Consider the following 72,089-nt stretch of genomic DNA (forward strand, 5'->3'; position numbering starts at 1 on the left):
CCTACATCATATTACTGGCATTATTCTGAATTACTCCCTTACCCTCGCGCTTCCTGCAATCCCTTTCCAGGACACTCAGACTCATTTAAATGACATAATTCAATGAAATGCACAAATACTGTACTTTTGTTTTGTGAAGTTTTGACTTCAGGAAAGTTCTCACTTTGACAGATCTGCTGTTTTTAGCCACATAGGCCCATATTGTCATCCTTGACACGTTCTACACAGGCATAAGGATTTTTCAGTCAAAACCTAAAATAAGGATGGATCCATGGATCTTGAAAAGAGGTCTGCTGATCCCCCCCCTTTTTATCTGTAAAAGTAGGGCTGCCGAAAAGCTCAACAACTCCTCCCCAAAAAAACTCCCCCAAACAACTTCTGTGTCTGGTATTTTCACTTTTTGAAATATGGAAAATTGTCCTATTCTGCTGCAGGGAGGGGAAAGTTCACATCTCTAGGGAATGCAACATGACTTTATGAGCACAAAATTTGCAGGTTCGTGCAAGATGGCAAACAGTCCTTTGAAGCAGTGGCGTAGCGTGGGTTGTCAGCACCCGGGGCAAGGCAAGTAATTTGCGCCCCCTAACCCGTGGATTTGCACCCCCTAACCCGTGGATTTGCGCCCCCTAACCCGTGGATTTGCGCCCCCTAACCCTAACCCCCAGATGTTGCGCCCGGTGCGGCCGGCCCCCCCTGCACCCCCCACGCTACGCCACTGCTTTGAAGCACCTTTGACTACTGAATGGAGACAAGTGACAACCCACAAGACACGGAGAAGCCTTTTTCAGGTCATATCTGAGAAATGGGCTTCATTTTATATTTCACAGTATGGATAGGCCTCTGTAGTGATTATCCCGTCTTCCAGCTACGTCATTCGGGGAACGACTCCAGACAAATCCATTTCCTACCTCTGCCAGGGCCTGCCAATGGCATGAGGAGGGAATCCCACTGCATTATGGTCTAGCTTCATGTCTTGAGCACTCCTAAAGACTATGGCTGGAAGAAACTGCCACTGGAAAGACAATCCCCTTGGGGAATGTAACAGGAAGCCCCACGCTGAATTTGGGGCTACAAAAGCAGTAATTGTATATTATCAACATCATAGTTCCATTGTTTGATTTGATATTTTACTGCAATGTAGACAAGAGTCCCCCCCCCACACTTTTAGCCTCAATTCTTTAAACACGCCAGAAAAAAAGCAAATTTCTCTTTTAAAAAGTAAAAAAATAAAAAAAATGATTCACCGAGGAAAATATTACAATAACCCTTCTGTTTGATAGAATAGCACTTCCACTTGGCAGGTTGCATATACAATTTACTTGTAATAATAAACTCTTTCCCCAATAAGTGCAGTTGTGGCACCCCCTGCTATTAGCGGTGCTATTTCATGCACCTAATGATAGCTAAGCAATGGAAATAATAAGGCAATTTACAAATACTAAAACAAAATAACAGAAGTAGCTGCGTTTCTCCACATCTGTAGGGTCTGTTCTGATCCATTTAGGTTTCTACTGAGTTCTGCTGAAGCATGAAAAGGGTTGTAAATCATATTTGACATACATCCCATGGGTCAGCCACCACTCTTCTAAGATAACTGAATGGAATGGGAATTGCCATGCGGGAGACAGACTGTGCAAAAAGAAAGAGAAAGTGATGTACTGTATGGGCAGGAGAAACCCCTTCCTGTTGCTGAAGGGGCGGGGGTGAGGAGAAGCAATTAGCAGCTTTACAATTAAGCAGTGGAATTCTTTCTTTTCCATCTTACGGCATCTGACACTGTGGGGCTCCTGAATGAACTTTATGCATGATCATGGAAGAAGGTCAAAGGATTACCTTTGCTGTAGAAGAGTCTTTCCTATTAGGTGCCCTCCAGATGTTTTGGAATATAGTTCCCATCACCCCCAGCTATCACGGCCAATGGTCAGGGATAATTGGAGTTGTAGTTTAGCAACCCCTGGAGGGCACCAGGTTCAGGAAACTTGATATATGCTCATTCACATAATACAGTGGTACCTTGGGTTACAGACGCTTCAGGTTACAGATGCTTCAGGTTACAGACGCTTCAGGTTACAGACTCCGCTAACCTAGAAATAGTACCTTGGGTTAAGAACTTTGCTTCAGGATGAGAACAGAAATTGCGTGGTGGCAGCAGGAGGCCCCATTAGCTAAAGTGGTGTCTCAGGTTAAGAACAGTTTCACGTTAAGAACGGACCTCCAGAACGAATTAAGTTCTTAACCCGAGGTACAGTGGGTATTGCGCTTAGGAATGTTAGCACAATTCCAACACTGGTGGAGGTTTCAAGCATAGAATCATAGAATCATAGAGTTGGAAGAGACCACAAGGGCCATCGAGTCCAACCCCCTGCCAAGCAGGAAACACCATCAGAGCACTCCTGACATATGGTTGTCAAGCCTCTGCTTAAAGACCTCCAAAGAAGGAGACTCCACCACACTCCTTGGCAGCAAATTCCACTGTCGAACAGCTCTTACAATACCAGGCATTATCATTTCTCATTTATAATCATGCCCAAGGGGTGAGGGACTGCAAGTTATGTATATATAAAATCGTATTTTTCCAGCTAGAAATTTGCCCACCATATACATGGCATTACATGCTTATCTCTTCTTTGGTCCTGTTTAGCTCCTGTGTTTCTTTGGTACAATACCCATCTCCTCTCCAGCTTTTGCTTCCTTCCACTTATGTTAGTGGTATTCCATGGGCATGATCATTAGCCATATAGCATGAGCAGCTACAGTATGAAGCATTGGTGTTAATAATATGTAAACAAAGAAATTTTTAAAGCAGGATGAAAACTGCTCGTGGTTCTTCATAAACATTTTCAGCTGCACATCACTTTGAAGGAACAGGCTTCCACCTGCGGGTGCTTTTGACTTTGTCCCTAATGAGGAACTTGGAATCATGCAGTGAAGTACATAACAGACCCTCTAAGTGTCCCTATTTTCCAGGGTCATCCCTGATTTAGAGAAGCTGTCGCAGTTTCTCATTTAATCCCGGCATGTCCGAAATGATATATAATGAATTGAAAAAAATGTTTAAATTAACGTTTGTTAAAAAAAACCCAGAAGCATTCTTATTAGGAATTACAGTGGTACCTCGGGTTACAGACGCTTCAGGTTTCAGACTCCGCTAACCCAGAAATAGTACCTTGGGTTAAGAACTTTGCTTCAGGATGAGAACAGAAATCGCGTGGCGGCGAAGCGGGGGCAGCAGGAGGCCCCATTAGCTAAAGTAGTGCTTCAGGTTAAGAACAGTTTCAGGTTAAGAACGGACCTCCAGAATGAATTAAGTTCTTAACCCGAGGTACCACCGTATAGGTACCAAGATTCCAAAAGATCAGAAGAAACTCTTCATGTATGCTACTACGGCTGCCCGGATGCTGCTAGCCCAAAGATTCAAGGAAGAGTCAACCCGGACCAAGGAAGAATGGCAGATCAAGTTGATGGACTATGCCGAAATGGCAAAACTAACAGGAAAGCTCAGGAACCAAGAAGACAAGCAATTTAAAGAAGAATGGGAAAGGTATATAATGTATATACAAAATTATTGTAAACAGGTTAAAATGTTAGCAGGGTTTTAAATGAATTTGTAATGTAATAGAAACTACAGATAATTTAGGAAGAAGAAAATGTTAGCGAAGTACTGATATGCTAATGAAAACAGAATTAAGAGGACCCATGGATGACATTGGGGGGGGGGGAGTCAGGAGATTCAGAGGAATGTGTAAGATATTTTGATGTAACTTTATCATTATTGTTTCTTGTTTCTTTCCTTCCTTTCCTTTTTAATCTTTGAAAATCTTTGGGCTGCATCAATAGGAGTATAGCATCTAGATCAAGGGAAGTAATAGTGCCACTGTATTCTGCTCTGTCAGACCTCACCTGGAGTACTGTGTCCAGTTCTGGGCACCACAGTTCAAGAAGGACACTGACAAACTGGAACGCGTCCAGAGGAGGGCAACCAAAATGGTCAAAGGCCTGGAAACGATGCCTTATGAGGAACGGCTAAGGGAGCTGGGCATGTTTAGCCTGGAGAAGAGGAGGTTAAGGGGTGATATGATAGCCATGTTCAAATATATAAAAGGATGTCACATAGAGGAGGGAGAAAGGTTGTTTTCTGCTGCTCCAGAGAAGCGGACACGGAGCAATGGCTCCAAACTACAAGAAAGAAGATTCCACCTAAACATTAGGAAGAACTTCCTGACAGTAAGAGCTGTTCGACAGTGGAATTTGCTGCCAAGGAGTGTGGTGGAGTCTCCTTCTTTGGAGGTCTTTAAGCAGAGGCTTGACAACCATATGTCAGGAGTGCTCTGATGGTGTTTCCTGCTTGGCAGGGGGTTGGACTCGATGGCCCTTGGGGTCTCTTCCAACTCTATGATTCTATGATTCTATGATTCTCTGCTTACGTAAACTTCGGGATACGTAAGCGGCAAACGTGGAAATATATTTCTGGGTTTTTGCCCCACGCACATGCACAGAAGTGCTCTACCACCATGCGTGCAAGCTCAGAAGTGGTCCCCCCAGTTGCGGAAACCTCGGGATCTGACCAGAGCTCTGGAACGGATCCTGTTCGCAACTGGAGGTACCACTGTATGTCGGAAGCTTCCCAGAGTGGCTAGGGCAACCCAGTAAGGTGAGTGGGGTATAAATAGTAAAATTATCATTATGGAATGGGGCATCCCTATTTTGATCAGATAAATGTTGGAGGGTATGGCTTAGAGTTTGAGGAGTTAAAAGTTTTGGGACTAGTAAAGATAATTTGCTAGTATTTATAACTTGAGTAAAAACTGTACAGAAGACAGTAGTGTCCAGCCAATGTATTCCACCAGTACAATGATTTCTGCTTATGCAATGGAACTCTCTCCTCTCCCCCCCCCCACAAACACGCCCTATGTTTTCCCCATATCTGCTCCAGAGGGTTGGGGAAAACTCCAGAATACATTTAGGGGGTGCATAGGGGCAGGGAGAGTTCCACTGCACAGGTGACAGTATTTGCACTGATGGAAGACACTAGTTAGTGCCATACTGGACTAAACCAAGGGAGCTCAATGGAGCGGTAAACACATATTCCAGCTTTATTCCACTGTTGTTCTCATGTCCTTGGTTAATTTAAATACACTGCCCAGATTTGCGAATCTGAGCTGCTGACTGTGGTATTGTTTAGGTAGTCAATTACACTAAGATCAAAATAAAGACACGAGGGAGGCCATGCTTATTCAGGGGCTGTTTTTCTCACTTTTAACAGACCTATCTCAACTATATTCCTCAAATTTACAACCAATTAAATAGGTTAACTGGGGACAATGCTTGTAAAAACTAATCACCCTTCATTTCTGATAGTGCTTATACAGTTTCAGGTTGTACTACAAATCTTAAAAATTCCTGCTCAGCCCGCATTTGGATGCAACTGATCTGTCAATGAAGCTGATTAGAACCGTCATTTTGACTTCATGAAATAAAAATTGGGCTCTTGGGCTTTATTTTTATTGCTGCTTTGTATTTGCACATGGGAAGGGGGGGGGGGAGAGGGGGAAAAAATCTTGATGCTTCAGACTGGATTTGTATTGCTGGAAATGAATGCGGTGGAAAGGATGAGGTAGCATGAAATCCTGACAGAAGTCCCAGATATCTGAATGTGATGATCTTCCACATTACGGTGCCAACTCCAGAAGCATATGATGAATGTGCTCTCATGTAGCAAGTCAGACATTTTATGACACATGGTGCCAATTTTAAATGGATCGGAAGTGGTGTTCACCTGCTAGTTTGCTTTGGCTGCCTTTTCCTATTTAGATCAAGCTCTATCCATGACTCTAACTTGGGAAAGAAGAACAAAATAGCCCCATCTTTGACCAACAGCTACAAGAAAACTCCTCCGATGTCTGGTCTGGCTTGGCATACGGCGCATTGAAGAAAACCTTTGAGATCCTTACGTGTCGTCCCTTGTTATGTGGCAGCTCTCCAGTCTAATGCTACAGGCCCATTAGTGTCAGGGTATCGGCAAAGCGGAAGATTTTTTTAAAAATATTTTTTTTGATGAAGCGTTAATGCCGTTGTGGATGAAGGGTAATCGCCAATGTCATGACGTCACAGGGGGGCTATAATTGCCCATCAATCTGTAGGCTCTTTCCCTTGATCTGCAGGTTCTCATTACTGGCAATAATGTTGCTGGTGTAATCATGCATATACTTGGTATTCCTCTGGCCAGGATGAAGCTGTAGGAGCTAATGTATTCTGAGTCAGACCAACTGCCGCTCATGAAGGGGGGGAAAGAGAGAGAGGGAGAGACTTGCTTGAGTAACCGTAATAATTGGAAAATTATTTTGATAGCCTGAAACAATCTAATATATTACAGAATTTTATTAAAATAATATCAAATCAAATTAACTGCTATTCCATAATGAATTAGGTAACAAGGTAGGCAGATATTAATCGGCCCTGGCTCCCAGGCAGGGGAGCCAGGAATTTATTAGCTCTTGCAGGTTGCATGAAGGCGAAGTCAGAAATCAGTATCACAGGCTGTGAAGGAAACCCCTGAGACAGGCACACTCTTCTCTCTCCCTCTCTCTTTTACTTCCCTCCTAACTTCCACTTTATAATCCATCATTAAACACTTGTATTCCTTTTATGTAAGGCCTTTTGCATTTATTTTAATAAATTAATTGCTTTTCAATTTAATCGCCGTACAATTTAACAGTTGTATATATTTTGCGAGCAGATTATCTGAATAACCTGGGTGCTGATATTGGGCAATATTACTCTGCTGCCCACTTAGAACTAATCTCTAGGAAGATTACACCCCCACCCCCACCCGCTGCCACCTCCCCCAGCTTGTTTGAATAGCAGGAAGAATATGATTGCCAAGCTAACTAGTGCACCATTTAATGTGGAGATAAGCCATGCTTACTATAGCTATAGCAGCCTGGAATGCAAGGAAATGTTTTTCGACTTGGTGCTCATTGAGCTAGGGCAGACCCGTCCAACCAGTCGATTGCGGGTGTCCCTGGTTGATCCTGGTTGATTGTGTGAAAAAAGAAAAATAGAAAAAGGTGAACAACTCTGGTCTCTCCCCCTAAAAAATGCTTAACAACCATGGTCTCTTCCTCTAAAAAAAGCTCAACAGCTATGTTCTTTCCCCCTCAAAAAAGCTTTGGTCATTCTCCCCCCCCAAAAAAAACTCTAGCCAGTCCAATGGGTAGATCACTGCCAGTTTATTTATAGTGGGAGTAGATCACAATCTCTTGGAAGCTAAGAACTCCTGAGCTAGGGAATGCACAATAGTTGCCTTATACCAGATCTGGCTATGTCTCTGTCCAGCCCAGCATTGTGTACTCTGACTGGCAATGGCTTGCCAGAGTATCAGAAGAAGAGTTTGGATTTGATATCCCGCTTTATCACTACGTGAAGGAGTCTCAAAGCGGCTAACATTCTCCTTTCCCTTCCTCCCCCACAACAAACACTCTGTGAGGTGAGTGGGGCTGAGAGACTTCAAAGAAGTGTGACTGGCCCAAGGTCACCTAGCAGCTGCATGTGGAGGAGTGGAGATGTGAACCCGGTTCCCCAGATTACGAGTCCACTGCTCTTAACCACTACACCACACTGGATCTTTCCTGTCAGGAAAACCCAGCAGCTGCATGTGGAGGAGTGGGGACGCGAACCTGGTTCACCAGATTACGAGACTACCGCTCTTAACCACTACATCACACTGGCTCTTTCCTGTCAGGAAAAGCTCTTTCCTGTCACCTGCTCAGGTTTTGATTGGAGATATCAGGGACTGAGCCTTATACACGCAATGCATGTGTTCTTGCATTGCCCTGATCTATGATCCGCAACATCCATTCTTGCTTTGTAGCAGTGGGACTTATATTCCAGGTAAAGAGTGGAGAGATTGGAGTCGTGTTGCTGTGGGGTTTTGGCTGCTGAAGTTGGCACATTCTTTGTGTATCTGAGTGAACTGACAAGGAAAGTTTGCAGCAATATCTGTGTAGCCACAAGCTCTCCAAATACAGCAATTGCACAGGTAGCTTCCTCATGTGTAGGGATGGGCAAACCTGTCCATTTTGGTTTCTCACAGTTTCTCATTTTTCCAACCTAAAGTTCAGCCTTCCACACTTCAGTTTGTGTGTGTTTTAATGTTCTGATAAAAACTCACCAGCATTTTAGTGTGAGTGTTTGGCCTAAGATACACATTTTTGCAAAGCAATTTCACAAATATAAGGCATTTTTGTAACTTATTTCCCCTAACATACAGTATGTGTCTTCAAGTCCCTTTCCCCCTAGTATATGTACACATTGTTGCACACATGGCTGGAGAGATGCTTTGCAAAATTCAGAGAAGTGTGAATTTTTAAGGAGGGCTATGTTTCGGGGAGTGTGAATTTCATAGGTTTGCCTTTAAGTGTCAGCTGAATTGAACTCTCCCATCACTAATACTGAGAAATGTTTAAAGCTTCTTCGTCAAATCTGTTTGAGGCAAATTTCACCTAAACAGACTCGATAAAGAGTTTCCCCAAAATGCCTTGAGAACCATAGCAGTCTTTATTCCTTTTCCTTATTTTTTTACTGCTTTCCACTCTAAGCATTTTTTTTAAGTGTCTTCCTAGAGAGAAAATTAACGCTGTGTATTTTCCACAGTTGAGTCTGATTAATTTCACAGATGCCACCTGTTCAAATTCCTATTTCTTAAATTTATTTTTATTTTTTATTTGGTCAAAAGAAACATGCTCAGGTTTAATTTGCCAGCTTGGGAATCCAAGTTTTCTGTAGAAAACCTGCAATATTTTGTATTGCACACTGTGAATCTGAATACAAAATTTATTAAAGCAAAAAAAGATGGATTTGCAAATGTTAAAAACACTATTAATTTTAGGGTTATAGTCTTTAATTCATAAATTATATGGTACTTTAAATAAACTGTGGTTAGTTATACAAATTTCCCATAGAGATACTGAAATGTTTATAGTTTGTAACCATAATATTTGTGGTATTTTTCTTAATGTTTGAGGTGCTAATTTATCCAAAACGGGGCTAAACTGCTCAGGGATATATATCTGCTTTAGACAGAATGATATTTTGTTAAGGACTGTTGCTAGAGATCACCACAAAATTCTTCAGCCAGAAACAAGCAAAACAATGTTTAATACGATAATGAGGTACTAAATTAGCTTATGGCATGCTTTTTCAGGAAATATCAAAACTAAAATCTCACAGGAGTGCTGCTGTGCTTTTCTTTTCTAAAGCATAAACGAAACAACCAGTTTCTACACTACAGTATGCCAAACTGAAATTCTAGCTTATTTCCTAGAGAATGATTTTTGAGTAGTGGTCCATAAGAAAGCCTTCACTGCAGAAACCAAATATTTATCTAAACCTGTTGTGTTCATCTGAGACAGACCGTACAAAAAAAGCCATGATATTAGTATACAATTTGGCATCTGAAAGAATAGGGGGGAAACAGAATGTGGAATAATTGAACTGAGGATTTATATTCAGTGAAACCTAAGGCCAATTTAGGATAAAGTTACTTGGGGTGGGGTGGGGGTTGTTCTGGGGGCTATGTAAATATTTTTATCATGGTGTCAACTGTGCCGTGACAAAACCCTTAGCCTACTTTGGAAAACATTTAAACCAAATATATGGACATTCACGCTAAGCAGACAGAATTTTCTCAAAATGTGTATGCAAAATTCCGACTTCTTTTCTTTGCCAATAATATTTTGTTTCTATTGCTTTAGAATGATTCTGAGTAACAAAACTTTTAAGCAGGTTGGATATAAAATAATCATTGTCATCATCCTCTAGTTATTGGATTCACATGTAAGGAGTGAACACATACAGTGTAACTGATGTCATTCATGCATGGTGTATGTTTAACAGTTGTGCACCAAACTATTTGGGGTGATCAAAGTTAGAAGTTTTTCTTTTCCCAAAGGCCTGAAATTAAAAATAATGGAAGATATGGAAAATATAAATATTTTTCTTTTGGAATAACCATCACCACCACAGAATTCTTTTGATTTCAGTTATGTTTTGGTAGACAAGCCAATGCTACTTGAGTTGTTCAGTTTCTGAACCAAACAGAAACATTTAAGTGTAATCCTTACAAATCAGCTGTTCCGTTTTCTGCCGTTACAAAAGCACCATCATCATCTTCTAAACATTTGGGAAATTAATGACATGCCTTTCCCCCAATACATTATGGTTTGTTTTCAGCTAGGCCCTACTCAGAGTATACCCATTGAAATTAATGAACTTAAATTTGTCATGTCCATTGACTTTGCTGGATTTCCTCTGAGTAGGATTAGCACTCAACACCACTCATTATAGTTCATTGCCATAAACTGTAGAAATTCTGTTGAGAACATTTGGTTGTGTAGATTTCTCTCTAATCACTTGTGAACACTTTAGAAAGTTTTGAAATCAACAGCACTAGTTGCTTGTGCACTATTAGACTCAAAAACATTGAGGAATACCAGGACACATTCAACACCTTATTTAGAGTCACTTCAGACATGTCTATTAATTCATGCCACAAAGAGAATCTTATAGTTCTGACTATGGGTGCTGGTGAGCTAGGTTCCCTGTTCAATAAAACATAATAAAAGCTATGGGGGAAACCTGTGCTTCTACAAGGCAACATCAAAATATTGATCTTCATTCTAAGTATTCATGGAAACATAGATTACAATTTGTGGCAAAATCTATTCCAAGTCAACTGATGGTCCTGATCACTAAGAGTGAGTTTCCATTTCGTTGATCACTTGTTGATGGAAACGTTGGGAGGGTTGGCATCACAGAACAAGAACTACAGATATATCTTATGTATTCCAGTCAACACCATGTTTATTCATGGAGCTGGCTCACCTGTGTGAGTCACTCCTTTCTTACATATGAGACTATGTGCCTTGCTTGGTAGCACAGAAGACTGCAGAAGATGAGAAGTGGTTTTCCATTTGCTGCAATGGGTCAATCCATCTGAGGCCCATCAAAAGGCATGTCCTACAACCCACACAGAAGACATTTGCTCTATCAACTCCCATTTCTTACAGTACTCTTCCCCACACCCCCTTAAGTACTCATTATCTTTAAAGCAATGGAATGGAAAGAAGCTTGTGATAGAATAACTACAAGAGTTAATATTAGCGTTAGGTTGCTTTGCTTGTTAAAAGCTAACCTAAGCAGGGAGGGAGGAGAAAGAGGAGAAACTTTTGCGAAGTGAAGCCAAGTTATTTTAACTTTTTTCTTTCTTTTTTTGGCTTAAATTAATCAAGTGAGAATGATTGTTTTAAAGGACCGAAGAGTTCACCACGGCTCCAGAAAAAACATCAAGTACAAGAGCTTAGATTATGGCAGGAGACATGCAACAGCCCACGCATTAAGCTTGAAATCTGTGCTCACACCTGCCCTAACTCATTTTCTCCCCATTGCGTTTATTGAGATGACACGATGTCAGTAGAATTTTACAAACTTTATGACAAAATTGTGACAGATCTGCAATGGCAGAATGACTTATGGAAATGTTGGAGTGGTTTCTCAATCAAGTCTCTGGATAGTTTGTGATGCCATTGTCCTGTAGGTCACAAGTCAGTCGCTACCAAGGAGACATCACTTGGGGCTCATCCAAAGCTTTGCCATCTGCTGGAAGCGGGGGAAGGGGGGAGGGAGGGTGGGAGGGTGAGTTTTGAAATGTGAGTCCCGATGTCTTCAGATCCAAGCTACCGGCAGTTCCTATCACATTCTCAATTCTCCCTAGCTTTTTCTTTCCTTCGTTTCAAACTGTAAACTTGAAAGGATTTGTTATCGTTGCAATGGGTTGCATCCAATTAAATCATACTCCAAGTTAGACCTATTGAAACCAATGGACCAAAGTTACTTGTGGCTAACTTAAACCCATTGATTTCAATGGGTCTGCTCTCTTGAGCATGGCAACCCAAGTGTATAGGCTTGGCTGAGCTGCCTAGAACAGAACAGACAAGGCTGTGTGTACCATGTGACATGCCCTGTGCCCCCTAAGCTAGCCTGCCCCCCTCAAATGCATTGGAGGATGCTGCCCTGTGACATAATTGCTTATGTCACATTCAACTGCCTACTATGTTTAACAGTGCCATCTTGTCATTTGCCTGCAAAATATTTTAGGCCAGCCTTGAATGTATGGAATCAGTTATGCCACGGCCTCAATGCCCTTTCTGTAATATGGGAAATAGAATGACCTAACCAGCCTTGTGACAATGTGCAGGGAAAATAGCATTAGGGAGGAACGGAAAGGTAACTGGCTTGTTTGAGGAACTCCCCAAATGTCTCATCCCTCTAGGAATAACACTTTCATTGCATAGTGAAGGGCCATTCTGATGCCAGAACCCAGTACACCAATCATCTCCTTCCACTGTCTTCTCTATTTGCATAGTTGAGCATTCTGAGTTTATAACGCCAACCTAGACTGTATTTCACATCTCAAATACTCTTGTGATTTTGTGAGCATCTCATTGTGGAGAAACATTGTTTAAGCTGGTGTTATGATAAGAAACCTCTAATAAGCACAATTGGTGGGAGGGCAAGTATTCAGTAAACATTCAAGAGTAATGGATGTGCAAATTATAGAAATAGCCCTAATAGTGATTTTCTGCCACGAGAGCTGTACAACTGAAAAATCTACAATATATTAGAATAGAGCAAGATGCAAGAAGCAATAATTCCCCCCACAACCTACCACCTTGCCAGGATTTTCCCTTGAACTAGCAATAATTAATGGGGCTTGAGGAAGGGAAAAAGAAAAAGAAAGTATTCCACCCATTAACTAAGGCTCCAACATTGGCTGAGAATAATTGTAATATTGAATAATAATATATCACAGCAGATTAAGCCGTTTAATTTTTCTTCTAATGAAATATAGAGTCAAATTTGGAAAACCGGTTGGGGGAGCAGGGTCCATGCGACAGTGTCCACATTTCTGTTCAGCTAAAACAGAGAGAGGATTCTCAACTTATCATGACCCTCATTTTGTGATACTGCCAAGTCTCCTACAATTGCTCACTTAGTTTAGCTGTGAGGAGACTTACACCAAGAGTCTCTGATATATCAGGTAGTATGCACCCTTGTTTAATTTCCACCATCCTCCCATCTATAAAAGGTTGGGTAGGATTGCAGAAAAGTGGGCATGATGCACATGCTGCCTAGCGCATCCTTGGTGTGGAAAGCACACCATGCAATCCATTTGGTATCGCAGCATCAGCCGTTCTGTCTTTGCAACCCAACACTAGGCACAGAACCACACATTCGGCTCTGAGATGGATTGTTTTATAGCAGACTGACCTGCCGGTCGATAAATCACTACCAGGTCAGGGGGCAAGCTGACAAACCTACCCAAGATTTGCTGGTGGGATATGAGTGGGCTGAGAGAGAATGAGACCTTTTAGCTCTCTGTCACCCCCTCTCCTCTTCTGACCTTCCTGTATCATACTTTTCCCTGCTCGTGACCCTGTCAATGGTGGTCTCTTGTACCTTCTCCTGTCTTCTCCTTCCTTGGAACATAATTCAGTATTTGCCCACATGATCCATTTGTCTTTTCCAAGCAGATGCTAATTACTATGCTCCCCACAACGAAGAAGTGCTTTGAGCCCAACTAGACTTGGTAACCCACTGGGAAAATATGGGGTATATGGATTTAGGGGATTCAACCATTTTCATGACAACTTGGGGGGAATGAACAATTAGGGTGCAATGGAATGGCTGAGGGTACTCTGGATGATTTCATAGATCTATGATCAGAGCTTTTCGATTGATAGACTGCGGCGTCGCACTGCATGTTGGGTAAATTAAGATGGTGGGCAGCCACCATAGATGGGAGCCAGGTTTTGCTCCCAGACCAAAGTGGCACTGCCCACCCAGAGCTAAAACAGCCACCCAGAGGCTCAAATGGACTTGGTGGGGAGTGACAGTATGGCCAGGTCAGTCTGGCCCTCAGCCAGTGTCCAATCTAGTTGACCACCAGCCACAGGGCCAAGCCTGAATTCCTGTTATCGGGGCTGCCAAATCATTGCGCTGTCTGCATTATGCAGAGAAGAGCACAGAAAATAGAGGCAGACCTGAAAGGTCTTTCAAACTTTGGCAAAAAATGCAGGAGAGCCAGTCAGAGGTCCTGTAGGTCTAAACAGGGCAGCCAACAGAATGGCATCATGCAGGAAGCATCATGCTGCCTGCTTCAGCCACCCAGCTAATTGGAGAAGTCGCTCCGTCAAGAAAATGTTGAAAAACTGGAGAGCTGACTACTGTTCAAAGTGCTTGTTCAAAACTATTTTATGCTTGCAATTTGTTGTCCAGGTGCTCTTCTCCTGCAGGCTGGCGTAAGGATCCCTTTCCATTTGAAGAACAGAAAGTGATTAATGGGATGATTTCTCTCCTGGCATGCCACGAACCCTTTCACAATTTGGATGCGGTGGTCAGGGAAATGAATAGGAAATTCAGATGAGCCTTCACAAGCTGAGCATACCAGCCCAGGATAACATGACCGTGGCTGGTTTATATTTAATGACTATAACATTACGGTACTATTTGTTTATTTAAAGCTGAACTTCTGTGCTCAGTCAAACTTTAGACACATTATTTAAACATAAGTCAATTTGCCAATTGCGTAGCTATGGCTATTTCCTTCCATAAGCGGTTAATTATTAAAGAGAAATGTTTGTAAACAAGAGCTTTTCCTCTCAGCATTCATATTCTTCTCCTGCTCGCTCATACTGAGATGTCAAGGCACACCTCAGTTCACTGTGACTTAAACAATTCTTTTCTGGTTTTGCTGGTTGTTGTAGCTTTGGCAAGGTCAGCATACAAATGTCAGAAGGGATAGGTAACTTTTGTTTAGTGTGTAGCAGGAAAAAAACCTCTCTATCACAGGGCTGGGCAGAGTTTACACCGAACTGATTAAGTAACAATATCCTGAGGCCTGGTAAAGTGTAATAAATAAATAAATAAATGTTGAGGAGCATTTTGTCTATGTATTATCTTTTTCAGCACTATTCACTTCTCTCACAGTCAGCACCAACCCATTGGCAATATTACCCCCTCCCTGTTTTTTTTTTTTTTTTTACTTTTAAGATACATGCCTTTTTGTAAATACTCATGCTTAGGAATCCTACTTAAAAAAATTCTTTGACTTCTACATTGTTTCCCATATACTGGCAATTTGCTTAAGTATCTTGGAAAGGAATAGTGAGACTGCGCTAATGCTTTTAATATTAACCTTTAAGCATGGTCTGAAATGAAATGAAAACATAACATTCGTATGTAAATCCGGCTACATTTCAACTCGTCCCTTTCATTCCATCTGGTTCCCCTATTTTTGTGAGACAAAGAATAGCAGGTTATTAAGAATAATGTCTATATGTTAGGTGTGCATGTATATGTTGGACCAGGGAAGAAGGTGAAGATCTATTACCCTTGTTAAAGTCCTATGGAATTTAATAGGACTTAGCTCATCTACGGTACATTATGTCATTCTCCAGAGGATTATTCTGCTGCTCTGAATTTCTAGACCATGCTTCCAACATGCAAAGGAAGTGATTTGAATGAAACTTTCTTGAATTTTCTAAGTTTTTTTTGGGGGGGGGGACACAGGAGAACCTATAGAAAAAATGTATCATTTTCACAACCCAAGAATGATCTCAGGGAATCAAGGGCAAAGATGGCTACTCTGACATACTAGCTTACAATATGTATGGACGGACTCTGTAGCCTTCCAGATGTTGTTGGACTCCATCTCCCATCCACCCAAGCCATCATGGACAATGGTTGGGGTGATGAGAGCAGAAAATCCATCAACATACAGATAGCCACAGTTTCTGCACCTCCTGCTATAACAAATTTTGAACGGGTTTGGTTGAGTTCACTTAAAATAATAATAATAGGCCTCAAACTGCTGAACGAGAAAGAGTTAACCATTTGTCCCTAATTTTCTTTCACGAATGTGTGATTATTAGTCTGAATTACTGCGAAGACACAATGTCTTTATTCTTCCTGTCAACTCTGTGTGAGGAAGAAGTCTGGATTAGCGATTCCTAGGGATCAGCAGCAGATTTGATGCAGGCAAGCAGGGGGACAGCTAACTTTTTGAACCTAAGAGGGCTTTCCTGGGCAAGGGTGACAGTTGTCGTGTCTTTAGCCTGGATTTGAATTTGAATCCTATCTGCCAGAGCAGCCGATGCTGTGACTTGGCAATATAATATAATAATCTTCGCGACACAAATGTCGGGCGTTTTTGTTGTACATCCTAAAAGAGATTTAGGTAATTAATGTTAAATTGATGATATTTTTTTAAAAAACCCACCCCATTCTCTCTCTGTCTCTCTCATACACACATAGGCCTACTGTATTAACTAATTTGTATCTGCAATAAATATGAGCAAATATTCAGAGGACAATCTGCTTGCGGCTGTCTGGAGAAGATTTGGATCTGTATTAACAGCCGCTGCCCGATCACGTCAACTTGTATTCCTACACACTTACTTAAGGATGTTTCATTGGACTCATTGGACGCACTTCTGAGCAATGTGCTTCAGAAAGTATTGCAAAAGACCACTTCCTTTCATTATGGGTGTCAGATAATTGTGGGAACTGGAAGGGGAATTGATCATGTTCGCTTATTCGTCCCATGTCCAGAGCAGAAATTAATTCAGCAAATCTGAAAATGATACCTCATTTATTACATCCCTCCTCCTCCTGAATTTGCATTGTACTTCTTCTGCATTGAGTTGAATGGGGTGGAATAATGTAATAACAGCACAATTTATATAGTTAATTGTGCAGGTTGTGCAAGATATGTAATTATGGTGGACATAGCTTTTGGCAGAAGGCAAACTGCAGCAGATTGGAAACAGTGCTGCATGCGAAGAATACAGGGTGAAACGGAAAGCCTTGTTACATCTCTTATTGTGGGAATGTCTGAACCTAAAGGGTTCTATGTCTGTCTTCTAGTCCTTGTCAATTCTGCATTTGCTCATGTGTAAGTCTACTCCACCCAATTTCTGAGTTGTTTATTTAAAGACCCATATTAAGATTCATATTTAAATAAGTATCTATGTGCATATTTTATCTCAAAATACTTATTTAAATATGTGTTTTATCTCAAAGTACACAGTTCTAAATGTATTTTGTTCAGATATACACTTTTTTATATATATAAAAATGCATCTTGGTTCCCCACCACTGCATTAAAGGAACTGAAATGGGAAGGAGTGGACCACAATCCTAAGGATTTAGGATTTTCAACCAGTTGAAGAATTTGCAGTAAATGAATTTGAGGAAGGGTCATAGCTTGAAGGGGAGGGTCTGGAGTTTTGCATGCAGGGTTTTAATTCCCCAAATGCCCAGGTAAGGCTGGGAAAGAATTCTGTCTGGAAATCTAGAAACTCTGGAGAGCCAGGCAGTGTAAGGTAAAGGTAAAGGGACCCCTGACAATTAAGTCCAGTCGTGGACAACTCTGGGGTGGCGGCGCTCATCTCGCTTTATAGGCCAAGGGAGCTGGCGTTTGTCTGCTTCCGCAGACAGTTTTTCCAGGTCATGTGGCCAGAATGACTAAGCCACTTCTGGTGAAACAGAAACACCGTTTACCTTCCCGCCGGAGTGGTGCCTATTTATCTACTTGCACTGGTGTGCTTTCAAACTGCTAGGTTGGCAGGGGCTGGGAAAGAGCAATGGGAGCTCACCCCGTCACAGGAATTTGAACTGCTGGCAAGCCCAAGCTGCACAGTGGTTTAACCAACAGCGCCACATACCTTCCTATGTTCCCATGATTTCACAAAGGACAAAAACTCTACATGTGTGCTCTTTTGCTATATTGAAGGGTGTGTGAGATCCCTTTGCAGTGCTTTTTATTTTATTTTATTTTTAAAATCTTTATTATTATTATTATTATTATTATTATTATTATTATTATTATTATATACCTCATGTTACGTTTGCTTCATGATATCTTTTTTCAGGTTGCATCCCGCGGTGACCTGGAAGTACCGGAAAGGGTTACCCTCGTGCACGCGCAGATGCGCAAAATGACATCATGCGCATGCGCAGAAGTGGCAAATCGCAACCTGCGTGTGTGCAGACATGCCGCTGCGGGTTGCGTTCTATTCATGTTGCGAATGGGCCTCCGGAACGGATCCTGTTTGCAACCAGAGGTACCACTGTATTATTATTATTATTATAATTTATATACCACCCTATACCCTGGGGTATCAGGGCAATTCACAGAATAAAATCAAGATATAAAACCACAAAATACCTAATAAAAATAAAACAACCCAATAGTGCCCCCCACAAATAACAACAAACAAACAAACAAATACCTCCCCCAGTTTAAAAGGCCACAGATTCCTGGAAGAAGACGAATGTTTCTGCTTGGTGCCTAAGGATACATGATGAAGGCACCAGGTGAGCTTCTCTGGGGAGAGCGATCCACAAGTGGGGAGCCACTGCAGAGAAGGCCTATTCTCATGTTGCCTCTCATCACGTGGAAGGTATATTGATATGGGGAGAGGCGGTCCTTGAGGTACTTTAATCAACAGATGCCACCATTAATTGACAGAAAGGATTTATTTACTATTTTATTTTTCAGCCGAAAGAGCTTCAGTAAACAAATAAGTGTTCATGTCATAGGGGGACGTTACATCACCCAAGGAGTTTATGTAATAATCTGAATATTCCACTCACAAGTATTAGAGGCAAAATGCACCAATCCATCCAAACACAAGTTCCTCTCAGCACTATATCTATTTCCCCCCCTTCTTTCCCCTTATATGTTGTTGTAAGAGTGGCCTGTTTTCCATTTGATCTCAGAAGCTAATGAGTAAACTGATTAGCTGTCTGCTAATCTAGTATATATTAGTTCTATCATTTCCAGTTATCCTGCTGTAATGCTTATTTCGGCTGCCTTCCATCTTATACTGCTTGTCTGCTACAATAGACTATTAAAGTTCCATTTTGCATCTAAACCTAAAATCTTCCATCTCCTGTGTGTCAGATCTCATCCTACATTCAACATATTCTTCTGAGGTTTGTAATTCTATAGTTTGTGTTAATAACTTTTAAAAGCACATCTCTGCCACCTCAGTCTTCGCTGGTATCTCTGTTTTATCAGCCGTGACCAGGCCAAAAACTGGAATTTTTTGATCTTTATAATATTGATCTTAATTAGGTTTATGGCCAGGAAACTTTTCTTGCTATGTTTAGGAGCAAAGGGACACAGGAAGCTGTCTTGTGCTGAGTCAGACCATCCGTCCATTGAGCTGAGTATTGTCTACAGCGATTGGCAGAGGCTCTGCAAGAGTTTAGGTAGGAGACTTTCTGATTTCTGACCGGGAGGTGTTAATCAAGGACCGTCGGCATTCAAAGCAGGTGCTGGACTACAGCTGGACTACAGCCCATCCCTTCAAATTTAATACCACAACTGGCTATTAACTTTAACTGGAAGCTCCTTGGGGCACAGACCTGTCTTTCCTGCATTTCCCACTTCTACTCAGTTTTATTATATAGCACCTTTCCTGTTACGACACCTATTATTAATCGTGACCAACTGATCAAATACTTTTGTGATTCCTCCCATCTTGCTCCAAGGCCTCTTGATTTTATGAGAAATGTTGCATTGGGATTGCTGTTGTGTGTTTTTTTTTTTTAAATGTTAAAAGCTGCTATCATGTACTCATTTACCTGACATGGCAAAACCCCCCTGTATACCTCCTTGAATAAAAGATCCCTCTGTGCCAAAGAGGGATTGTCAAAGAGAACAGCTCTGGTTTACCTGGTCTCCCAGGACAACAGACTTGATGGCAGCCAAAGAGATCCAAATGCAGTCAAGCGTGACAGCCAACATCAAAGCGGGAATGCCACACCTTGATCCAGAGTTTGCTCTACCTGCCAGGGCAAACCTATTAACATGACCACCCTGAGAATTCAAAGGAGCACACACACACACACATATATACACGCATACACTCCTAGCCTTCAAGTCTTGAAACAACTTTTTATTTTTTTAGAAAAATCCCAGTCTAGACAGACTTTTCTTCAGAAATCACCTACACTGACCTAATTATTCAGATCATGGGCTTTAAGCTTTGCTCTTTCCAAAGACCCAAGAAGAATAGCTAATTTCACTTAATGGAATAATTGAATGTCATAATTACGTTCAACCCCCCCCCCCCCTTCCAACAATAAGGTTTTTGCCAAGTTGCTGTCCCTCTTTGTAAATCTGTTAATAAATAGGCGGCTCAAACAATATGCTGGCTCCTTTATTGTTTTCTCACTTGGCTATTTGGACTAGCTTAGGCTGACAGGGCGTGTGTGAGTGTGTGTGCATGTTTCTCTGATGACTGTTTTTGTCTGCAATTGTCTGGTGGGATAAGGGGAGTAAGGTTTTTGTTTTAATCCGTGAGTTCGTTTGCCATGATTGGGATAGCAGGGATAGTCCAGGTTGGTGTCTAGAGATAGGTCTTGAATGGGCAGAAATGCGACTGTGGTCTTAAGCTTACTGACCAGTCAATGCCAATCAGAAAAACTGACATTGCACTAGATTCACCTTTGAAGCGAATCAGGTCTGGGTGTCAACGGGAGAACACCTGGGAAGATCATGTAGAGCTTTCTCCCCAAGCTTTATGGAGCAACAGTCGGATGGAGAGCTCAAGAAGAATGATGTAAAGCTGTGCTGTTCTGGGGATTCTCCCAATTCCCTAGGCAATTTTAGGGCAGGGCCAGTGGGAGGAGGATGGAGAACTGTTGTCCAAGTGGAAGCCCATGTGCAGGGTCTTCCTTATGCAATTCCTGCCCAACTCTATTTTCTCATTTGTACAGGCTTTATGCCTCTGACAATGAAGCTAAGACAAAGCCATGGTTCTATTTTTTCAATTATTATTGCTAAAACTGTCCCACCAGAGTGGTGCATGCCAGTGGCGTAGCGTGGGGGGTGCAGGGGGGCCGGCCGCACCGGGCGCAACATCTGGGGTTAGGGCAAATCCACGGGTTAGGGGGCGCAAATCCACGGGTTAGGGAGCGCAAATCCACGGGTTAGGGGGCGCAAATTACTTGCCTTGCCCTGGGTGCTGACAACCCACGCTACGCCACTGGTGCATGCTCTAGTTATCTCCTGCTTGGACAACTGCAATGTGCTCTACATGGGGCTACCTTTGAAGGTGACCTGGAAACTACAACTAATCCAGAATGCGGAAGCTAGACTGGTGACTAGGAGTGGCTGCCAAGACCACATAACACTGGTCCTGAAGGACCTACATTGGTTCCCAGTACATTTCTGAGCACAATTCAAAGTGTTGGTGCTGACCTCTAAAGCCCTAAACGGTCTCAACCCAGAATACCTGAAGGAGCGTCTCCACCCCCATCGTTCTGCCTGGACACTGAGGTCCAGCTCCGAGGGTGGTTGCCTCCCTGAGAGAAGTGAGGTTACAGGGCAGAGGGCCTTCTCTGTGGTGGCACCCGCCCTGTGGAACGCCCTCCCACCAGATGTCAAGGAAATAAGCAACTACCTGGTGTTTGTTTTGTAAAATGAAATTGCATTTTGTTTTATGCTGTTTTAATTTTATTGTTTAATTTTGGTTGAGGTTATGTATGTTCTTACCCTGGGGCCTTCAGGTTAGGAATGCTTCCAATCTATAAAATAAAGAAATAGTTCGAAATCTCTGGTGAGCACCAGGTTGCGGAAGCTTGAGTTAGAGATTCCAGGCCTCCATTGTGTTTTATACGAAAATAAGCAGTGGAGTTCCATTAGCAGTTTCCCCTCTTCCTGTAAGCCTATTGCAGCAGTCCTGTAAAGTGTGGAGCAGCATTTGTGCCCTTCCCCCTCCTTATGTTTTCCTCTAACAGCATGTGGGGTGAACCGTATCATCACCATCCCTATGGGGAGTACATAATCTGATTGACCCATATTCCTTTTTCTAGCGTGAGATGCCCATTTTGAGACCCTCGCTCTCTCCTCCCAACGCATTGCGAGGTTGCTCATATATACTGGCTAGCAAGACAAGCCTAAAACCTTGCATGATGGCAGAATAAGCAATCTCAAATCTGCTGTAAAATAATATATATAGATATATATATTTAAAAAATCAGGCACCCCTCTGGCCACATTTGCATAGAGCCCATGTTTGCTGCAGATTTCAAACATGAAGGCATGCCTAATGCTGTGAAGTCCCAGACTTATTCATTTCCTGACTTTAATGTGCTCATATGGCATGTAAAAGTTCAGAAAACAAGGCCTGAAAAGATCACAGGCCATGTTGTCGGCATCTGGGGCCACTTCCTTGCCGTTTGTGAAATGCGGAGACTTTTCCTATGGAAGGTGCTGTATAAATGCCATGTATTATTCCTATCAATATACAGGCAGAATTTTCACCAATATGAAATCGTAAGCCAAGAAGTAACACCCAAGACAAGCCATATAGATAGGAGGGAAAACAACATTCCGCCCTCCCCAACTCCCTGCTAGTACTAAAAGATTACAAGAACATTTTTTTTTTTAAATGCATCACAGATACTTGGTTTTGGTTCCAAACCAAATATCCTTTTGGCAATGGGATTTCAGTGATTTCATCTGGGTAGGGAATTTAAATCTCTAAAAACCTTAAACCTATGTAGTATCTAAGACACATTACATTAGGAATTGTGTGTGTGCACGTGTGTGTAATGCAAATTGTGCATAAATACATATGTGTGAGGGACAGAGCACATCAGCTACCACAAAAGAGCACAGAAGGTGCGAAGGGAGCTAGCCTGCATTTTCTAACTAAAGAGGAAGCTCTGTGGTGGGCCCTTCCTGGAGGGATAAACTGGACCATCTGTAGATAATAAAAATAATTCCATCACCATGCATTGACGAGTGGTTTACAAAGGGCTGGAAGGCTTATCAGGGAAGAAGAATTAGGAAGGAAGGGTATCTGGCAAAGATCAGAAGAGGGCAAGAGATATCTTCCAGTAAATGAACTACAGTAGATGGAACGATTTGAACACTTTAGAAAATGGATGTGGCACATTCTTCCTTGGACTGCACCATGTCGGAATGCAGGTATAGGATTCCCTGTTTGTCCGGATAGATGGATTGAAAGATGGGAATGACTGGTACATAAGAACTTGAGCTCATGCTCTACCAGCCTGTCAACTGGCCAGCCAGTCATCCTGGACAACACTTGTTAGCACTGGAAGAATTTAACTGGCTTCTGGTTAAAGGACATTGCAGAGTGCTCGTGCTCACCTTTAAACTCTTATGGGATGATTTAGGCCCTAGGTACCCGATGCTCCCATGACGACCTGCCCAAACACTGATGTCATCTCTGGAAGCTCTCCTCCAGGTGCTTCTGCCATCTGAGGTCAGGCAAGTCGCAACCTGAGATAAGCCTTCTGAGAGTTGGCAACCTGTTTCTAGCATGAATTTCCCAACCTTGTTATCCTTTTGGTACCAGGCAAAGTCCTCACTAGTCTCTCAGTCTTCTAGCTTCATAAACAGCCCCAGAAGCTCTACCTAAGGACTCTCTCTCTCTCTCTCCCTCTCTCCCGCTCTCTCTCGGAAATAAATAACTAATTCTGGGTTGACACAGCTTTGAATATACTGCTAGGCAGCAAGCGATGCACTTGACCAGTTGTGAAAGTCATGGAGCAATCTATTTGAACTCATGCTCACCCTCCTACGGAAGAGTTCCAGTGGATTTATAACCTCCCCTCCAAAAAAGAGAGGAGGAAAAATGAAGCCCATGCCAAGGCATTTTAAATTGGACTTCACGAGAAAACTGAGATTTGATATTCTTGGATAATTACTAATGAGAGCACTTTCCCTTTAATTATCTTGTGGTCACCATTTCAAAGGTGATTAAAGCTGTTCTTCCCTAGATGCGGTTACCGATTTAATGCAAACCTGGTCTTTCTTGTGGTTTTTATCACAGCAATTAAATCTGGCTTGCTCACAGACTTTGTGTGGCATGAGGGATTTCACCAAGCAAAATGATTTTCCCCTTCAGGCAATGTTAAATTTAGGGAAAAATATAATTAATTATATCAGACAGGTATCTATTATACATCATGCACACATTCTTCACAGACTAGGGGGCCCATTTCAGAACAGAAATCTTCATTGCCTTCTTCTGCTCTGTATTACACAGAAGCTGCCAAAGCCTGTCTTGACAAATCCTTATATGATTATTGTTTTCTGCCCAAAAAAAAAAAAAAGTCCTTTCCTCAAAAATTAGCTGTGTGAGGTGGGTAGGAGGGAGAACCATTTATGTTTGGCATGTAACTTCCTTTTTTCATCCCTGTGATTCTCTCTGTGGCCTTCTTACAAGCTGGTGCCTATTCAAATGCTACTAACTCCTTTGTGGGGCCAGAGGCATCACCCTGAATGAACTGAGACTTTGGTCTAGACATGCAACTGCATGGGATGGCAGGAGGCTGTGGTGGCAGAATGGACGACACCAGTTCTGCCTGGCAATAAGAGATGCCATTTCTGTATGATCCCGTTTTCCTTACAAAGGCCCTTACCGTCCCAACGTTCTTAAGTCAATTTTGCAAGTTTTTTTTTAAGATGGTTTGCAAGTCACTGCTATTAGAGGGCAAGAGCAAGGTTTTCCTTTGCACAATCGTGGCCTGAATTTAGAGGTTTCATGGCTGAAGGCTTTATATCCTCATGTTCCTCTAGCTAGAGCTGCGAGGATGCACACAGGGATAGCTGGGGAACTTTCATGTTCCCTGGGATTCAGGATGAACATCACCGATCAAGAGCATCACTGATTGGCAATGGCCCTCTAGGGACTCAGGCAGAGGCTATTCTGAGATTCTGAAAAGGGGACCTCAGGGATGCAATGTGTGTGCTCCCCATATTCAGCTGTGGCTCTTCCCTCATCATAGCTGATTCCCAGAAGTCATTGATTGAGTCACTGCTTTAGAGACTTGACATGGTTACTGGGTTGCTGTTTTTTTTAAATTCTACTCTTCAAGCCTCTTTCTGCCTTTGCTGAGGACCAGAACCATGTCTGCCTGTCTGCCTGTCTTTCTATCTATCTGTCTCAAGCCATTCTACAGACTGCACAAAAGTGCCTTGGGCTGGATATACAACTTAGATATTTTCTTTTGTAATGGCTTAGGCTATATAGATAAATAATATTCGTAAAGAATTCATGAAATAGATATGGAAGGAAGACCCAGTGTGCGCATGATGTTATGCTCACGTATGTGCATTTATGTTTATATTGTGAGTTATACATTGCAACTTGTGTTGTGGTTTTAATTTTGTCTCGTTGCTGCATTTTTTTTATTGTGAGCCACCCTGGATGAGACATCATCACCACCATCACCACCACCATAGAAAATGACAAGTGAAATCATTTGGGAAGGTTTTCTTTCTTTCTTTCTTTCTTTCTTTCTTTCTTTCTTTCTCTCTCTCTCTCTCTCTCTCTCTCTCTCTCTCTCTCTCTCTCTCTCTCTCTCTCTTTCTCTCTCTCAAATCCACAAATTCTTGGAGGAGTCTTGGCAGGATTACAGCATTACAGCATTCAGAGCAGCGACTTTGTAAAATACGGGGTACTAATCGCAAGGAAGCTGTGCAACATCCAGCTTTTTTCTGCTTGTCATATTTAATAACTAGACTATCATATCATATGATTCTCAGGTGCCAGATTCAAAGCCCTACCTATCAACAATTTGGAGCTGTGACAAAAATAATATCGGCTAGGCAGTCTTGCAATTCAAGTGACCTTGGCCTTTGACCTAGTCAGATTTTGTCAGCTCTTCACAGGGTCAACTTACACCTGTTTTCAGTATTTTAGTTTGGCTTTCTTTTTCTTTTAGCCTTAAGCATAAAAGGGCTGCAGGGGACAGACAGTGCTTTGAGGAAGTGGCAGAACTGCATTTTCTTCTCCTTTCGGTGCATTTTTTATTATGCAATATGTTCTATGCCTTTTATCTAATGCCTGATGAATATTTCTTTCTTATGTATGGAATACAAATCAACTCCATTGTCTCACTGACGCTTTATATACATAGCACAAATGGACCGCGTTGCTGTTGCTGATTTTACTGGGTCAAACTTTAATTAGGTCTATAGTTCCAAAACTCAGTGGGACCCAAATGTTGACATAGATCTCCATGTGAGCTGGGGCTGCTATGGATTCTTCATTGTTAATGCCTGTGGATGGCTTGATGCATACACAGAGGTCTCCAAGTGAGCAGTGAATCTAGTGGGTCACTGCACAAATCGCTTAAGTGTCTGTGAAAGCAGAAGAAGCCTGTTTGCCACATACTAAACTGGTTATTTTGCCGCAGAAGTATGAAACAGCAACAACAATATGTTCACCTCTTTTCTTTTTTCAAGTTTTCTGTCCGACAATGAATTTCTATAATTAAAAATACAATAAATTATCTGTTACTCACAGTGTTATTGTGTTATGCATTTTTAAAAGATCCTGATGGCCCAATTCAGTTTGTGTGTGTGTGTGTTGCTTGTGTTGTCAAACTGATATATTTATATTTGTTATTTATGGATTTAAGGTATTTTTTTGCCACACTTTCAGCTATGTTTCTAGCGCAATTTACATTTTTAAAAATACAATGAAACAATACAAATACAAAGGGTGAAAATCTTACATGGTCCATCCACTAGTTAATGGAGTCCTTCTGCCCTGTAAGGCCCAGCACAACTACAAAATCACTGCATCCAGAAACAGGTCTAATGCTTTCATGACCTCTCCTGATTCAGATATTATGGAGAAATTAAAGTTCCCAAGATTCTTTGGGGGAAGCCATGTGGTTTAAATGGGCTTTAAATGTATGGTTTGGATGAACCTACACCACCTTCTTCTTCTTCTTCTTCTTCTTCTTCTTCTTCTTCTTCTTCTCCTCCTCCTCCTCCTTCGGCGATCACTCATAGCCGAGTAAGATTGTCTTCCATAAACACAGTTTTAGCAGTGAGTCCGTAAGTGACTGTGGAGGCCAATTCTGGATTCACACGTCCTTCCACAGTGGGGACATTGGTTTCCGGGTGGGAGTTGATGACGGTGTGGATTTGCCAATCATGCCTTCCTCTTGGCACATTTCTCCCTTTCATTCTGAGCATCTTCAAAGCCCATGACACCTTTGGTAAAGGCTGTTCTCCAACTGGAGCAATCGCAGCCCAGTGTTTCCCAGTTGTTGGTGTTTATACTACATTTTTAAAGATTTGACTTGAGACAGTCTTTAAACCTCTTTTGTTGACCACCAGCATTACACTTTCCATTTTTAAGTTTGGAATAGAGTAGTTGTTTGGAAGACGATAATCAGGCACCCAAACAACATGACCAGTCCAATGAAGTTGATGTTGAAGAATCATTGCTTTGACCCTGGGGATCTTTGTTTCTTCCAGTACACTGTTATTAGTTTGTCTGTCTTCTCAAGTGATGTGTAAATTTTTTTGGAGACACCGTTGATGGAATCTTTCGAGGAGTTGGAGATGGCGTTTATAAGTGGTCCACGTTTCACAAACATACAGTAAGGTTGGTTGTACAATAGCTTTGTAAACAAACATTTTGGTTTCCCTTTGAATGCCCCAGTCCTCAAACACTCTGCACTTCAGTTGGGAGAAAGCTGCCCTTGCAGAGCTCATGCAATGCTGGATTTCAGTGTCTGGCCTTGTGGAAAGATAACTGCCCAGGTAGGACAAGTGATCGACATTTTCCAATGTTATGCCATTGAGTTGGATTTGTACCTACACCATATGTTGGCTGGAACCAAATCTGCAGGAGAAACTAAGCCTCTCTATCCAAGGAGTGGTTGTTGTTGTTTAGTCGTTTAGTCATGTCCGACTCTTCGTGACCCCATGGACCAGAGCACGCCAGGCACTCCTGTCTTCCACTGCCTCCCGCAGTTTAGTCAAACTCATGCTGGTAACTTCGAGAACACTGTCCAACCATCTCGTCCTCTGTCATCCCCTTCTCCTTGTGCCCTCCATCTTTCCCAACATCAGGGTCTTTTCCAGGGAGTCTTCTCTTCTCATGAGGTGGCCCAAGTATTGGAGCCTCAGCTTCAGGATCTGTCCTTCCAGTGAGCACTCAGGGCTGATTTCCTTAAGAATGGATAGGTTTGATCCTATCCAAGGAGACTTGCACCCAAATCTTCAGTTTTGAAAATGGGATGCTCTTCTATTGTATTTGTGTAAGAACTCACCCATTTTGAGGAGATGCTGTCTGTCACATTTCATATTCCAGATGCAAGTTTTATAACGTTGATGTGAGGTTGGTGGGTTGTTTTTTTTAGCCTACTAACTTTCTAAAACATTGGCGCTGTCTCAGCAGACTTGAATCATGTCAGAATGAAGCAGTTAGGATTATGTTTCTCTTCTGAGTTCTTTTTTTAAAAATTGTCTGCATTTGTTGATGCTTTCGTCTCTCCGTGTTTACCAATAAAAAAACACTTTCTCTGGTTAAGTGCTTTAAATTGGTGTACTCTTGCACATCATGCAATAATACTCCCACATGCCTAGACATTTGAGTAATATTGCTAGTTTGAAGAGGAAGGGGGAATGCATGAGGTTGGGAAGACCCATTCTCAGATGGGAAATTATGCAAAGGCGCTCCCCCAGTAGAGTGGAATTATTGGGTGTGATGACAGATAAATAGCTCTGCAATCTAGCCTGGAGCAGCAGCTGCAAGGCAGAACTTGCTAGAACTTGTGTAAAAAAAGTGGGTGGTCAAACTACCTTGGGTGATCAGGTCTGTGGCACCAACGTTGGGATTTCACCACCCACTGATTGGATGAAGTAGACACACATTTGGGGAGGGTTATTTTAAGAAATTCTACGAACCTTTGAAACATCAGAATGTTGGGAAGCTGTAGCATGCGTAATTATAATATGCCAGAATGACTAAAAGTGTTGCCTTAGCGGTAGTATCTCTTTTATGCTTCTGTTTAAGGGGGAAAACACATTTTTTAAAGTCACTGATGACGTGCTTTTCATTGGAATGCTTTTTTAAAACAAATACACAGTGCTGATTAATTTGGGTGCATTTCATGGTGGTAGAAATGCACAGCGGTATTGTTGCCATCACACAGGCTATGGTTTGCAAATGCATGCTTTGAGTCATTTCCTTAACCTTTCTGCCAATTCTTGTTTATGCTTCCTTTATATGTCACTGTGGCACCAATCTGGAAAGTTGGTCCAGACCAAGGATCTCTCAGCCTTCATGATTGTATGCAGAACATGCCTACCCTGCAATGGATGGATTTTGGGCTGGCGTGGGACAAGGAGATGCAAGCACAACATGGGGTTGGGTCAAGTGGCTGGTTTGCTTTTGACCCAGAAGCACGATGATTACTCCATAATCTTTTTCCTGCTGGGAGCCGGAGGGCCTCGTTCCTGCCTCTCTCCACCTGGCCCAGGGCGGGGCCTGACAGCCTTCATAAAAACTGCTGCTGCCCAGCAAGGACTGAGGTATTTTGGGGAAGGTTTCATCAGGAGTTTTTGTTGTTACTGATGCTAATTTTTTGTATCTTTATTTTTATGTGGAAATTGTTCAGTTTGGTTATATAGTTTTTGATGTGTTTTATTTATTTTTATGACTACTTTACTCCCTGGAAAAGTTACCTTGAAGTTGGGAAAAATGGAGGGTACAAGGAGAAGGGGACGGCAGAGGATGAGATGGTTGGACAGTGTTCTTGAAGCTACGAACATGAGTTTGACCATCGGTGGGAGGCAGTGGAAGACAGGAGTGCCTGGCATGCTCTGGTCCATGGGGTCACAAGAGTCAGACCCGACTAAACGACTAAACAACAATAACAACAAATGACTACTTTGCTATGTTTGCAATTATGTAAATCTTTTCATATATTGTAAGCCGCCTTGAGCAGTGTTTTAACTGTGGAAAGGCGGCATTCAAATGATATGATGATTATGATGATAATTTCAGCCAATAGCTTTCATGTGTGAAGCTGGGATTTTCATTTGCCATTCTGTTGCGCAGTCATCTACTTCAGAGAGATCGTTTGGGAGATCTCCAGAGTCTGCTTGAAAAGTCTATGAGCCAGGGGTATTAGATGGCACCACCTGGGGTACAAGGGCTCATTACAATTTCTTGCTTTATATCCCTACAAAACCCCCCAAAACAAGCGTGTGATAGCAGTGCATAACACTTAACCTTCTCTGTGTGCTTGCCACATTTTCAACTACATCCCTGAATATGTGGTTGAGATTCAGCTATTGTACTTGAGGATCTCTATATTAACCTCCTATAAAATCTTCCACGGTTAAGCCAGCTCATTCAAATTATGAGTTTATATAGCCAAGCACTTGAAAATATAACAAATAGTCTTCAGCTGCTACTGCTGGTTTACCACTGGCAACCTCTCTTAATCTCCAATAATTTGTTTGTATGCTAAATGAAAAGTTAACCGAAACAGCTCATTTTATAAAATGTTCTTGGGGCATTTCTGTTTTGGGCAATTTATCCAGATCAGTCAATACAAGAGCTTTTTGAAATTTTCTTGGGGCTCTATTAATCAGTTTGCCATAGGAAAATTTACCACTACTCCCATTTTCTTTTCACTGGGAAAATGCACCATAGCCACTAATACTGTAAAACTGTTGCCAAGTGCTTATTATATGGCAGATCTACTTTACAGCTTACAAACCATAGGAGTGCATCCTAGAACCAACCCAATATGTTATTATTTTTATTTAATTCAGAATATATTATAAATTATGTGTAGAAGGAAGGAAGGAAGGAAATACAGAGAGAGAGAGAGAGAGAGAGAGAGAAAGAAAGAAAGAATGAATGAATCTCAGGCCTGCTGAGTGATTCTGGTTGCACTGATACTGTTAATCTATACTGTGCCTATTTTAAAGCTCTGCTGAAAAAAGAAAGAAAAGAAAAATCCCACAGACAAGCCCCTGACAATCTGAGACAGCATAAAAGATTAATGGGTCATTTTAGGCTTTCTAATGAGAATGAGGCTACATCTCGGACACAGGTCATAAAACTGGCTCAAGAATGACAACAGTGCATAATGACTGTGTTTCGCAGTCCCCCATTATCAGCCTAATAGGCAGGAAAAGATAGATTAGGATAGGTCTACAGATTCAGGCAACTCCTTCTCTATTAGTTGCAGATCCCTTAGCAGGCCTCCATTTTATAACATCTGCTGGTGCCCTTCTATTTAACGTGTTGTTTCGGGATTCCCACATCCCCAAATCGTAGGAAGTTCCAGGGGTAGCCTTTCATGTACCAATACCATCTGGTATCTTGCAGGGCTTGCACCCGCACTTTATTTGCAAAAAAAGAAATAAATAAAAGGGCAGCAGGTGTCAAGGGCACTCCACAGCCAAAAAGATGCCCTTGGCAGATAGTTAACTCCTATTGTCAAAGAGAACACTTACGTTCGCTTCTACAGCTCTGGGTACCTTTGCACACCAATCTAGCATCTAGGCAGCTACTCCCAGGTCTGTGCTTAATGGAACAGTTGCAGCAACAGTTGGACCACACCCCTCCACCAGTTTATGTACTTTCCCCCAATGGGCTGTGCACATGCAGCTGGAGACTGAGCCTGCATGGAAGTTTGTTCATCTATTTTCAATCCACTCCTGGTTCCGGGAGACAGTGGTTCAGGAGAGGGTGGAGAACCACCTGGCCTTTAACTGGACTGCCCTGGCTCTTCCTTCTGAACCATCCTGTGCTACACTCTCCAGCTCTGAAGCTTCCCCTGCCTCTGACTCTTACCTCCTGGCTGATGCAGTTCCCCACAAATCATTGACCCCCATCTCCCAAGTCGGACTCCAGCCCTTCTTCCCCTGGTGCACACTCATCAGCAGTGCTTTTTTTCTGGGGGGGACGCGTTGCCCCAGCCAACCGACAGATAGACATGCAAGCTATCTCTGCAGTAGCAGTGCGGACTGCTGCTCCATCATTCTCCCCGCCGATGCCCGGGGAAGGGAGTCTGGGGGGGCCGCGGTGGAGGCAACAGTGTTGCTCCTCCTCCTCCTCTTGCTGGGCTAGAGCCAGCTGATGAACGCTCACCCCTCCTCACTCAAGCCAACCCCACCGTTGCCGTCGCCTTCCCATCCTCTCAGCGCCACTGCCACCACCTTGAGTCCCTTCACTGGGGGTTGGGGGGAGGAAGGATGTGAGGGTGAGCAGCCAGAATGAGAGTATCCCGAAACATTTTTTAAGAGAAAAAAGCACTGCTCATCAAAGTCCTGCCAGTGCCTGGAAGCAGGTGGACACACAGACTGCCAGTCCTAGACTTTAACCCAGCATTGGTCTCTCAAGATAAGGAACAACAACTGGACATTGTTGGACTCTCAATACCCATCAGCTCCAAAGGTGATGAAAGCTGTGTTCAACAATACCTGGTTACCCGTTACCTCAGTTCCCTTCCAGTCAGAGCCGTCTTTCCCATAGGGCTTAGTGGTGCATTGCGCCAGGGCTCCGGCCTCTCAGGGGCACCCCAGCAAGTGGGGGAGCTGCGTGGCTTTGCTAGTGGCCTCCCCTTTCCCTGCACGCCCACCAGCTGTGCCCCACGGACCATAAGACTGGCAGGCGTGCAGCTTGCCTCCCAAGCCTCTTCTCCCAAGGAGGCTTGGGGGGGGGGCTCAACTTCACTCCCAAGCCTCTGCAAGGATCGCTCTCCTGCAGCGGCATGGGGGAGAGTTGCCCCCCTGATGGCTGGCAGTGCGCACGTACAGCCACCCCCAACACTATCCATGGTAATTTGGGGGCACTGGGTGGATATTTGCACCTGGCGCCGCATCTGCTAAAGATGGCCCTGCTTGCAGTGCTTCCTTCCCCATTGAACCACAAGTTGCTCCACCTCCTGACAGCAGCTATTTCTTATAGTTTCTTTGCAGCTTTCCTTCCTTCACAGACTGGATAACTGGATGGGGAGCTATTCTCTCGTTGCTGCGTCAGCCCTCACTCAGGTTTCTCTTATGGAGTGCAACTCACTGCTAAAATTAGATGGAGCCAGGCACTCGACAGAAGAACATGAGAAGAACCCAGTTGGACCATAACTCAACTATTCCAGCATCCTGTTCTTACAGGAACCAACCAGGTGCCAGTGGGAAGCCCCAAGGCAGGACTCTGAGTGCCACAGGGCTCTTCCCACTTGTGATTCCCAGCAATTGGTATTCAGATGGCAGAAGCAGAACATAGCCATTGTGGCCAGAGGCGTAGCATGGTGGGGCTGGAGGGGCCATCCCCCTGGGCACTTTATTGCGGGGGAGGAACCAGGTGCCCCATGGCAGGCTCCATCATCGAGGCCAGAGCTATGGGGAGGGAAGCCATGCCCAGTCCGGGCCTTCAGGGCTGGGGCTGCTTCAGTCCGGTGAAAGCAGCAGAGAGGATGAGAGGCTGCCACTGGGCTCCGGTGCATGAGGGAGCCACCTAGTTCACCAAGGAGGTGCAAAGCTTGCCCTGCCCCGGGCACCAGCAACCTACACTACACCACTGATTGTGGCTACCCTTCCTCTTTCCTTTCCCTGTTGGAGTTCAAATGATTTCCAAAAACCATGTCCACCAAGTCTGCTCCAAGGGCTGTAGCAATGAAAAAGGCATATTCAGTGTGGAGAGTTAACAGGAAAGAGACTGAAAATACAACATTATGCAGCGTTATGTAACATAGGCAAGCTTTTTATAACCCTTTTTTTCCCCCTTTGAATCTGCCCCTATTATGATGTTTTAAGATTATTGCCGTAATATTTTTGGTGCTCATTTTTTCTTTCTTCAACAAAGTGGCTGTTGGTAAGTGAGCACTAAAAAAGAAAGAAACAAAAAGCCCTTCCAAAAATAAAACGGAATAAAAATAACTTCAGATTGCATCTGCATTTAGGAGAGTGTGATGTTCTGGCATAGTCGTCGTAATAAAAAGAGGGCAAAATAATATTATCAGCTGAATGGGGAAAGACTGCTGATTTTATAGCACCAATTATTTAAAACGGGCCTTGTTTGGAACACTGGCCCTTTAAGAGGCAGCAACCCAACTGCTCTGCTTGTGGTTCACTACCCTGCGAAGAACACTTACAGGAAAATGATGATGTCCAGCTGGCAAGGCTGCTTTATAGCTGAACCAGTTGAGCCTGGTTGAGGACTGGCTGCAAAAGGGAACAGGCGGCCTTACTGGAATCCTGGCCAGGGAAGAAACGTGGGCCAGGAATTTCAGGAGTGGAAATATGGCCTTTAGTGTAATACTAGTACTGAAGAACTGGTGGAAAGTCCGATTCAAGAGCACAGCAAATCACATTCCTGGAGGTTCTTCCTTTTGACGTAATTTAATGCCTTCCACCACCATCCCTTCACATTCTCATTTCATGACAATTATCCTGTTGCCTTTTTAGCGCCATCTCTTTTGGTTCTCTTTGCTTCTCCAATGTCCCGGTGGTCTCTTTACAGTTCCTACCAGGGCGGGTAGACTTCCGTCTTGTCAGATCTACTTTGTGTGTGTGTTTAAAACTAGGACCCCCAAGGTCTACCAATCAGGGCTAGGTGCAGAAGAGATATGGCTAGCATGAAAGGACAGGGTACCTCTGAGCATGTTCTGAGCCTGGGAATTTGTTCTCTAAACCAGAACTGATCCCACAGACCCTGCCCTCAGAAGTCCACTCCTGATTAGCCATTTCTTCTTCATTTCAGCAGCCTCGCTTCATTTTCCTGTTGCTATTGTTAAACACACTACAGTGGTACCTTGGGTTACATATGCTTCAGGTTACATACGCTTCAGGTTACATACGCTCCAGAAATAGTACCTTGGGTTAAGAACTTTGCTTCAGGATGAGAACAGAAATCGTGCTCCGGCAGCAGCAGGCCCCATTAGCTAAAGTGGTGCTTCAGGTTAAGAACAGTTTCAGGTTAAGAACGGACCTCCGGAACGAATTAAGTACTTAACCCGAGGTACCACTGTATACAGCTGCAAATGAAATGTTTTAAGTGCAATATATAATGTGACATTAGATGAGCCTTATGGAAAATTCAATGTATTTTTACAAACGCCTTTTTTTTAAAAAAAATCATTTTCAGAAAGTTTTTTTATATGTGTGTAGATTCCATCTTGGATGTCCAAAACGCTTGCTGATCTACTCCAAATCAGCCAGAGATCTACCAGTAGCTTCCAATCTACCATCTGCCCACCCCACAGTTTTCATAATGAGCATATTTGAGTGGTAAAGCATTTTTTCTGAACTTTACGGAGTTCATTTATGGAGGAGATGGCTATTGATGGCTACTAGCCATGATGGCTATCCTCTGCCTCTGCTATCAGAGGCAGGATGCTGAACTAAATAGGCCACTGGCCTGAGTCACCAGGCTATTCTTACGTTCTAATGTGTAGCCCTCAAACAAGGCGCAAAAGTAGTTGGCAATATTTAGCATTCTTGTTTCCCGTTGGCATCTGTCAGCCTCTGGGGTGCAGTCAAACCACTGGATACACAGTGCCTGCTGTGGTTGCAGAGAATGGAAAATTGTGACAGCTGTCTGTGGCATTGTTTTTCCTGTGTTACCAGGACCAAAGTGACCTCTCCCAGGCACAAGCCTGGGCAGTGTGAAGGGAGGTCCTGGGATGCCCAGATAAAAAGACCCTCCTCTCGGCCTCACTGACGTGGTCCAAAGGAAAGCAGAGCAATACATTTGGCAACAGCTGGAATGAGGCATAGAATGTTGGTTTCTGCTCTCTTCACTGTGCAGCGAAAGTGCTTGTCACGAGACAAGGTGTTTACATTCCACAGTCAATTGCTGTTGGAGTTTCTCACGGGAAAGGAGACTGGATGTGACGTACACTGGTTTCCTGTTTTTCACTGTTCTCACTGTGTTGTTCTCTCCGTGCTTTAGAGGAGAGAGGATGCTTTCTCTGCTCCGGCAGAGGCAAGATGTTTTTCTGTAACCTACCAGCTTTGAAGTGTAAATAAAGTAATATAGAGTATGTGGCACGTACTCCTCATCATTCCGCTGTGCACGGGACACTGCAAATTCAATAAGGCGTCATCCAATAAGGTTTATTCCTTAATCGCCCAAAGATGTCCCACAAGGCAGTGGTATGTTTTGAGGTTTTTTTGGAAATTTAAGAAAAAGATCCTCAAAGAGTATTTTCAAAATTTAAAAAATTCAGACATGTTCAGACTTCTAATTTGGAAATAGTGCAGTCTTTGAAAATGCTACACAATTTAATTGCTAAGCTCTGTTTTGGACTACCGGCGATCATTGCCAGGATTGGCACAGTGCCTATGTTGCTTACAGGTGTTAGGCAACAGTGAATCAGAGTGTCTGACCCTTGTGAGGGAAAGTCACCCTTTGCAAGGGTCCTTAGATGACCTATTGGGTCCATTCCAGTGCTCAGATGCTGTGATTTCATTAGCAGTAAAACACCACCAGTGTAAATCTGAGCTGCGAGAGCAGGGCAGTGAAACAAAAGATTCCCACCTTTGCAACTTCTGCTGCGAGTTCATTCATTCCCCTTCCGCGGATTGTAATGATATGGGTAAGTACAGTGAGAAGCAGAGGGCCTGGTATTTTTTGAGTCTGATTGCTAGCCACAACCTGCTGACAGTGGAATTAGAAACAGCCTGCACACACTGCTTGCTATTTGGCTGACAAAATACTAACAGAGCAAATTATAGGTTGTTATTCTTTTGCAACACGGCCCTCAGGAATTTGTCTTTTGCAACAGAGTCTACCGGCCCCCGAGTCCCTTGATGGGCTGGGCATTGGTCAGTGTTACCTCCACTGAAGGCTGAGCGAAAGGAAATGACGGAGGCGGCCAGGGAGGGAACGCTGTCTTTTCCATGACAGCTGGGTACTTAGTTTGGCATTTCCCTGCAGTGCTTGGTCATTAGGATGATCACTACTTCTCAGCTTAGCATCCCTACCTGCTGGGGCTGCTGCTTGCCGAAACTGGGGCTCTGACTTAGGAAACTGGTCTACTTGCTGTTGGCGGGGGCGATGCGTGTGTGTTACAGTTCATCTGAGCCCTTGTAATGCATATTCTGTGAGCCAACGTCAGCCCTCAAGATTAAAGCAACAGCTCTTGGAAGAAATACACCTTGCATAGATTTGTTTTATTCTGTTAGTTTAAAATTCTGTTCCGCACCATCCGTACAGCTCTGCATTGCTTAGCAAAACATCCAGAAAGGCAGCACAGCAAAACCAAACCAAAACTACCCATTCACATCTGTCAAAGTTACTGGCAAAGTTAAAGGCAAAGTTGGGAAGTATCAAACAAAACCACAAAAGAGGTAGAATCCAGCATGCAAACAAAGACTCCACAGGACTAACTGTACCTGCCACATACTGTAATATCTGGCTATGTTAGCATCTTCCTTTAATAATATTAATAAATAATTATTTTATTTTATTTTTTTATAACCCACCCATCTGGCTGGATTGCTTCAGCCACTCTGAGCAGCTTCCAACACATATAAAAGCATAATAAAACATCAAACTTTAAAATTTTTATATTATTTTACATCAGCAACCTTTGGATTCTCTCCACTTCAGTGGTCATAAGAACTTGACTATTATTTAGATCTGAACTATGCCTTCAGGTTGAGTAAAGGGCAGAGGAGAATGGGGATGTTAAGTTTGGCACTTTTCTCTTTTCAATATTATTTTTTAAAAAAACAACAACCCACATATACCGTATTTTTCGCTCTATAAGATGCACTTACTCCCTCCTAAAAAGTAAGGGGAAATGTGTGTGTGTCTTATAGAGTGAATGCAGGCTGCGCAGCTATCCCAGAAGCCAGAACAGCGAGAGGGATCGCTGTGCAGCGCTCCCTCTCACTGTTCTAGCTTCTGGCTTAGCTGTGTGAAGCCTCTTCAGGGCAGGGGGAGCCTTCATCCCGCTGCCCTGAAGAGGCTTCGCGCGGCTATCCCAGAAGCCAGAACAGCTGCGGAGCGATCCCTCTTGCTGTTCTGGCTTCTGGGATTCAGAATATTTTTTTTTTTCTTGTTTTCCTCCTCCAAGAACTAGGTGCGTCTTATAGTCTGGTGTGTCTTATAGAGCGAAAAATACGGTAGTTAAGCCATAAAATAGTGGGTGGGTCAATATACTCCCCTGAAATTAGATCATTTCAACAACATGAAATTAAGTAAATGTAGCCTTTGCAAGCTCTGTGGACACTGCCAGCAAGAGCTCTGGCTTCAGCTGATTAAAATGAGAGAAGCTATTATTTATTATATACCATATACCTATCCTGTCCTTCCTCCAAGGAGTTTGGGACAGTGTGGGTGCCCACCTTTTTTATCCTCACAACTTTGTGTGGTAGACTGGGCTGAAATTGAGCTTATTCCTAGGTCACCTTGTGAGTGTCATAGCTGAACAGATATTTCAATCTGGATGTCCCCAGTCCTGGTCTGACTGTACAAACACACACAATCTGTGAATGTATGCGTACATTCTTTAAATAAAAATAAAAATGCAGGGTAAGGAAGGAGATAAAAATCACTCCACATCTGTTTAGCCCCTGTTGTTGTTGTTGTTGTTGTTGTTGTTGTTTTAAATCAGCCAAAGGCAAAAAAGAAAAGAAAAAAGTCTATCTGTATTTCTGGAAGAAAAGAAATCAAGTTGAGATTGTAATGTATTCCTTCTCATTCATGTCCATTTTTCCTGCTCCCATTCCACACCTCCTAGAACAAGCCCTCCATGTGGCAATTGTGTAAAGGTAAATGAAGGAAAGAGCTGTCAGCCAATACATTATAGAAACATATTACGCCGATAGGCTGTTAACATCCATTCTATCACAAAAAGTTACAAGATGACAGCAGACGACTCATCCTAAAGCTGGAAGAAGAGCGCAAGCTGAAAATGTTAATTTTCAGCTATCTTGAAAACCATAGGTGGTCTTGGCATGGAAAAAATATAGTGCCTCCAAATATGAATCTCTATGGCATAGCAGGAGGCAGGTCTAACCAGCACTGTCACCATATGTGTTTGGGATTTCTCACACCATAATTAATATTCATTCTGCAGAAATGAATAATTTAATGCAACTTCTTGCGCTCAGAGATACAACCAAATGGGCACACCAGGAGAAATAGATTGCTGCGCCGAGTTGTTGTTTTTCTAATCTGGATCAGGAAAACTAGATCAGCTCCTAATAATCAGGACACAACTTTTGAGCAAATGGGGCACAGATGAAACACAATGAAGAAGACCCGTTTCTAGTGGTAAAAAACGGGCAACATTTCTCAAGGGGGTAGACTCCCCCACCTTTGATGTTCAGTATGGGGGCATACTCTTGGAGTCAGTGATATTTTCGTTGTATTGGTGAGGAATTCAGCTTTGCTGTTACTTTGAATATATCCCTATCAACTTGATTCCTGCAAATCTCCAAGTGGCACATCTAGTAGAATCTTGAGATTATGTTTTGTTGATAACTTTGGTCATGTCTTCCCACCCATTTTCTGTATACAGAGTCAAAAAGAAATCTCACCCCAAAACTGTGTAAATGGAGGGGGACAGGTTTTTGTGTGAAATTCTCATGTTTGCTGGGATATGACTCTTAACTTAATTAACTTAATTAAGCGTGGAGGTAGCCTGAGGGTGTGTGTTCACCCCCACCCCAAATTTGGGACCCAGTGCTTTTTTCTGGGGGTACGCATACCCCTAAACATTTGTGAATCTTTGTACTTTTGTCCATTTACTGTATTTGTTTTTCCTGATATGAACTATAAAATGGTGATTTTCTTGAGTCAAAATGAGAGTACCCACCCAAAACATTTTTTTAGAAAAAAAGTACTGTCAGGACCTCTCCCTGGATACACATTCATTCATTTAACACATTCATTCCTTCAAATCTGTTTTAGCACTTCCTCCAACCCTCCAGTGCAGATCTGAGGAGATCATTCCACAAGAGGAAATCCTCATGCTGACGTGACATGCTAATTGGCTACTACCTCATGTTTACATTTTGGCTCTGCTCTTGTCAATGAGTCCTACACCATTGCAAAGAACCATGGAAGCTGCTATAACAGGGGAATTTTTAAGTCCCCTTCAAGCCTGCTCTGACGTTTTGGAAGACTGTGGGAGCCCTCCTACTTTTTCAGCCTAGGTAGTTTCTTATTATGGTGCTGGAGGAGACTCTTGAGAGTCCCATGGACTGCCCTGAGTGCTCACTGGAAGGACAGATCCTAAAGCTGAGACTCCAATACTTTGGCCACCTCATGAGAAGAGAAGACTCCCTGGAAAAGACCCTGATGTTGGGAAAGATTGAGGGCACAAGGAGAAGGGGACGACAGAGGACAAGATGGTTGGACAGTGTTCTTGAAGCTACGAACATGAGTTTGACCAAACTGTGGGAGGCAGTGGAAGACAGGAGTGCCTTATGTGCTCTGGTCCATGGGGTCATGAAGAGTCGGACGCGTCTAAATGACTAAACAACTCTTCCCTCATCTTACTCTTCCCTCATCTCAGTTCCTTAGCCACCTCTGTTGTTTTTCTCTCTGATTAGGCAGGGCCCCGGCAAGGAGCACAATCCAGTGTTATCCCCAAAGGACACACCCTCCTCCCCACTTATTTTTGAGTCTTATTGGCGGGGTTCCAAGGAACTCAGGTTTGTCAGTGGCCTTAGATAAGGGCTGACCCAGGAAGACTCGCCTGCCTTCAGTCAGCAGCCTGAGCCTGCTGGGCTTCCCCTCAGAAGACAAAAGGCAACTAAATGTTTGTGCCTGCTGAAAGGACCCAACACTCAGTTTTGAACCGGTGCTGAAGAAAGCTCAAATTCAGCCATGACCTTGCACCTGCAGGTTACGATGCAACTCAGGAAACCCCATCTTTGCCCCTTCTTTCCTTGGGACAGGTAATTATTTGCACTGTGCTCCTTCTTCTTGTCTCTTCCCCGGCATTTCCCTAATCTTGCTGTCCCTGATATCTCAGGTTACTCCAAGCCCTCTCATTTGTACTTGAACTCCCCCCCCCCCTCAGTGTGTCTAGACCTCCACTGTTGTTGCGCCTGGTTAATGCCCCTCTTCACTCCACATAAAGCCACCCCTCCACCTTTCTCTACCTCTCTGTTTAAGCTTAAGGTCCAGGCAGTGTGGGTTTTTCGAGTAGCCCGTTTAACGTGCAACAACTAACTATCTCTCTGTTTTCTGTTTCTGTGCAGCTGCAAAGCCATTTTACTTATTGCCTGCCATTTTGTGTAAATACACATTTGCATTAATTAAGATTGGCAATTGTTGGTGCTTCCATATTTCCCCAAATAAACAAGGCAATATTGGTATTTACAGAGTAATTGCATCCATTCCAATACTGTCTGTAGCATGCAATCATCTCCAGCAAGGATTCCCCACATAGTTTTGTCTGCAAACATGCCTGCAGAATGCGTTCGTGTTTCTAAGATACATGGGCAGATCTGGTACTACAGGGGAAAACATTACATTATGGGATTCTACCGTAGGCTTTCCAGGAGCCAGGGAAAGTTGGGGAGCCCATCTGTGGAGCACCTGGAGTCTTCTTCAGCATCTTTTATATGGAAGTAACCTGCATCTGACAGGCTACTTCCATATCCAGATTTCATGTTCACAGAATATCACCATCCTTTTGTTCAAGGCACAGACAAAGCCTTTTAGGTTCAAGACACAGACAAAGCCGCATGCATCTTGGGACCAGGATACCTAAACGGTCAACTCATTCTCTACTCACTCAGTTGATCACCTTGTTCTGCAGGAGAGGGAATCCTGCTGATGCCATCCTATAAGGCCTTTAGTCTTCTAAACTGAAATCTTTCTCCCAGTTGGTATCTCTATTAGATGTGAATTGATTTTATAGATGTGCTGTTGTTGTTTCAAAACAAACACACATGCACAAACACAGTTTTTATATATGTAATTGCTTCAATTGTTTTTGTGTACGGGGCTGTTTTATATATGCTTTTTAATATATTGTAAATTGCTTTGGGGTACCTCATGGGAACTGACTGAAAACTGTAATAATGCTGTGCACATATATCTTGTGGTGTGTGTGTGTGTGTGTGTGTGTGTGTGTGTGTCCCAATTAAACCAATACACTTAGACTGAAGTTTATATTTAGTGCCTCTGCAGTTCAGCTGGCCAAGTTAGTTTAAATCTAAGTAGCTTGCTGCAAAATAGACCACTGGAGCTGTTCCCTTGCCATCTCTGATATTTGATTGTTTATGTTAGCCAGTTACACACACATTCACAAATGCTGGGTAGCATAGTGTAACCAGGGCAGTGGGGGGAGGACATTGTCACCATTCTGCAAGGTCTCCGGTTTTCTGTTCTGACTCCTGCAAATGAAGCTGCAGGCTGTTCTGTCTGTCCCTGGTTTCCTGTGTCTGGATTGGTTTGAGGTCGAGAGTGGTTTCCTGTTTCTTTGAAGCTCAGGGTTAGTCTAATTGAAAGGATATGTCTTGCGAATATGTGTCCAGTATGGTTTAAAAAAGAGGAGTCCGGCGTTTGGTGCTGATAGCCACTAACTAAACAGAGAAGGCTCTGAAGGATAATTAATTAAAGGAAATGACTGAGTTAATGTATGAGAGGTGATCTACAACATTCATCCATTTCTCCTGAGATGGTTGGGATGGATTATTGGCCCTTGGTAAGAAGTTAGGCAGACAGGGAAAAATAGGGAACATTAATGGGGGCATAATATAGTACTGATTCTTCCCTGTTGTTTGGTTGCAGTTTGGTGTATACTGTATGAATGCAAAGGGAATGATGCACAGATATGTTCACTGAGAATAGATGTTCTTTGATGCAAGAGAGCTACCAACAGGGCCAGCCCTACCATTAGGCAGAGTGAAGTAGCTGCCTCAGGCATCTGATGCTGCAGGAGGAGGAGGAGTGCCAGCAAGGCGTTGGAGGACAGCACTATGTGTTGTTGGCTAAATATTGTGGGATTCAGAATCAATGAAAGGAAGCACTTTTTTCCAGGATAACCATTCCAGGAAACCAATAATGAGTATTCCAGGTTCGGTCAGTCAACCAGCTACAAATACACCTAACAGTTACCTCGTTCAACCCACATTTTGACCAGCTTCTTCGCGAGAATATCATGGGGGACTTACGTTCTTACATTATTTTCCTCAGGCAGCCAAACATCTTGTGCCAGCCCTACCCATCAAGCATATATCCAAGTTGACATCATAATTACTGTGGAAGGAAGGTAGATCCTATGACTGTTTAGATGTGAAGAAGTTTCATACTTGTTTAAGGAAGTTGTTGTCACTGTGCTTGGTATGGAAGCTGCAGGGTGTGCAACTGCTAGGTATTTAGGGGGTCACCTGGCTTTACACATATTACTCTGGTGTAGAAAGATCTCTTAGCTCCTGAGCTCAATTCAAGGTTTTGTTGCTGATGTTTAAAGTCCTAAATAACTTGAAGCTAGGGTCCAGGGGCGCCGACTTATAAAAAATATTGGGGGGGCGGGGGCCCATACCGACTTTTAAAAAATATTGGGGGGGCGGGGGCCCATACCGACTTATAAAAAATATTGGGGGGGGGCCCCAAGACCTCCAAACCGCTGCTGCTGGGGGAACGAAAGGGGTGAGCCCCGGGCTGCCCCGACCTTAAGTGAACCTGTGCGGGCCCGCCCTTTGCGGCAGCCGATCGGCTGCCGCCGTGGGCGGTGAATATTAATGAGCTAGGGGGAATCCCCGCTTCTCGCGGGGCTGACGCCAGCCCCGCGAGATTGTTGATGGGTCGAGAGCCCGCAACCCCACCCCCTCTCTAGATCGGGAGTGGCTTTGTTTTTCTTAAATTATTGGGGGGGGCAGAGCCCCCCCAAACGAATTTTTCAGGGGGCTCGGGCCCCCTCAGGCCCCATGGAGTCGGCGCCTATGCTAGGGTCCCTACAGACACACCTCTCCCAGGTCAAAACAAGCCAACATTTATGTTCTTTCAGGGAGAACCAACTGGTTTTTCCAAGACCAGTGAATCGTCAGTTGCTGAAGTTGTGAAATCAGGCCTTCTTGGTGGTAGCACCCACCCCCTGGAGTTCTTGCTTTCAAGAAGCCCATGAGGTGGGAACAGTAATGAGCTTTGAACCCCAGTTTTAAAAGTATAATTGAACGAAATACTTCCCTGACCCTTAATTTCTAATTATCTTATACATTTCTAATTATTTTATACATTGCTCAGTTTTATCTGTGATATACAATTTTTTCGTTCTGCTTTTTATAAGATTTCTATTGAATTTGCTTGAATTGACATTGACTTTTCTTTTGATTATGTTCCATGTAAACCACTTAGAAAGTTTTATTGCATTAAGCAGTATATATATATATATATATATATATATATATATATATATATATAAAACCCAACCAACTAACAAAAACAGAGCAATGTCTCAGCAAGAAAGCCAACACTCATTTGTTGTATTTTATCTCATCCCCTTCCCTCAAAATTATTTATAGCCATTGGTGTTGCCTTATTTATATGCTGGTTCCCTCATTTGTCTGTTCCCTGCTGAGTGAAGATTTTCCTATACTAGTGAATGCTATACCACTCTATACTACTAAGCCTAGGAGGTCTTCCATGTTGGGGTTATTCCCTGTCGCTTGGGGGGTTTTCCCACAATTATTCATTTAGCAGTCAAACCAGCTGTGGTGCCTTTTTAATAACAGATAAGATATAGGGAGAAATGAATCACAATTCGGGAAGAAAGTTAGCAGCCAGTCAGAATCTTGTGGAGAACATTAAGTAGATCAAATTCCCATAGCAAAGCATCAAACGGGGACCCACCACAGGCCTGTGTGTCGCTAGGGGAGGGACTGAACAACTCAAAACACATCAAGGAGGGGAAAAAAAGGTCTCCCAGAAATTTAACATGGCCTGTCATAACCAGGCTCTTGATAACCCTCCTTCTTTTGAACTTCTAGACATGCTACAAAGAAGTTTATCAAGACAGACAAAGCAAGCTAGTTTTCTGGGCCCAGGAGAGGTCAGGTGTCACACAGTGACTAAGTAGCTCAGGAACAACAGCCAGAACCTGCCACCACTGCCCAATAACACCTGCTGTTGGAGCAGGTTAACCCACCTTGTCAAATGATAAGACCGGCCCTGAGTGTTAGGGGGTCCTGAGAATCCTATCTTTGGGCGACTTTTATGGCCTATTTAGTACTGTAATATCATCCCTGGTTTTACAAAATTACAAAAGCCATCCTGCCCTCTGATTTGATCCTGGAATGTCCCTATTCTCCCCACCAGCACTGCCAGCACTGAGCTTGGGGAGGAGGATGAGCCAGAGCTTGTCTCAGGTGAGGATAGTGGCTGCTGCTGCTGCTCTGTGGGATCATCCAATAGTAATAACAATAACAATAACAATAACAATAACAATAACAATTTACTATTTGTACCCCACCCATCTGGCTGGGTTTCCCCAGCCACTCTGGGTGGCTTCCAACAAAGATTAAAAATACATAAAAATGTCACACGTTAAAAACTTCCCTGAAAAGGCCTGCCTTCAGATGTCTTCTAAATGTCAGGTAGTTGTTTATCTCTTTGACATCTGATGGGAGGGTGTTCCACAGGGCGGGTGCCACTACCGAGAAGACCCTCTGCCTGATTCCCTGTAGCTTTGCTTCTCACAATGAGGGAACCACCAGAAGGCCCTTAGAGCTGGACCTCAGCGTCCGGGCAGAACGATGCGGGTGGAGATGCTCCTTCAGGTATACTGGACTGAGGCGGTTTAGGGCCTCTGCTGCTGGCCTCCTCCCTCAGGCAGCTTGTAGCAACTGCTAGAGAGTGGGCAAGGAGGAGGAGAGACTGCTGCCACATAGGCCCAGACCCATGTGGCACGTTGGCTCTGAGGGGCAGGCAGGGGGCAGGGCCGTCCTGGGTGGGAAGAAAGGGGGAGCAGAGAGGAGTGCAAATAGCCTTGGTTGTTTTCTTTAAAAATGTTTCGTGCATCCATGCCTGATCTTACCAAATCTTTCCCAAACTTATTTATTTGTGTGTGTTTTTCTTTTCATAAATCTACCAAATAATAAAATAAAATAAAACTGAGATTAAGGGGGTTTGTCAGGATGGTAGAAGCAGTGTATACTGTGCCCTGTATTTGTGTGGTGGCGGCACTCACCCTTCTTCTGGTAGGAAATGCTCTGGGGAGGGGGGACACCAACAAACGGGGGCCAAGGAGGGTCAGTTGTGGGGGGAGATGAAAAATGTCCCTATTTTCATCTGAGGAATGTTGGAGGGTATGTAGTCTAGCAGTTGGGAGATCAATATGGAGTGGATCTAGGACATTTAAGATGTAGTGAGTGCTTAGGGATGTTTTGTGCACTATCAATCCTTCTAAGACATTTCCGCAGTACAGGTGACACACACAACTTATGTACATTCAACTTGTGTGCTTTCAGCTTTATGTGTTTGGTAAAAATAAAATAAAAAATGAAATGGGGAAAGAGGGCAGGTGTCTGGGGAAAAGACTTTGACAATCCCACCCACCATAGAACCCAATGTGTGTTGACTATGCACAATTTTGGTTTTATGCACTAACCCCAGAATATAACCCCAGCATGAGTTGAGACTCGCCTATGGTGCCCTTGGCAGGCTGTTCAAGTGAGCACTTTGCCACAGCCACATTTGGTCAGGCAAAAACAGTGTAGGTGATAAAGCTTTAAAAGTGGTTGTGCCCCTTCGGAGGATGTGACAGGGACAGGATCTTTCATTTTAATCCACTGGATGAAATCTATACATTAGGACATGGGGAGCCAACATGGTGCCCTCACTGGCCATGCTGGCTGGGGCTGATGGAAACTGGAGTCTTAACAACATCAGGAGGGCCACAGCTTCCCCTTCCTGGCTCCGAATAATCAGAGCATGAGGCCCTTGGCTTCTGTGTTGCACCAGATAAAGAGTAGCCAGTTGCCTATAGTCCTAACGCTGACGCAGTGTGAGATGTGCCCTTTTGATTTTAGCAGCATTAGGAGCTAAACTTGCGCTAGGAAACAAGTTTCCATTGGCTTTGGCTGCCGGAGTTTTAAATTTCCGTGTCTCCATTTCTCTGTTTCGCTTAAGTTCACTCCCTACTCGCTGGCCTAATGGGCTTTTGCAGACATCCCAGAGATTTGCTGCTTATGATAACTGGCCTACTGAAGGTCAGGCAAATCCTTATCTCTCTCCCCACCCCCACCCCTGCCCTCTTAATGCTGCTTCTTTTTTGCCATGAGAAGCGCTGAGGAGCAGGTGCAGATCTCACAGCGTGGACTCTGCAATGTTTCCACACAGTGCATCCAGAAAATGCATGCCTGCAGGGTAGAACAAAATTATCAGTGTTCCCCCATGAGGGTCCGGCACCTCGAGAGGCTCCCGTCAACTACAGAGCAGTTAGCTGCATGGCTGAGCACTGGCAGTAAATGCTTACTTCAATTGTGGCAACTGCCACTCAGAGGGTATGCATTTAATCTTGAAGGATAGATGTCTCAAGACATCCTCCCAGAGTGGCAAAGAGGCTTGGGGTGTAGAGGAAGCATTACTGGAGAGAGACCGTGACGGGGAAATGCCCTTCTCTTAAAGCGATGCCAGGGCAGTTAGCAATGTGTGTGTCTGTATGCATATCTATACAGTGGAACCTCGGGTTAAGAACTTAGTTCATTCTGGAGGTCTGTTCTTAACCTGAAACTGTTCTTAACTTGAGGTACCACTTTAGCTAATGGGGCCTCCCGCTGCTGCCATGCCACCACCGCACAATTTCTGTTCTCATCCTGAAGCAAAGTTCTTAACCCGAGGTACTGTTTCTGGGTTAGCGGAGTCTGTAACCTGAAGCATCTGTAACCTGAAATGTCCCTAACCTGAGGTACCACTGCAAATCTACATGGATATATAAACACTTTGCACCAGAAGCTTCTGTCGTATTTTTGAAATCTTCTTGACAAAGGGGACGCAGAGAGGAAAGATGGGGCAGTGGTTTTGTTCTGAACAGGCAGGTGGTTTTCCTCACTGTCTCCCCGCTAAGGCCATGCAGGGCATTGCTATGGCAATCTGCTCTCCAATCCCACCCCCCTTAAGGAGTCAAATGCATTTCCAGTCACACTAGGTACCTGCCAGCTCTTCTTCTTTTCTCGGAGAGGTGGTCATTTCTAACCTTCCTACGAATGTCCCACTACTTTAAAAGTTCACCGTGAGTATGAGTGCCAAAACCCTTTTTTTCCCCTAGAAGAAGAAGACTGGCCACGTCTATACAGTCACTTCCTGCAAGTTCTGCTCTGAAAGGAAGTGTGATCACATTCTTTTTTTTACTTCATTCAAATCATTCCTCAAAACCTTCCCATTCTAAGAAGCTTATGTCACCCCCTTAGTTCCTTTACCAGACTGAATGGAACCTGTATATATGTAAGTCAGGCATGGCCAAACTTGGCCCTGCAGATGTTTTGGGACTACAACTCCCATCATCCCTAGCTAACAGGACCAGTGGTCAGGGATGATGGGAAGTGTAGTCCCAAAACATTTGGAGGGCCAGGTTTAGCCATGCCCTGATGTAAGTGAAATAAATGCACATTTTTGCCCTATTTCCCCACCTATGTTCCGCCCCTTCATTTGTTGTCTCTCCTGTGTTGAATTTTTCTTGGTAAGTTTCTTGAGACAGTGGCCTGACCTCTGCAGAACACCATAGCTCAGTGGTAGACAATCTCCGATACACGCAGATGGTCCTAAATTCAAACCCCAGCATCTCCAGGTAAGAGAACCTAGCCTGAAATCTTACGAGAGCTGCTACTAGTTGGTGTGGAAGGTACTGAGAGAGGTAGACCAGTGATCTGGCTTGTTTTAAGGCAGCTTCTCATGTTGCTATGTTGTGGTTTACAAGTCTCCACGCACCAACAAATACAAATAATATTTCTGTAACCCAAAACAATGCAGCCTGGAATAACTCCACACCAGTAGTGCTTCTGAGAGTGAACACAGATGGATTCTTGAATCGAACTCAAGACTGCAGCCTTGCTTAGTGCAGATAAGTGGCGTGCATGTGTGCGTGCGTGTGTAGCGTTCATTGTGCACTGGCACTCATCTGATAAATAGAGGGTCTATTCACACAAAACACTATTGTAGCACAGTCTCACACTTAGGCTCTGAAGTATAAATCTCAGTCCGAAGTGGTCTGTAAAGCTTTAAAAACATGAAAACAAAGTTTGTCATGTTTTTATTTTCTGCATTTAAACCCCAAATTTTCAGAAATAAAATGTTCCAGGTAGCTGACATCAGTTCACAATCCACGAGAATATGTAATCCATAATAAAAAGCAAGTAAAAAATATAAATACAATGAGGTAAGAGTGGATAAAAGAGATAGCCAGTTGAAAACATCATTAATAGTGCAATTTTGGCATATATTGTTTGGGTGGAGATCTGTATCGCAATATTCAGAAAACTGTGAATCTCAAAAGAAAATTGTATTTCGGTATGTGCTGGATTGAGAAGTGCGTATTGAGTAGTTTCTCATTAAAATGAAAACAAATTCAAATTTTGTCAGCCCTATAATCTGACCCATTTTTATTGTGTTGTATTAATGTCACTTAAGTGTGCCACTTTCAGTTTCTTTTACAAAGCATCATATTAAATTAAAATATATTTTGTGAACACCACTGTGTTTTCTTTCTAATCCCAAAATGGAAGGGGGGGGGAGAACAACCCACAAGAGGCCTTGCTGTTCAGCTGCGCATGGCAGTGGCCCGTGTGTCTCAAATTCAGCAGCCCCTTTGCATGCTCACGCACATGAAAATGTTCCCATGGGACTGGCAACCCACATAACTTCTGGGGGGGGGGACATTTTGCAGAGCCCAGTGCAATTCAAGGTTCCCACTCATGGAACTGTTCTTGGAAAGTTATGCAACCAGTTCCAAACTTTTCCATGTGAATGGGAAACCCAGCCAGATGGGTGGGGTATAAAGAATAAAATTATTATTAATGCATGTTATAGGATCACATCCAACAAGTGCCAAACATTAGGTCAGAATTGGCTGAGAGGTGGTTATAAGAAACCGACTGGTGTTAAATGCACAATTTTCCTTTAAAAAAAAAAAGGAAAGAGAGGGAAAAGAATGCATATACTGTCAGTTATTTTGGATTTTAAAACGCCAACCTGTAACTGCTAGAGTTGCCTAATTTTAGATAACTTACTGTAAAAAGTAGAGATACAGACACCCACCCACCCACAATTCCCTCCACCTAAATATATTGGTCTATTTACTAGGGTACTTACCTGTTTAAGACCCGCAGTTATATTAAGTAAAACAGAGTGCCTGAACTAATACATTTACTGAGAGCCTATTTGTTTTACTGAAGAATTTATTGCAGCAGTAATAACTGTCAGAGGAAAAGCGTGGTTAAAGTGCTTGAGAAGGGACCAACTGCATAGGGTATCTATCACACTATCGACTTCCTGACAGTGGCGTTGTGAACTCCTTTGTCATAAACTCAAGCACCCAGAGTCGAAACCTCGATCAATGAAAGGGGAAGCTGGTCTCCAGCTTTCAGAGAGGGCATCTTTTCTCTTTGACCCATTAGGACACAAATAACAGAGGTTCCCCCCTCCTGCTTCCCCCTACACACACACATGCACACACCCTTCAGTGAAGGCTTGATTTATAGCAAGCCTTCCGGATAGCTGCTAGCTAGTGTTTATATTTGAAATGACAGCAGCAGTACTTAACAAGGGAAAGAGTTAATATACAGATTGCCCCGATTACAGCCCTATAAAACGGCCTACCCCTGGAAGTTGCAAACTGAAATTCCATTACATTGTGTAATTACTTACTACGGTGGTATTTTGCTCCCCGCCCCCCACTCCCATTCCCCTTTTATTTCACATTCTTGGCATCTACCGTAAAGAAACAAGACTAGTACCCTTGAAAATATTATAGTGATTTTGAATGCATGTTCCATCTCCCTGGATAAAATTCATTGTGAGACTCAAAATGCAATTCATTGAAGAAAACTTTTCTAAATTGTTTCTTTCCTCTTCTGTGCTCTCTCTCTGTCTCTCTCTCTCTCTCTCTCACACACACAAAATAATAGATATATTAATGATTGTAGAATAATGACAATGTAAAGCTATACCACACATGCCTTACACATATTTGGTAAGCCAAGAGAGTGAGATGTAAGTTCTTCCTTCCCATGTAGATTCCCTATATTTGTAATCTCAACTGCAGCTGTGTTTAATCAAAGGAATATTAAAATATTTAGATTTAGGGTGGTGTGAGATTTCTCTGCATTGATGCTTTGAGCAGGTATGCCTCAGGTGAGGTGGTTCATTCTGCTTCTCGACTCAAGTTCCCTGCTTCATCATATCACCAAACCAACCAGGTCCCCCCTCCTACTCCAGTTACTTCTCAACAAAGTTGCCCAAAATGTGTAATATCCACGCACATGAGAGCTCCAGTTCTTCATGGTTTGGTAGGGTAATTAAAACACCACAGCAAAACTTATGATTGGGAAAGAGACAGCTTCTTCTGGTTGAGTTAGGAGATATGTGGATTTTCCCCCAGCCAGAACTCGATGGAACTCAGTTCCAGCACCTCTTTGGTGGGCACTATTGCCATTATAAGAGAACAAGGGAGGTGTCCATGGTGAGTTCTGGCACCTCTTTTTCTAGAAAAATAGCACTGTATTTGCCCCAAAGCACAGCACTTAGTTAAACTTAGTTGAAGCACACTTGATATTTTATTGATCACTCACCCATTGTTTTTGGGCTGCACACAACAGCGGACTTCCATTTCTTTCCAGGACCAATACTAAGAAACCACCTTTGTACTTTTCCTTAAGTGCAGTGCAGAAAGTGTATTGCTCTCGTTGGAATCTACAGGGAGACATAATCTTTCTTTACCTTTCCGACACAGAAGATGATGATGAAAAATTAGTGCAAGCAGAACAGAAGGGTGGGCTCCATATAAATGTGTTCTAATGGTATCATAAAAACCCACTTCATTTTTATGTGTTGCTATGAATGGCCACAAATAAAGAATTATTGCGAGAGCCCCAGCACCTTTCAGAAGTGTTGCATGAGTAACCTATTTGGACTGGTCTTTGGGTCTCAGGTTAAGTTGGGGGAAAAACTGGGAACATTTCAGCGCATTTAAACAAAGTCAAATGAGGCATGCAGACAACTCAAGCCTAAAGATGCTGTCATAGTTTGACCCCCAAAAGTATTGCACCTCATCTGGCTTGTTTTAAGCATTGCCTGATTTAGGAAATGTTGCACTCTGCCGAATTAGGTTTGATCCAGTCACCTAGTCCAGTAAACTTCACAGGAAGGTTCTTATGTAACCCTTGGAACACCCAAGGGCCAGGTTCATGCACTGCAAGGCTTATTTCGTACTGACCAGGGTGCTCATCCCAAACCTGGAGCCTTTTTGAATGGGTGCCTTGCCATACCATATCAACCTAGTATTGACTAAAGCACACTAAGCAAACAACAGCATAGTAAAAGTGGAGAGGGATCCAGATGTTTTAGAGACTGTGACATTTCTTGCTCATATACAGATGATGTAGTTCAAGTGGTAGCTCAGCAGCCTGCATGTTCTTACACTTCAAGCAGTAGCCTGGCCAGCCTGGAATATGTTTGGGAGCAGATGGGACCAGCCCTACCATTATGTTATGTAACTAATTTTTATGCCACTTTTCAGCTGAGAAAGTTCTCTCTCTTTTTTTTTTATAAATATTTATTGAGATTTTTTTTAAAATACCAAATGCAAAAATAATAAACAATATAACATGGATCATAACACATTTTTCAGAACTTCTTTGGACTCCCTCACGTCTCCCACTCCCACTTACATCATTATAATTTTTTTCCAGCAATTTAGCATCTTATTTATATTCTTAAACCTTGTTCAGTTAATTTAATCTAATCTCCAAAAATTTTGTGTTTCCCTCAATCTCACTTATCGTCAAATTCAGCTGAGAAAGTTCTCAAGGTGGCTCTCAAGAATAAAAAGATGCATACAAATACAATAATGCAAAAATATCATCATCATCATCATCATCATCATCATCATCATACAGTCATACCTTGGATCCTGAATGCCCTGGAACTTGGATGTTTTGGCTCCCGAACGCCGCAAACCCAGAAGTGATTGTTCCAGTTTGCGAATGTTCTTTTGGAACCTGAACGTCCGACGGGGCTTCTGCAGCTTCTGATTGGCTGCAGGAACTTCCTGAAGCCAATCAGAAGCCACAATTTGGTTTTCGAATGTTTTGGAAGTCGAACGGACTTCCGGAATGGATTCTGTTCGACTTCCAATGTATGACGACAATAACAACAAGAACAATAATACCCTGCCCTTCTGACAGGGTTGACCCAGCCACTCTAGGCATCTTTCAACAAATATAACAGCATAATAAAACATCAGCCATTAAAAAACTTCCCTATACAGGGCTGCCTTTAGATGTCTTCTAAAAGTTGTATAGTTATTTATCTCCTTGACATCTGATGGGAGGGCACTTCACAGGGTGGGCGCCACTACCGAGAACACAGATGATACAAATTCAAAAGCTTTCATCAGTATTAAAAACCCAACACATCTGTGTTCCAAAGCAAAGAATATTCTCTACAAAAAATGTTCAGAAAATACATGAATACTTAAGCGGCATCTTATAAGGGTCCCAGGCAGGTGGGTGGGGCAAGACGTTTCCAGCAATATCTCCCATGTAGCAAAGGAACGTGACCTTCTCAAGTCGCACATGCTAGGGGGCAGCCATGGCAACTTCCTTGGCTGTTGTTCTTAAACCTCCTTCCTGTTGAGTATAATAGTTTAATTGACACTGACATAGGAATGGCTGTGTGTTTGGTGAAAAGCTTTAACATGGGGATTTTCCATGGGGCTATACTGAAGTCAAGAATGGGCTCTCTGAGCTCTAACTGAATTCATAATAAACTCTTGTTGTTTTCTGCTAGCTTACATGTGAGTGTTTAACCTTAGATTTTATGAGAGGTAAAAAGGTAAAGGTAAAGGACCCCTGACAGTTAAGTCCAGTCGTGGATGACTGTGGGGTTGCGGAACTCATCTCCCTTTACAGGCTGAGGGAGCCAGCATTTGTCCGCAGACAGTTTTTCCGGGTCATGTGGCCAGCATGACTAAGCCACTTCTGGCGAAACCAGAGCAGCGCACGGAAACGCCGTTTACCTTCCCGCCGGAGTGGTACCTATTTATCTACTTGCATTTTTGGCGTGCTTTCGAACTGCTAGGTTGGCAGGAGCAGGGACCGAGCAACGGGAGCTCACCGCGTTGTGGGGATTCAAACCACCGACCTTCTGATCAGCAAGCCCAAGAGGCTCAGTGGTTTAGGCCACAGCGCCACCTAGGATGCCCCTTTATGAGAGGTATTGAATGGCAAATCACCATTTTGAAGGGAGTTGCCATTGGTTCTTTGTTCCCAGGCTCCATGGAGTAAGGGCATGAAAATGGCTCTCCCGGACCACACAGCCTGGGGGCTGGAATGCAGGCAAAATGGAGCCTGTGTGAAAGAGAAATATGTTTGTCAGCTCTGGTTATTTTGTTTCTAAGAAGGTGTTGAGCCTTGGACTGGCATAGGCCTTATGAAACTGTTTGGGTGTATCTGTTGGACAGCTTCTTTTTTCTGTTACGTTTTGAGGAAAGTTCTACAAGCAAAGTTTCAATTTAACTTATAGGTCTTGAGTCTGTTTTCATGCATCCAGTTGCTTCAAACTGCACAATATTAATGTCTGCAACACTTCCTTGGCGATTCACTTCTGTTGGGGCACAAGTTGCAAATGCAGCATGGTCTGGACTTGAGCATCCATGACCATTATCGGCACCTTCTGAGTTTTCATATGGTAGTAATAACTCTTGTTTTCTTGCTTGTTTACTTTAATAGGAGTGGATAAAATATTGCTTGGACACTCACGTGTAATATTTCTTCCTCTGAGCTTGAGGTTTTTATGGTTTGGCTTAAATGTATTCAGTTAAGAATCAATAAAACTTACTTTGGGCTCAGTAAGACTAAAATTAATTTAACAAAATCATCTGTAATTCAGGCTCTCTGTAAAGCAAGCCCTCCTTTTAATGTCTCCCATTAAATCACTGTGGGAGATGGTGAGGGAAAACAAGCCCATAATCAGAACTGCCAGATATTCGTGGATTTCCCCTCCCTTTCTCCTACTTAATCTGCTGCAAATGAGATACAAATTGTAAAGCACTTCGCACACTGAAAAGAACAACCACTTCCACCCCCCACAGACTATGAGCGGAAAAGGCGTTGGGGAGGTGCAATTTTGATAACGAAAAAGCGAAAATTCTCCTCAAGTACCACTGTTGAGATTTAGGTTGCTTACACACCATATATTTAAAGCACATTCCTTTCCCCCCCCCCCAAAAAAAAAATAAATCACAGGAACTGTAGTTTATCACCCACAGAGCTACAATTCCCAGCACCCTTAAACTACAGTTCCTGAGGGCTTTCGGAGTGTGTGTATGCTTTCAATGTGAAGTGTGTACACATCCCAAATTTGCAGCACACTGCTTGAAAACCACTGTCATACGCTATTTCTGATAATCATGGCCCCCATCTGCATGGTACATTTAAAGCAGTAAAGAAGAACAACATTACTGTGATTATTGAAGGGATGTGTGCAGTTTTGGTCTGATCTGTGCTGTAGGTTTAAAAACAGTACCATGCCTTTTGATAGAGACATGTTTTCCCCCCAGACATTCCTGGGAAATGTAGTTTGTTACGAGTCCTAAGAGTTGGTGGAGGACCATTGTTCCCCTCAGCTGCAGTTCCTCGAGTTCCCCGGGAAGAGAAATTGATTGTTAAACCACTCTGAAAATTGTAGCTCTGTGAGGGGAATAGGAGCACCCTAACAATTCTCAGCACCCTTAACAAACTACAGCTCCCAGGATTCTTTGGGAAAAGCTGTGACTATTTAAAGTGGTATGATACTATTTTAAATGCACAGTGCAGGTGGTACCCAAATCTCACGTTTCCTTCAAAAATCAGAGTCACACTTTTCTTCTTCTTCTTCTTCAAAAAAAAATAGAATTGTATACTTTCAGAGTTTGGGATGACATAACAGACCCTCCAAGGACACCTATTTTCCAGGGTCTTCCCTGATTTAGAGAAGCCATCCTAGTTTCTGATTTGATCATGGAATGTCCATCTTTTCCTTAGGATGTCCCTATTTTCATCAGAGAAATGTTGGAGGGGATGTCTCTATGTTCATTGGAGGAATGTAGGAGAGTATGGAATAGGATGCCCTTATTTTCACTGGCCCCTTCATGGATCACTGCCTTGTCATGGTGAAGGGTGTCAAATAACTCAAAGAAGCTATGAGCTATGCCGTGCAGGGCCACCCAAGATGGGCAGGTCATAGCTGAGAGTTTAGACTAAATGTGATCCACCTGGTGAAGAAACTGGCAAACCACTCCAGTATTTTGCCAAGAAAACTCCATGGTCATAAAAAAGGAGAAGCTTTGAGAAGAAAGTGAGAGTTTCCAAGGCATGCTCTTGTTCACGGGGTCACAGAGAGTCGAACACAACTAAACAACAACAACAACAAAAATTCACTGGAGAAATGTTGGAGGGCATGTATAAACAGGGAAACTAAGTGCAGAAAGAATGTCGGAGAAGAAGGCCCTATAAGGTTGCATTTTTATTTAAAAGTGTAGAACTCTTTGGATTTTACTGGTACAAAATCCCACATAAAGCGTCAAGACTCCCATTCCGTGATTGTGTCCTTTGAGTTAGTGAACGTCACGGCCACAAGGTAAAAAGAAAACTATTCTCTGTGTCCTTTTAGAATTATGCCAAACCTAATAATGTATGACAGTTCGGCATGTGTTTCTCCAAACATATGATACCAGCCAGTTCGAGCAGACTAATGTATAATCAATACATCTTTTACCGGTGACCAGAGGTCTAGTCAGGCATGCAGAGAAGCCAGTCAATAAATAATAGCTGGAGGTCATTGTCATGGCGACGCTAAGCTCTAGGGTCATATTGCCTCACTTTGGACCTGACCATGACTCTTAGGACTTCGTGACAGCTACAGGTCAGAAGCAGGTCAAGTTTATGCCCAGCGGGGTATTGGCCTCTTAGTGCTTTCTCTCTCTCTTTTGCCCTTTGACTCCCATCCACCAATTTTGGTCTGGAGCTAAAGTTAACTCTTTCTCTCCTAGCAAATGTTTTACACTCCCCTCCCCATATATTAAGTCTTTGAATAGTAATTACACATAGTAAATTAATATTCATTAGCCCCTTTCTTGCACCTAACTAGGGCTGGGGCAGAAATTTGACTCAGTTCATATTTAAAGCTGAATCTATCAAATCTGTGCTTTCCGGAACCGTACGAGAACTAAAACCCAGCCACCCTTTGCAAATTTGTAATTAGCTGGATTTTGTGACGCAGTTCTCCAACCGAACGACGTTTACAAAAATATGTATGCTAGAGAAAAGGGTGCATGACTATGTTAGTAAAAGTAACAATTCAAAATACATTATATTAGGGGAAATTGCTTGCAAAAATGTGCACAGTCGTAAAAAAAAAAGGCAAATAAAAGTGTTCCTTAGGAGAAATTAGCACTAAAATGCTGATTTTTTCATGAGGATTAAAAAACAACAACCATTATTTTCTGCAGAAATGTGGAGGGCTGAATTTACAATTGTAAAGAAAGGAGAAAATCACACAATCATAGAGGGATCCCAAGGGTCATCCAGTCCAACCCCCTGCAATGCATGAATCTCTTTGCCCAATGTGGGATTCAAACCCATGACCCTGAGATTAAGAGTCACATTCTCTACCAACTGAGCTATATGTTTGTATGCTTATATGGGAGAACTGAAATGAAGAAGTCCTTCCAACCGTACCCCTAACACAGACAAGTGATATAAACCAAGAGACTGGATGCATGCAAATCCACTCTTTCTCTGTATTAGGCTGTAAGTACTTACCATGTTTGTGAAAGGGGGAAAAAAGAGCCTCTTTGATGACCATGAAATATCAGACAAGTTTCAGCGCAGCAACATGGAGCCGATTGGCAGAACGTGGCACTGCAGGAGATAATCAAGACAAACACGTTACTGGGATTAAACAAGGGCAGCTTAATTTTATGGTCACTAATAACATTTTAACAGCTATGTATTCGGAGGCAATAAAATAATTGCAGTCAGTCAGAGAAGATATTAATGACTGCAGAGTATACTTTCTCCCCCCCCCCATCTGATCTCCACACAACACCTTTGCTGAAGGAATTGCACTAGCTGTCAATGTGCCATTGGGCCAAGTTCAACATTTTATTGTTGGCCTATAAGGTCCTATGCAGCTCAGGACCATGTTGCCTGACAGGCTGCCTCCCCCCCCCCCCCGCTATAGCCCATCCCCAGTGCTGTGGTCTACAGAGTGGGTCCAGCTTTGCTTTGTTTTACTTATCTATTTATTAAATTTTAAATACAGCTAGCAAAAGACAAACATGTAAATACCAACCACCAAAGGTTGCAAGGTTGCAGGCTGCAGTAGAAATTGTCTACATAGGCATCATCATCATCATCATCATCATCATCAAACCTTTCATTGGCATCACATATAAACATCCAAAACAAATCAATACAGAATTACCACTTCCCCAGTGGCACAAAACATTTGCTAAAAGAAAGGAGGCAGAGCAGTCTATCATCACATCTCTTGGTCTCCAGTGAGATCAGACGTCTGCAGTGTATTTCGATGACAAAAAACCAAATAGATATATTTAACCACTAACTTGGTGAGCTCCTGATCATTCCCCAGTAATAGAAAATGTATGACCTCCGACTCTGGTTTACATTTGGGGATACAGAGTTGATCTAGAAATTGCTGATGGAGATCAGCATATAGTTTACAACTGAGAACCATATGTGTAATGGTTTCCACCAGGTGGTCTTCACATGGGCAAGTTCTTTCTCCTTCCACCCCGCCTGAGAACCCTCCCCAAAGGAGGTTTGATGGGTTTGAATGAAACCTGGCCAGAGAAAATGATAGGCATAATCTATGATGGACCATAAAGTAGATCAAGAAGAAGTACAACAGACAGGCAGGGTTGGAGTCCAAAAGAACCTGCAAGCACAGTGGTAGCCCATTGACAACACGGGTGAATACCCTAATCGAAAAGTTCAAAGGTGGGCGTATGCGGGAGGTGCTGTGCATCTATGTTCCACTACATTAGAAATCCAAATAAAAGGCATCCAGACAGCTTCAGATTTGTCCCTCTTCTATTGAGCTAATAGAATCAAAGAACTATAGAGTTGGAAGGGACCCTGTGGGTCATCTAGTCCAACCCTCTGCAATGCAGGAATCTCAACTAAAGCATCCATGACAGGTGACCATCCAACCTCTGCTTTAAAAACCTCCAGGAGGGAAAGTCCACCCCCTTCCAAGCAAGTCCATTCCACTGTCAAATAGCTCCTACCAATAGAAAGTTCTGCCTGATGTTGAGTCAGAATCTTCTTTCTTGTAACTTGAAGCTATTGTTTTGGGTCCTAATATGCTTATTTTCTCCATGTAGGGATTCCTCCATTTGAGGAATGGCACATTCAAGCATGAAACCTCTACTTGCCATCTGAAGTAGTAACAGTCCCAACAGAGAAGTATCACCTGAACGGATTACCCTGAATGTGTAGATTGGCTCTTAGTGACACAACACCAAGTTGGCTTTTCATTTGCGTGGACAGGCGGAGTCCCCAGATCCCGAGTGGTCCCCCCTGTCATGTGGAATAATGACTCTAGACAACGCGCTATGGGATTAAATTGGCCACAACTTTATTAAATTTCAAATGTGGGTAGACCTTGGCTCAGGCATTGGGCATTCTCCCTCCCTAGTCCCCAGCCGGGGACCTAGGGAGCATCAGGGTTATCCAGTGTGTGTGGGGGGGATGGGCCGGCTCTGGAGAACATATGTTCAAGCAGAGATAGCCGCCCCCGTTACGCCGCCGCAGGGGAGAGCAATGACGACCTTTCGGCGTACGGCCAAAGCCTCCCTTCAAAAACCCCTTTAACGGGGAACCCTGGTATCGCCGCCGCAAAGAGGAAGATGGACTAAAGGATTCCGCCCAAGGCCTGATACCGCCAAAGTTGTGACGTTTTGCTACGGGAAAGGCGAAACTTGCCAATGCAGGGAAATTCCTTTCCGGCCCTTTAACAGCGACCTTATTGTAGCAGCGCCCGCATACCTGTGGAGACAGGTTAACCTGCAAAACCTATGAAGAAAAGATAACCTGCAAAAGAAGGCATTAACTGAGGGTGGGTAGGGTGGGAGAAGCTCTGGAGCCAAGTGAGGATTAACAATTAAGATCCACCCTCTATTGTGTGGGCAGGTAATCCCTCCCCCTACCTGGCCTGGTTTCCCTGGCAACGCTTCCCCTAGGTGGGATTGGACAACTCACTGGGGTAGGCGGGGACCTCCAGGTATCTCACCTGAGGGAAGGCAAAGCCTATGCTGATGGGGCCACTCCAGATCCAGGGCTGCACGCGTCCCCGCAAAGGGCGCCCCCCGTTTTAAGTGGGGAGCGGTCATTCCCCCAGTCATCAGTCTTCATGTTTAAAAAGATGTGTTATTTACAAACCCATCTCTACAGAAACATTTTCCATGGGGTTGACTTTCAGGTCCACTCACTGCTTAGCCAGTAGCTCAATACCACAAGTTAGTTCCAAGTGAGTTAGCGTTTGCAGACACTTGAACCACAAGACTGAAGGATGCAGCCACGTACTCTCGCCTCCAATCCAGCACTTACTCATACAATTAACTTTAAGAGCATTAATAATCCAGTAACAGACCCTTGTCTGTAAAAGGGAAACTTTATAAGACGGTTTGTTATTTTGTTTTTCCTGTTGGGTAGGCACTGGGAATCTTAAGAGCACTCTCTGAATACAAATGTACCGTGTCAAAAAAGAAGAAGTGTTTATACCATTTAATATTGGTGCTTTTTTAAAATTTTCAGCACACAAGGGACAGTGGGAGGTGTTGAGCGGCCTGCATTTCCCAGCACTGTTGCCTTGACCTGGCAGGGAACTTGTCCCTCTCAGGAGAGGTTGTACCTCCTAGAGCAGAAAAACTAGGGCACACAAGGACCCCTGGCAATATCTTTCTGGCTTCTGTCAAAATTACCAAGAGCAATTACATTTACCAGTCATGTCGGGCTCTTGCATACATTCTGTTGTTTTTAAGTATGCCTGCCTTGGACTGTAGTGGTGAAATGCAAGGGAACCTAAATTCAATATCTGAGAAATAAATGGAAGCAGATCTGGTGGGAGAAGATAGGAGAATCTTTTAGGTTGGACAGGGTTAAGAGTTTGGATTTGGATTTGATATCCCGCTTTATCACTACCCGAAGGACTCTCAAAGCGGCTAACATTCTCCTTTCCCTTTCTCCCCCACAACACTCTGTGAGGTGAGTGGGGCTGAGAGACTTCAAAGAAGTGTGACTAGCCTGAGGTCACCCAGCAGCTGCATGTGGAGGAGCAGAGACGCGAACCCGGTTCCCCAGATTACGAGTCTAGTGCTCTTAACTACTACACCACACTGGCTCCAGGGTTAAGAGACGTGATAGGGTTGATTTGGCAAGGTAGAGAGGACTTGTATCCCTCTCAACTTGTTTTGGAGGTACCAACTGCTATTTATTGCCAGATCCATCTGAACAGCTGAATAAGCACCAAGCAATTGCTGCATGCCCACATTATCTGAAAAGTATGTAAGTAGAGATACCAGATTCATGAAGCATTTTCCATATGAAGTGCCCACTTTACACCCAGGGCAAATGTAAACTTTATGGAGTTGAATGGAATGGAAATGTATAATAATAATAATAATAATAATAATAATAATAATAATAATAATAATAATTTTTTATTTGTATCCTGCCTCCCCGGCCAAGGCCGGGCTCAGAGTGGTTAACATCATAAAAACAACACAAAACATAACTTTAAAATAAGCAACCTACATCACAAAAGGAACATTCAAGAATCATTAGGATAGTATAAAATAATATTAGCATATAAAAGTTAAACAGAATTCCACTCAACAGTTACAATAAATAATCTCTAAACTATAATCAATAAAACAATGGCAAGCCACGGTACATAAAATAATACAATACAAATTGAGAAGCAGAGACTAGAGGGTGGAGCAAGGCAGGTGGAAGAAGGCCTTGGAAGAATTTTTACCCATATTCCTCAACTGGGGAAGGGAACTTTATTGTAAAATTCAGAGAAGTGGACATGTTGAAGGATGACTGCATGTTTTGTTTGCATGTTGTTTTGGAAAGCTCAAGAAAGGTAGGTTTGCCTTAAAATGTTAACTGCATGAGCTTTCTCCCTGAACTCTGATTGGGTCCTTAGTTCTAAGAAACCTCTCGGTCCTGACAAGCATGTTCTGACTTTCCATAATTTCTGCAATAAACAATGGCTACAAGAGGGACATTTAAAGGAACGAGGGCATGCTCTTTAAAATTTCCATTCAGAACTTAATTGAGTACAGGAAAGAAGAGGCCAAAAAAGCAGCTTAGAGTTCTTGATGGCTATCTCAAAACAGATGGACAGTTTTATCTCAAAAGTGATGACCAGGCAGTTCAGCAGTACATTGCCGGCTATCACACATAATCTATATCATGTTTATCCTGGCTAATCAAGAACAGGAGGTTTATTAAGATGATATCACAGGAAGTTATCAACAGCTTAGCTCTCTAATCTCAATGCACTTTTTGTGTGTGTGGTATAGTCTTTAAGAGGCCTGGGAGCTAACAAAGGCTAGGGATTGAAGAGTATCATTTACGGAACTGCAACAACACTCTACTCAAGAACAAGTAACTTTAAAGCTCTGTTTAAATTGATGGCAATAGGTTAGAGCCACTACAACTCTTACAAGCTGTACCCGAGTGCTCCAATTGCTGCGTAGCAGGTGGGATATATTGGAAAATAATCAGTTCGTTGTGTTTTGCAATAACCCCTGGCCCTGGGCACCTGAGTGACCTCTTGTTCTCAACTGGCATAAAATAGTGCAGTTCATTGGGCATTTTTAGAATTAGAGAATCTAAAGAACTGGATGTCCTTCACATGCATAGAAAAATATAAATATGTTCCTCACAGAAGAAATGATGCAGTGTGGTACCAGCGGTATTGGAAGGAAAATATTCAAGTAAATTAAATAAATTTCTATCTGCATTATTGAATGGTACATCCCAGGAAGAATTCAATATGTGTTTCTCCCCTCCTTCACATGTGTCGTCTGCTACTACCCTAAGCCAATGCCAACTCACTGCAAATGAAATATTATTTTAGCTTAGTTATGGGGTACTGGATTGGTTTTACCAGTGCATCCGAACCACCCAAAGCTTGCCCTCCACCCTGTTTATCAACATCCTAGTACACAGCAGGGATGCTGCGGTATGGAGGCTAGGTCTGCAGTGCTGCCCCCTTCTTGCTGGCTGCTCCTGATAGGTGCCCATCTAATTCCCAAGAGACAGAATTCCACAATGCTAGTGGAACCACACTGAAGGTCTTGTTGCCATTAACCCCAAAGCTGGTGCACCCACCAGCAAGGCTTAATCAGTGGACTGCATGGGCTAGTCAGGGTACTGTCAGGGACTCAGCGGGAGCGCAGGGAGGAGAGGAGATGGAGAGCGAGGGGGAGCAATCCGAGGGCAGCGTAGGAGAAGATGACAGCAGCCCGAGAGATTCCGTGAGCCTCTCCAGCGAATTGGAAGATTCACAGAAGGGGGCGCCGATGGGCAGAGCAAGGGGGGACCCAAGGGGGACACCCCAGAAGCAAGGGGCCAGCGGGGACTCCCAGAGCAGCAGTTGGAAATCAGGACCAGCTTCCCCACCAGAGCGTAGTGGGGGGGAGGAGTCCCAGGTATCAGAGCCCACATATGCACCACCAGCGAGAGAAGATGAGTCAGGGTTGGCCACGCCTCCATCGGAGAGCGAGGGAACGGTCAAGTGGAAAGTTGCAGGATGGGCGCGCGCGCCAAGTTCAAATGTACAGGCGAGCGGCACAGAAGGTAGCCCGGATAGGGAACCAGGTCCTAAAGCCCGCCGGAAGGAGGGGGAAGAATCATCAGGGTCAGCGTCAGAGGAGTCCAGAAAGGATGAAACCCTAGCGGGCAGGAGGGCCCAGAGGAGAAAGGAACTTAGGAAGAGGTGGAGCAAAGTGAGAGTGTTAGACTGGTGTGGAAGGGGCAGAGACTCAGACGGGACTTCGCCGGTCTAGGGTTGAGACGTAGAGCTGCGCGCTGCGGCTTTAAAATGGAAACTGAACCTTAATAAAGACTTTTGTACATAACTACAGCCTAGCGTTGGTCCTCTGTGAGCTGGGACCTAGAGGCAGCTCTGACAGGTACGTTTCCAAGCACAATCTAAAGTGTCAGGGCTGACCTTTAAAGCCCTAAATGGCTTCGGCCCAGTATACCTGAAGGAGTGTCTCCACCCCCATCGCTCAGCCCAGTGCTGAGGGCCTTTTGGCGGCTCCCTCACTGCGAGAAGTGAGATTATAGGGAACCAGGCAGAGGGCCTGCTCGGTAGTGGCGCCCACCCTGTGGAATGCCTTCCCATCTGCCTGCCTCCTCCCACTCAGCTGCCCTACAGCTGGGGGTGGAGGCAGTGGGCGGACCTTTGGGCATAGCAGAGCCTGCACGTGCCCAAGCCACCGCATCTCTCCCAGGACAGATGTGTGGCTCGGGCGTGCTGCAAGCCCCGTGGTGAGTGCCACCCGACATTTTGTCACCCCCCTCAGCGATGACACCTGGGCTGGGCCCAGGGCCGGATTTAGGTTTGATGAGGCCCTAAGTTACTGAAGGTAATGGGGGCCCTTTATATGTCCAGCTGTCCTTTGTCAACAACAAATTGTCACTTTTTTCTGTTGAATATATACTATATGGAATTTTATGGACCTAATAGTTATCTAAAGCCATTTGCACATAACAAAATATGTATTTTATCAAAGTAATTGTTGAACTGAAATACAATTAAGAAGAAGTATATGAATAGTGAATTTTTTGGGGGGGGGGGCCCAAGAGAGCGGGGCCCTAAACTATAGTTTGTTTAGCTTATATGTAAATCCAGCACTGGGTGGGCCACTCCCACTGCACCCCCCCCTTCCTCCGCACTTGCATGCATGCAATATGCACTGTGTAAACCACTACAGCCTCGCAATATTGATTTTGCTCATTTCTTTCGTAAATTATTAAAGCGGCCAAAGGCTTGGTTTGGTCAGCCATGCAGGACATTCTCAAAGCTTAATGATGTCAAATGCTATTGCCCACTATATAACACAAGATTCGTGGCTCTTTTGGTTATATCAGTGCCTTTCCACGGGAGAGGTTATCCCCAGCACCTTGAAACAGCTGCGGCTGAATTATAAATATCAAATGTAGAGGTTGCCAATGCAGCTTCGGCTTCAGCAACAGAAAAGTATTTTTTGAACAGGTCAAAAGCAATGGATAACTTCTGAATGAAATGCTGCTCCCCATTTTTTTCCCCCATGACTGGGTATGAATCTGGTGCTAACTTCAAAGACAGCAGTAGGAAGTCCATTTATTGCACTTGGTAAAGGGAGCCAAGATTGCAAGGGAAGGCTGGTCATCTGTTTTGTGGAGGGTATCTTGACCAGGTTTCTCCACAAGTTTTACCTATTTTTATTATCATTTTTTATTATTAAAGATTTTGTTGATTTACAAAAGTGTGCAATGTCTCTCTCGTGTTTTCCCCCCATGTAACATTTTTATAAACCGGTTTCTTTTGTTGTGACATTAGGAAGAAAAGGGGGAAAGAGGTGGAGGGGGGGAGAGAGATGGGTGGGAGTGGGGTTGGGTGGCAATGTTTATAACCCACCTACTTTCAGCAGCCAGAAGCATCATAGCCAGACACTGGAGAGACCTGTCAGGAATAAGCATGGACCAATGGTACCAAATCGTATGGGAAACAGCCCTACTAGAAAAATTAACCAATAAACTGAAACTGACATGGGGACAAATAGAAGAAGACATCTTCACCCCGGTATGGCTCCCCTTTATCACATACACAGCCCAACAAGACAACGACAAAAATCCACCAACAGCATACAAATCAATATGGCTAACCTGATCCAAAACACCCACCCACCCCACTCACACACGAAAACAAAGACCACCACAGCCAACCACAAATGAATAACCACACCCTAGGCCAACCTCAACCTCTCTCACCACCAAAGGAACACAAGTGAACAGCAAAGAACCTGCACAAGCAACACTGACACCAAACCCTACATATAGTAAGTGAAATACACTTTGTCAGTGTAATGACATAAGGAGATGCCTGCTAGAATCATAGAATTGTTGAGTTGGAAGGGACCCGGAAGATCATCTAGTCTAACCCCCTGCAAGGCAGGAATCTTAGCTAAAGCATCCATGACAGATGACCACCCAACCTGTTTAAAAACCTCCACGGAGGGAGAGTCCATTACCTTCCAAGGGAGATCGCTCCACTGTCAAACAGCTCTTACTATCAAAAAGTTCTTTCTGATATCTAGACGGAATCTCCTTTCTTGCAACTTGAAGCCATTGGTTCGGGTCCTAACCTCTGGAGCAGGAGAAGACAAGCTTGCTCCATTTTCCATGGGACAGACCTTCAGATATTGGAAGATGGCTCTCATATCTCTTCTCAGTCTCCTCTTATACAGGCTAAACATACCCAACTGTTCAAACCTATCCAACTCCTTCAATTGTGGGAACCCAGAAGGTTCCCCCACCGCTGAATTAGGGTGTGGCAGTCAAACCCCATTGCATTTCGTTACATCACCAGGAGTGCCAAACTGGGAAAACTGGGCTCAAACAAACCTGAGTGAATTCTTCTCAACTGGGAAGCTGGAGAGACAAAGAGACAAAAAAAGGCATGCTGGTTAGGACTATGGGCCTTCCTTGCGTTTTTTTTTTTTGTATTGCAAAAAAAAACACCACCCAAATACCCGCTCCCAATAATCACAGATGAAGCAAATGTATTTTGCAATGGTCATGTTGTAAACAGATTTCTTCTAAAGTATCTCTTTGCTATCATACATTGTTTTTTAGGTGGCGGGGGGACAAGAATCAAGGCTTATTATAACTTGTTAGCTTTGCTGCTGTTCCAGTTCTATTGGGGGGGGCAGCTTCATATTTCCCTCCCACTGATTTTCAACTAAAACACAACTTAGTTGCCTGCTGATCCTGCTGGCTTTTTAAAATGAAAAACTTATTCTTCTTTAAACTACTGGAAAATTATGTTTAAAAATCAGCATAATTTCATTGCCTTTTATTTCTGTCTGTCATGAAAACGGCTAGGCTGCTTTCTGGAGCAGCCCAATGTAATTTAATGCGCAAATTTAGTTACAGTTATGAATATACCGAGTGAAAAATATATTAATGATCCAAAGATATTAGTCACTCTATAGTAAAACTGGCTGTGTGCATACAATGGAGAGAGAGAAAATCTGTTTCTATAGGTGCCTCTATCTTTATAACAGATAATTGTGGAAGACTGAGACTTGGCAGGTTTTGTAAGGCACGAATGTGCTCAAGCAATGTACCAGCTGTAGATCAGCCGCTCAAATTGCAGAGGGGTGTAGAAATTAATTCAAAGTGATGATATCACACAGCCTATTAGTTTTAATTGGGGGTGGGAGGGATTCAAGCCCTTTTGCTCAAGGTCTGAGGGGAAAAAATGACAACAGTTTTCTAAATTTCTAGACCACACGGACAGATTGAAGCAGTTCCAGTGTAATTTCCTCGGGGTCTAAGAAGGTTCCCGGGAATGAGGGTTGGAAATTTTTGTCTGTGTGGTGTGTACACACACACTGGAATTGGAGATCAGGTTCAAGAGAGGTAAAAACTATTTTGGTTATTTCCCAGTTTCTAGCCTGGAATATTAATGCATTTGCTTTTCATGAAAGCAGCAGCATTCCTGGTATTCAGGAATGCAGCAGCATTCCTGGTATTCACTAGTCACGTCTGAAGGTGGGTTTGGATGGCTTTAATGTTACCAAGTTTTTTCTAGATGACTTTCTGACAGGAGCAAGCCAGCAGTAAATCACAAGCTGGAGTTAACTCTTTATTAGCAAAACAGCTTCTGTACCGGAGTGTCAGGCCTCATGAGCACAGCAACTCAGGTCTTGCCCCCATGAAGCGGTTGCCAGGACTAAAAGTCCCTGCCTCCCTACAGTCAGCTATGCCTCCTCCTCTTCAGGGTCTTTTCCAAGGAATCAGAGATGGTGCCTGCATTGTTCCTGTCTCCTCCCGTTTCATGCCTCTCTTGGTTCTGGGAGATCTGGAAGGAGGAGGAGACACCTGTGCCTATTCACAAGCCTGAGCCATCTCTGCTTCTTGGCCTTCCTCCTCTCCTGCTTCAGCTTCTGTTTGTGGACTCCTCTCTGCCACAGACTCTCCCAGCTCACTAAGCTCTGTTACCTCTTCCGACACCTCCTCTTCCCAGTCTTCTCCCTCTGACCAGTCATCGACATCCCATCACCACTTCCTGGGCTCTGAGCCTTCTTCCTTTGATGGTTTCCCAGCTGCTTCCTTCCACCATTCTTCTGCATCCAACCAGTCCCTGACGTTTCTGAACAATGCAAGAATAACAATGACTATCTAGAGGTCTGTAGTCAAAGGTATGGCAAGTGATTTCTTATCAATATCTGAAACTCAGCCCCCTTCTCCCCCCATTTAGTAATTTGTGCACCTGATGCCTCCTCAGTGCCCTTCTCTCTTTGTGTGGAGACATTTATTCATTTGTTAGCAACACAGCAACTAACCTCCCTCCAGTCTTTCCCTATCCCCATCTTTTCGTCCTACACCCGCTTCCCGTGACCTTGTGTCTTTATGAATCTGTGTGCTACAATAAGCCCCCTTTGCCCAACTGTCGTCCTCTCCCCTTTCTCAAGAACACATAGAAGACGGAACTGCAATGATGAGTGGAAAGAGGAAAAACGCCAAGGAGGGAGACCTGAGGCTGCTTGTATCTGTCTCCAGTCATATAACTCTAGAAACCATGACCCAATATGATGGAAAACATCCCAGGTTTCTCTCCTCTGGTAGGTAGAGGAGCTACCTTTTTCTGTCAGTTCTGCTTGTCCCCAACAGCTGCACAATATGCAGAAATCCAGCAATAGCGGGAATCCTGAAATGAAGCAGCCACAGTAGCAGAATCTGTGGCTATTGATTTTCTATTTGAACCATTGGTCAAAGGCCACAGGACCTTGTTTGGAGTAGGCAGGGAATGGCTGCAGTCCTAACAGTAGTTAGGGCATTGTAGTCCAAAACATTAGGAAGGGGCCAAGTTGGCACAGACTGCACTGTAAGGGTACCTTGCTCAGAATCCTGGAAATAGTTCTGTGGGATTAAATTAAGAAACTTGTGGGTAGGTCATTTGCAAAGCTGTCATAGGGAAAAGGATTGCTGGTTCTTAGTTTGAGGTATGGGGTTGGGGTGGGGTAGATGGCGAAACCCAAACCTAGATATCAGTCCTCAAAGGCTGAACTAAGAGATCTATCACATTGGAGATTCCCACTCTATTATAGAGATTCTCACTATAATTCACAGCAGAAGATGCACAGAAAGATGGCCTGGAATGTTGTGCTTTAGATAAGCAAGTCATTGGTGTCCATCGACGGTTCACCAAATGAAATGACAGATCCTGACTCTGCAAGCTTGAAAAGTTAGGAGAAAGCCAACGAGGTGCCCCAAGTTTCAGACTGAAAGAGGAGCACGCACATGTTCCGTGGGAGAGAAATTTGGGAAATATTTGAGTTTCCGTGCCATGAAAATTTTGAAAAGTACAAAACTTGAGGGTTTCGCCCAGCTTTAATCAATTATTTATGACACGCTCATTAGTACACAGTCAAAGGGTGGTGTGTCCTAATTTGAATGTTGCATCTGTAAGGAAGAATGAAAGGAAATGTCATCTTCTAGGCACTGTTTGCCTAGATCAAATATGTATGTGTTAGTTTTACAGATTGGTGTCAATGTTGCATTTATTTATTTGGGGCAAGTGGTAATGATGTGTAGGGCTTCTCTGTGCCTGCCCTCCCCCAAAGAAAACAATGCACTTTGAGATTATTTGTGGCATATATAGCAAATCTGGTTTACTTAAGGCCTTCTCCACCCACTGTAGACGAGGGAGGGGAAAATATATATCTTGGCAAACGAATGCTTTGAGGGGGAACATGGAGGCGTGCGCAATCATCTTGCCAGTTTAATTAACAGTGCTTTTGACTGATATGTGTTAATGAGGATAATGTACAGTATGTAGGAAAGAACCCTGTGTGCTATATTAAAGGGACAGGTGCCAGGCTTACTGGAAAAGTTCACGCGACGGAATGGAAATAAAGTGACAATGACTTTGAAAGAGATGGTGATGGGAACATTTGCTAGGGTGTGTTTGAAAAAAGAAATCTGTTTGTGCATCTGATTTGCATGCCTGAAAATGGCAATCGCTTTTTGGGGGATTAATTTATGAATCTATCGGGTGTTATAGCCCACCTGATCATATAGGCTCTGGGGGAATAATGACAATAATAAAATGAGGGGGAAATCCCCGAAATATGCAGTCCATAGCTTAGTCCGCTGTGTTGTTAATTTTGTTACTGGTTGCTTCTGTAATTTTTACTTTATAGATTTAATGATGGTACATCTTGCTTTTTAATTGTGGTATGTTGCAACCTGCCTTGGGACCATTTGGCAAAGTATTATTACTAAAAAAAAAAAAAATCTCATGAAATTAATAAAAATAATTAATAATATAACCCCGAAGAAGGAAGAGCATAGCCCTTCAAGGTGCCCATCATAGAATCATAGAATCATAGAGTTGGAAGAGACCACAAGGACCATCGAGTCCAACCCCCTACCAAACAGGAAACACCATCAGAGCACTCCTGACATATGGTTGTCAAGCCTCTGCTTAAAGACCTCCAAAGAAGGAGACTCCAACACACTCCTTGGCAGCAAATTCCACTGTCGAACAGCTCTTACTGTCAGGAAGTTCTTCCTAATGTTTAGGTGGAATCTTCTTTCTTGTAGTTTGGATCCATTGCTCCGTGTCCGCTTCTCTGGAGCAGCAGAAAACAACCTTTCTCCCTCCTCTATGTGACATCCTTTTATATATTTGAACATGGCTATCATATCACCCCTTAACCTCCTCTTCTCCATGCTAAACATGCCCAGCTCCCTTAGCCGTTCCTCATAAGGCATCGTTTCCAGGCCTTTGACCATTTTGGTTGCCCTCCTCTGGACACGTTCCAGTTTATCAGTGTCCTTCTTGAACTGTGGTGCCCAGAACTGGACACAGTACTCCAGGTGAGGTCTGACTAGAGCAGAATACAGTGGCACAACAGGCCAGCAGACTGAAAAGGCACAGTCTTCACCACTATGGTGAGAGTTATTCTATTTCTATTTACATTTTAGCAATCATTTCTCATTTTGCATCGGTACTTATATACATTTGCAATGCAAATCTGTCTCCTCTTTTCTCCTCTCCTTTCATGATGTGTTTCTTCTTTTTTGGTGATGCAGGTTGTCATGAAGTCCACAGCTATTGGGCTTGGGTTAGCAGTGGCAGGCTCTGATGGAGGAGAAAGAAAAAATCAAGGGACCAGGGGCTAAATTATGGGAATTTGGGTTGGAAGAAAGGGGCTGTCCCCATAAACCTTCCTGTGGAGTGGGAAGGTATTATTTTATGCTCTGCGGCTTGCCGTTGCTTTATTGATTGTAGTTTAGAAATTATTTATTGTAATTGTTAAGAGTGGATTTCTGTTTACTTTTAATATGCTGATATTATTATTCTATACTATTCCAATGATTGTTGAATGTTACTTTATTTGATGTAGGTTGCTTATTTTAAAGTTATGTTTTATTATCACATTTTTGTATTGCATTAGATTGTTATAAGGCGTACATTCTTTGTTTCTTCAGCTTGTAAACCACCTTGGGTATTGTAAGATAGAAATACGGTATAGAAATTAAAAGTGATGATGATGATGATGATGATGATGATGATGATGATGAAGTCTTAGTGGAGGTTGGAGAAGGCTTTGGGCAGCCAAAGACGGAGACTGAGCAGGAGGGTGCAGTCTGATCACCTAGAACCTTTTCAGATGGGAGCAGACCCACCAACCTGACAGAGCATGTCCTTGAAATCTTGACATTCCCACCA

The 72,089-nt window shown here is 43.3% G+C and overlaps 1 long non-coding RNA gene across 1 annotated transcript; it reads right to left on the reverse strand.

Moving 5' to 3' along the window:
* Window positions 1-6,089: 6,089 nt before the first annotated feature.
* On the reverse strand, window positions 6,090-53,194 carry LOC307200878. The gene is made up of 3 exons (XR_013832462.1): window positions 52,961-53,194; window positions 51,629-51,749; window positions 6,090-6,266 (listed from the first exon to the last, which is right to left on the reverse strand). It is a non-coding gene; the product is annotated as an uncharacterized lncRNA (long non-coding RNA).
* Window positions 53,195-72,089: the final 18,895 nt, after the last annotated feature.

Source organism: Podarcis cretensis (genome assembly GCF_951804945.1).
Source record: "Podarcis cretensis genome assembly, chromosome: 1".
Taxonomy (NCBI): Eukaryota; Metazoa; Chordata; class Lepidosauria; order Squamata; family Lacertidae; genus Podarcis; species Podarcis cretensis.